Below are 72,089 nucleotides of genomic sequence, written 5' to 3'. Positions count from 1 at the left end.
GGAGTATTGCATTCCTTAAACAATGGTTTGGTGTGGTAGAACAACCAAAAGTTGATTGGTGGGTAAGTTATATGGTAGAGGAGGGTTGGACCCCGTTCCAAGCTGGAAATCCCACTGACATGGAGGCTAAGGAAACACAGGCCTCTTGCATGGAAGTTGAAGATGATAAGGATGAATAATAAAATTTCATAACATAGTTTTGTTTTTTGTATACTGATATAACTACTCTAATACACAGGGATGTAGGATCTATAGATAGTATAAGACACATATAGAATTGTTTATGAAAGCACTTTGAGATTAGGATGGCTTAGAAATGTATGACTCTGTTATAGCATAGATAGTGAAGGGTAAGGATACTTACTTGATGATATTTACAAGACATATATATACTAACATAAGTAAATTTTAGAATCTGGATTGATCTTTGAGGTAGGCATATACTCTTATGTTGGATCTCTATTATTAGCATCTCAGACATGAATGAACAGACTCAACCTGAAATCATCTGCATTCATTCATCTGCAAAATGCAATAACAGGAAGTACTCTCATAACTTTTGCATATTGGTTTAATTCAGCACTTGCATTTAGACATCTCTAAGATCATAATACCAAGGAGATATCAAGAACTACATGACAGATGGGTTGCATTATTAGCAATCTCTTTATGACCAGTGTTTATGCCTCTATTATTATTGTAGCCTGGGTAATCTTTTATATTATAGCCAACAATATGATTATGATGCTGACTTAATATGAAAGAAGCCTAGGCTATAATAACAACAGTGGAAAGTATAACAAAAGTATGCAAAGATAATACTAGTTCTTCTTCATTTTTACACTAACACCTCATGAAATGGTTTGCAGCAGGATTGTCTTATGAATTTGTTTTGTAGGTAAAGCAGAAGGCAGAAAATATGGTAAAAGTGGGAACCATTCACAAGGAAGTCTGGTGATTTAGCAAGTTAGCACATGGAAAATTACAAACACTCCCTGTGAAGGGCTTTTTGTACGCCCAGAATGAAAAGATTGTAAAGGAATATATATAACTCAATAAATGATGTAGAATTGTAAATAATAGCTACTGACTGGACCTATGGTCCCGGGCAAGGCCAGAGGTTTTCTCCTCTCCGCTCTTTCCTACTGGCGCTCGCACTGAGTGGAGATTGTAATTTTATTTATTAATAAAATATGGCTTCGGCCTTTTACCGAGCCATAAGGAGAAACTTTAAAAAAAAAAAGAAAAATCTTTTTTGTAGTTATGAGCCATCATATGGTCCTATCGATAGGTCATTTACTCCTACTAATCTCCCACATTTTCCTTGGTTAACATATCAAAATTATCAATCTCCAACATATCAACCAAATTTTAATTATATTCTTATATTTGAAAGTAATTCAAGAATAACCTTGCTTTTTATTTATTTATACTTTTCTTTGGGCTACTTGCATTGTGATACCTTTGCTTAGTATTAGCTAAGAGTTGTCTTTTTTAACCATAACAAGATATCATATTGTGACATCCAGAAGAAATTATTGTAACATTTTAATCTCCTATTAAAGGTTATCTTGATAACCTCTCATATCCATGCAATGGATAATGTGTCTCTCTTGCATGCATTCATTACGCAAAGTCTCACTCCATCATGCATTTAATTGACATCTCACTCTAGGATTTATTATAAGTAGATTATCTCACTATAACATGCCAACCTAAATGCATGACTCATGTACATTTGATATATTCAATAATTCCATAATTGTGTTATACAATCTGCATATGTCAAATTTAACTCAACATTGATATTTGATTCAACAGAATGAATTGTATGCTTTTACACATGCATGAATTTTCTTATTAGCATAGAGACCTTACAATTCAAGTCTTGTTAGTGTAGGTTTTCATTTTCTTAGTGGGATACTTATCTTTCCTTAGTCATCGGTTTTCCATATACTTTTATTGAGCTTGCTTAAATTAATAAAGTGTTTAATTAACTAGTAACTAGGAGATAAGGTGTTGAGATTTTACAATCTTAAACGTGAGGAGCATTTACTATTTTTATTACTTTATAAATATTATTGATAGCCACTCCCTATTGGTTGGATTTTTCACATCCATCATTTCTCCAATTTTATATAAACCCACTACCTAGCTTCTTACATTCTTTGACATACATGTACATCAATGCATGCAGTCATTATTTTGCAACTTCTCTTTGAGCTCCTAATGCAATCTTGTTATCATGATATTTGCACATTTCTTGGAATCATGGATTTGTAATTGTGTTATTTCATTTATAGTTTATAACCTATTTATTTCTTAGAAAGATCTGTGTTATTCTTATGCTCTCCCTAGAGAACATAGATTGTGTACCTCCCTCCTTGACAAACAACATTCAAAAGTAAGCATGTTGATGAAGAAGATGAAACAAACATGTATTAGGAGTAGTTGTCCCATTGTTATGGATGGGTGAATTGATATTCGACATCGGTCACATTAATAATATCATTACATGCCCTACTCATCCATTCTTATTTAGAGCTATTGATTGTTTTGGGAAACTTAAGAATGTTTATTTCCAATTTTCTATTTTGAAGGAGACCATAGAGGAGGTTGGGTCTTCTAATATTGTGCAATTTGTGACAAAATCAACTCGTGTTTGTAAGTTAGTTGGTTTGATGGTAGAGAACCCCAACATTTGGACTCCATGTTGTGTGCATAGTTTGAAAGAAATTGGCAAAATAGATTGGTTGAAGGTAGTAATAACAAAGGCTAGATATATGCACATGTTTTTATGTAACCATCAAACTTCATCGCACTATGCTCATCTTATTCAAAGAAAGAATTCCTCAAACAATTGGGACTGGATATGGTAGCTATTTAATTTTCTTGGAGAGAATATTGGAGGTGGAAGATGCTCTACAATCCATGATTGTTTGTGGAGATTGGAAAAAGTTAACTCAATCAAAGACATAAGGGAATGTGGTGAGCAAGAGTGCTTATACTAAGGTGTCGAATATCAAGTAATAAAAATTGTTAAGCATTGTGCTTTGCTTTACTTTCTTTTTTTAAAATTAAATATTGAAATATTCATTATTAATATTGGTAATGTCATATATTTTAATTTAAAAAATTTAATGTTTCTTGCAAGTATATTTTCTCTATCATATCACTTGTTGGGGTAATCAAGTATGCAAATACAAATTCTCCTAGCCTTGGAGAGATCTATGAGACTTTTGATAGCATGCTTGATAAAATGAAGCAAGCAATTCATAACAAGGATCCTAGATTGCATATTAGGCCTTTTGTCACAAAGAGGTGGAACACAATGAACACCCCTCTTCAAATGGTTGTTTATGCTCTTACCCCGAAGTGGTATGCACCTAGATTTGGTTGAATCCTTCCTTCTAATGATGAGGTGGAAGAGATAAATATATAAAGAGAGAGAGAAGGAAAATGAGAAAGAGAGAGAAAGATAAAGATAGAGATAAGAAGAGATCTATGGAGAGAGGTGGAGAGAGGGAGAGATTTATGGGCAAAAGGAGATGGAGAGTTTTCAAGACAGAGATAGAGGGAAAGATGGAAGTAGTATGAAGAGTTAAAGAAGCAAAGAGATGTAGTTGTAGAGGTCAAAGAGAGAGAGGAGGTGGGCAAAGATAGAGACATAAAAGAGGTAGAGGGAGAGATGGGTAGAGTTACAGATGGTGAGATAGAGTGATAAAGAGAGATACATAAGGAGACAAAGAGGGGAAGAGAAACATAGAGATACAAAGATAATAGAGTGACAGACAAATAGAGACAAGTAGAGAGAAAAATAGAGATGGGGAGAGGAAGAGAGGAATAGGGCGAAAAAGAGAGGTAGAGAAAAGGGGGTGATAGAGATATATAGAAAGAGAGATAAATATATATGAGAAGACAAAGGGAGAAATAGATAGATAAGGGGACAAAGGGACAAACAGAGGGAGAGATGGGGAGAGAGAGAGAGAGAGAGAGAGAGAGAGAGAGAGAGAGAGAGGCAATAGTCAAAGACGAGTGATAGGGACAAGTAATACATGGAGATGGAGATAGAGGCAAGAGTGAAAGACAGGTAATAGGGACAAGTAATACAGAGTGGTATAGAGAGAAAGGGAGAAATGGAGGGGTAGATAAGGAATGAGATGGGAAGATAGATATAGATGAAGCCAAGAGTTAGATAAGGGAGGTAATAGAGACAACTAATAGAGAGGTAGACTAAGAGAGAGAAATAGCGATGGAGAAATAAAGAGTGTGTGCATGTGTAAGTGAAAGAGATATATATATATATATATATATAGAGAGAGAGAGAGAGAGAGAGAGAGGAAATGATAGCGAAAGAGGGAGAGATAAACTCAATATTTGTAATAAGTTTCTTTGATTAAAGTGTACATTTTTTAATCGATGTTTCAGATCACGCTTTAGTGATCAATCATTATTTTTCTCTTCCTAATGATGGATCACTAAGTGTTGTCTTAAATGTTGGTTGACAAATGCACAAAGTTTATCCAAACAGTTTATTGCAATTATTCATGGACTGTAGAAAGATCATATAAAGTCAATATTAGCAAATAAAAAACAATTATAAAACTATACATAAATATAGTTAAATTCTTAAATAAATTAAATTTAGAAAATTTGAACGATACTTAAATTAAAAGTTACAAGTAAAACCAAAAAAAACAATTTAAAAATAAAGTGAAACATATTCAAAAGGCAAAATATTTTTAGATTTTGATCATGTAATTTTTTTATTATCTTTCGATATCATAGATTATGGAAGTTTCATGTTTTTACTGTAAAGTATTACTAAAATTATTTTAAATTTTTGAAATCAATAATTTAAACAAATAATTTAAAATTTAATATTTAATAATAACGATTTTAATATAATAATAATAAACATTTTTAATGTTACTCCAAATAACATAGAATTTAATATTACAAGTATGAAATTTGTATATATTATAATTTAATGATCGAAAGTTTAAAATCATTCAATGAAGAAATATGAAAAAAAAAACATATTTAATATTTTTCATTTTAATTATCTAAATTATTTATAAACATTTTTTTAAAATTATCCAAATTATTTATATTAATTATAAATTTGCCTTTACATTTGGTTTTAATATATTATTATATGATAAAATGATTACTTCATAATAAAAGTAATATAAAATAATAAATAATATATATATAAATAAATGTATTTATTTACTTATTTTTCTTTCAATTATCTAAATGATTTTGCATAAGTTAAAAAATTATCTTTAAAATGAATTTAATATATTATTATATGTAAAGAAATTCCTTTATAACAAAATTATTATCTAAAATAATAAACAAAATAAAAATAAATATGTTTAATTATTTAAATTATTTTTGTGAGATTTTGCCAAGATCAAGGGCACAATGAAAAGTATAAAAGAGAGACACAAGAATGACAAGAACAAACTGTATTCTCATCAATATGCAAATGATCAACTGGATTAACCAATACAATGAATATGGGTCTGCTTATATAGGCAAGGCCATATGGATATACGAGCACACAATCATGACGTGGTTCAATGAGAAACAAGGGTAGGTAAGAAATACTAGGGGTAGGTAGGAGAAATAATATAATATTCCACAAGAGGTGGATGACCCACCGAATGTGGAGTGTAACAGCAAAATACGACCATAAAAGGTGGAATTTCTCCTACAAGCTATATCCCTATGTGCACACTTCCCTAAGTGTCTCATATACAAACTACGAAGAGATGCATTATCCTAAGTTAACTTAAGTAAAGTGTAATAATATTCATGATGAATATTTCTTTACACCAACACCCCCCCCCCCTCCCTTAAGTGCAACTTAGAGGAATGAAGACTCAAGTCAACAATGCAAGATGGGTCCCGACTACTGGGCCATGATAGGTACCCATGTACAAAATGCAACTGGAAGCAAAACTATGCAATGCAATCTCTCACAAACAGAGAAAGGGAGAAAACCCAGTGGGAAAAAAATCCCCCCCAAAAGAGAGATGAATGTACAGAAGACTCTCAAAGAAGAAGGACAAAACCTCAAAGAGGAAAAAGTACCCCCCATAAGAGAGGAAGGAGAAGTCAGTTGACCCCCCCCTAATGAGACATCCCGCACCCCCAACAGAGCTCGCAACTGCTGGAACTTACTCTCGGTGAAAGGTTTGGTAAAGATGTCAGCAACCTGCTCTGTTGTAGGACAATACTGCAAATCAATGACCTGCTCCTGAATCAGCTCTTGAATATAGGGCATATGGATCTCGATGTGTTTGGTCCGTTGGTGTTGGACCGGGTTCTTCGAGATAGCAATAGCACTCTGATTGTCGCAATGTAGAACTATCGGTCATGGAGTGGTGAACCCAAACTCTGTGAGAATATGTTGAAGCCAAATGGTCTCAGTCGCTGCATTAACAACTCCTTGATACTCAGCCTCATTCGAAGAGAGAGCAATAGCATGTTGCTTCTTGCTCTGCCAACAAATGGGGCCTAAACCAAGGTGGAAACTCTAACCTGAAGTAGACTTACGATCATCAATATCGCCAACCCAATCGGAGTCTATGTAACTAACCAAGTGAAGTCATGTGCCTGCTGCATAGTGAATCCCATAGTGATGTGCACCCTGGATGTAATAAAGGATGCGTTTGGCGGATTTCCAATGAAGCTCATGTGGTTCCTGCATGAAGCGGGAAACCATGCAACCCGCAAATGAAATATCAGAGCGGGTATGAGTCAAGTAAATAAGACTACCCACAAGCTGACGATACAATGTGGCATCAACTGGTGGAGAAGACCACTAAGTCTCGAGCTTGACCCTGAAAGAAAGTGAGTTGGTGTAGGCTTACAATCAGTCATATGAAAGAGTGCAAATAGATCAAGAGCATACTTGGGTTGCGATAGTGTAATTCCGGAAGGTGACTATGAAATCTCTATCCTGAGAAAGTAGTGCAAAAAACCCAAGTCAGTCATAGCAAATCTGTCATGCAAAGCAGATTTGACCTTGCTAATGATGGATGCGGTGCTCTCTGTAATGATCAAATCATCAACATAGAACAAAAGTATCAAGTGAGAGTCATCGTGTCGCAAAATGTAGACATTTGGATTGGAATGATACCTATTGAACCCTGCTGAGAGAAGAAAGGAATCTATCTTAGCGTACCAAGCCTTGGGGGCCTGCTTAAGACCATAGAGATATTTCCTTAGTCTGCAAACCAAGGAAGTATCTTGGATGAAACCCTGTGGCTGCTCCATATAAATCTCCTCATCAAGATCCCCATGAAGAAAAGCACTCTTCACATCCATCCAATGTACAGCCCAATCATGAGTTGCGGCAATAGCAAGTGTCAAGCGAATGGAGTTCATCTTGGCTACGGGCGCAAAGGTCTCAGTATAGTCAACACTTGGAACTTGAGAGAAACCTTTCGCAACAAGCCGGGCCTTATACTTATCCACACTACCATCCGTTGCAAACTTGGTTCGATAGATCCACTTACATTGAACCATCTTTCTCCCCTTAGGGAGATGGACTAAATCCCATGTGTTGTTCCTCATCAAGGAACTATAATCTTCCTCCATAGCTTGGTCCCACTTAGGAACCCCTGATGCTTCCCGAAATGTCTATGGGTCGGAAGCGATAGCAATGAATGCATGTGGAGGGTCCTGATGTTGTGATCGAGTCCTCCGTGTATCCGAAGGATCCCCAACAAGAGAACCCGTTGACTCAAGTGTCTGTCTGGCCCAACGAGGTCTAGGTGGAGGTGGAGAAAGAGGATCCTCAATTGCAAGTGGACCTTGCGGAAGTGTAACCCTACGAGTCGGAGTTGAAGGAGTCTCATCATCTGAATCACTAGCATCACTATCCACAATGGAGGAAGGTGGAGGAGGTATAGAGGCTAAGCTAGGAGAGCTTTCCTCAAAGTGAACACTCCTCTCAATGAACACCTCATGTGTCTCACGATCCATCAATCTATATGCCTTAACACCCTCAGGATATCCAACAAATATGCAAGGTCGACTCTGAGGTTCCAATGCCTTGTGTTTCTACCGAGGTATGCGAGCCCATGCTGGACACCCAAAGACTCTGAAATGTCTCACAATCGGTTTCCTACTAGCCCAATCCTCAAAAAGAGTAATAACTTGCAAAGCTTTGTGAGGAACCCGATTCTGGATGTGTGTGTCACAACTGATAGCCTCTCCCCAAAAGGAGGGATCAAGAGAACGTGGATGTATCATATAGCTAGCCATTTCTTTGAGAGTTCTATTCTTGCATTCTGCAACTTCGTTATGTTGTTGAGTGTATGCAACAGAATGTTGAAGATCAATCCCCTCAAATGTACAAAAATCCTCAAGTCTTTTGTTCACATATTCCCTTCCATTATATGTACGAAGAATCTTGACCACTTTCCCAAATTACTTCTCCACATGAGTCTTGAAGTCCTGAAATCTGTCAAATACTTCACTCTTATGAATGAGAAAGTAGACCCAAGTGAAGCGGGAGTAGTCATCAATGAAGGTGAGGACATAGCGGGCCTTACTAAATGAAGGTGTTGGAAATGGACCTGCTACATCGTTGTGAACAAGTTGAAGAACTTCCAAAGCTCTCCAAGCTTTCCCCTTATCAAACTTCTCCTCGGGATGCTTGCCCTTGGAACAACCTGAACATACACCCTCTGAAAATATGATTCGAAGTAGACCTGTGACCATATCTTTAGTGTTGAGCTGTTGAAGATAGCGGTAGTTGAGGTGATCAAACCGCTCATGTCATAGCTTACTTTTTGAATTTGAATGAGTAAGCAAGGCCCTAGAAGGAGAACTTGGCACAAAGTGGGAGAATGAATAAAGCCTTGAGTTGTCATTGACTTGTCCCACTGCTACCAAGGCATCATCATCAAGTTCCTTTGCCACAACTGAATCAAGTGTAAACTCAACCTTTTTCCCATTCCCATAATGAGTGATTTGGTAGATAAAGAGAAGGTTGGTAGACAAGTTAGGAACATAAAGAACATTCTCAAATGTTTCATCATCCATGTCAATTGAACCTTTCCCTTCAACCTCAACTTGTGTATCATCACCTATGTAAATGTGAGGTACCTTAGATGGCTCCAATGAAGAAAACTACTCCTTTGTAGAACCCATGTGATAAGAGGCACTCGAGTCAAGTATCCACTACTGTGAAGAACCTGTTGTAGCCACAAATGCTTGCCCTTTTCCCTTATACTGTGAGGAAGAGGAAGGAGATGAATCCTTCTTTGTGTAGGCGGATGGCAAGTTGATGTTGTTTTTCCTAAGAAGATTTGTCAACTCATCAACTTGCTTAGTGTGGCATCGATGCTCATCATGACCATACTTCTTGCAATATGCACAAGTTGGTTTATCCTTCTTAGTTGGAGTCCCCTTCTTCAAAGAGGATATAAAATTGCCTTGTGATGGAGAGGATGATTGCCCTTTTTCCTTTTGTGGCTTTGACTTAGATTGTTTCTTCTTCTTGTTGGAATCTTTGCCTTGACTCCCTTGACTCCCTTGATTAGCCACCAAAGCCTTGGACTTTGAAGACTTGAGAAGCCCCATGTTCAACAACTTAGATTGTTCCATTATCAACATTTTTGTGAAAGCATCAAATGAAGGCATAATGTAGGAACTCCCCACTGTCAAACGATGAGTTTGGAAGCTAGACACAAATGATGCATATTCTGGTGCAAGCTTGTCCAACAAGTTGAATATCAACTGAGCATCTTTTTTGTCAATTCCACAATCTTTAAGCTTTGCTCTTAGCTCATTTGCTTTGGTGACATAATCTTGGATTGTATCAAAACTCTTGGGATCCAAATTGGTGTGCTCATTGTCAATCTTGTAACCTCTGATTTCATCAACTTGACCATACAATTTATGATACATATCCCAAACCTCTTTGATTGTAGTACACTTCTTAATGTGGAAAATGAGGTCATGTGATACATACTTACGCAAAATTCCAAAAGCCATGCAATTCTTAGTGAGCCATTCTCACTGAGCATTAGGATCGAGTGGTGTTGCTATTGTTCCATCTATGTAATGCATGAAACCTTTTTCCATTAATTTGCTCCATACTTTAATTTTTCATGATGCATAATTATGTGGAGTTAAAGGTGGAAATTTATGATGACTCATTGCAACAAAAATGAAAGAGCACAAGGAAAGAGAGGCACAATCACACAAGACACCCCCCAAATTCACTCAATCAAAGAAACCCCCCCCCCCCCCGCCCCCCGCCCCCCCGAAAAAAATAAATAATGAAGTACAATATTCACTCAAAATCTCTAAAAACTGAGCATAGATTATGAAATTAGACGAAAAAATATGCACTTTCAAAAAAAACGACACCTGAAAAGGAGGTCGTATGAACTCAAATGAAGCCTTTGAAGTTGCAAAATTGAGGATTGGACAGGTACAGCTGAGAGAATCCGAAAATTCCGAAAAACCTGTGCACCAAAATCAGAAAATAACCACCACTGCGGAGAGCACGAAAAATTAGCCCAAATCAAAAAAATTGCACCCAAAAAGGAGCAAAATTGAGCAAGTTATGAGCCTTCAAAGTTGACTCAAAAATCCAAACTGCTCAATAGAAAGGGGTCTAAATTTTTTTCAAAAAATGTTGACTGGGCACTGACTGGGCGCTGACTATGCAAAAAATGTCAGGTGGCGCTGACTGGGCACCTACGGGTGACATGGCAGGTGACTGGACCTGTTGATGACATGGCAGGCGGCTTGGTTGGGTCGAGTTGCCTGAGTAGCAGGCAGAAGAGGGCCCAGCACTTAGGTGGCAGCGATCGGCGTTGTGGTGGTGGTCGTCAAAGAGTCGGCAGGTCGGCGGCAAGCATCGGGACCAAAGGGCCGGCAAGAAGCGTCGGCGGCGGGGAGGCGACTAACTGCTATCGACGGTAAATCACGAACACCTGCGCACTGCAGAAAAGTACGGCAAGACAGGGGGGTCTACGGACCCCCAAACAAAATGTTTTTCTTTTTTTTTTCTTCAAAAAATAAAACCCCTTTTTCTCTCTTTTTTTTTTCAAAACTGAAAAAAAAAAAAAAAAATTAGATCCAAAAATTTTGTACCGTACCCCTCGAATTGGACAAAAAATTCCTCCAACACCCAAAAAACGATTTTCGCCAAAATAGGTAGAGTTTATACTCTATTTTTATGGAAACGACCTCCCGGACGCAATGGTGAGGTCGAAAATGCTCTAAGATGCCTCCAAAAAGCATAGTTCCTCAGATCCAAAAATAGAAGCCTTCCAAGATATCTTCAAAAACCAATCAATGAAGCCCCAATGGCTCTGATACCATTTGAGATTTTGCCAAGATCAAGGGCACAATGAAAAGTATAAAAGAGACAAAAGAATGACAAGAACAAATTGTATTCTCATCAATATGAAAATGATCAACTGGATTAACCAATACAATGAATATGGGTCTTCTTATATAGGCAAGGCCAAATGGATATACGAGCACACAATCATGACATGTGGCTCAATGAGAAACAGGGGTAGGTAGGAGAAAAAATATAATATTCCACAAGAGGTGGATGACCCACCGAATGTGGAGTGTAATAGCAAAATAAGACCACAAAAGGTGGAATTTATCCTACAAGCTATATCCCTATGTGCACACTTCCCTAAATGTCTCATATACAAACTATGAAGAAATGCATTATCCTAAGTTAACTTAAGTGTAATAATATTTATTTACACCAACAATTTTAAATAGAAAGTTATTGCATAACTTGAATCCATCAATGTAAACCAAAATATAATTATAAGAGAAGAGGCCAAACTACGAAAATGTTGGAAAAGAGTTGACTTTAACAAGCATTTTAAAAACAAGCTTAATGAACTTCACACCAAATTACATTTTTACATGGCACAAATTGTCAAGAGGCTCGCCAAAAGGGAGTGTGTGAGTAGAGAAACTAACTCCAACTCTACAATTTTTTTATTCTCTACTACACCAAAATGGTGTACAATGGGTTGGAACATAATGGACCACTGAGAGGGGCTAAATCAATGGTGATCAATAAAAAACTTTTACCTTCTAAAGGATTTAAGCAACAATCACTTTGATCACAAAACCATTAGAAAGGACACTAACACATGAGCACACTCACACAAGAGAGCACATCACATAACACAAGTGTATACAAGGAAAACCCACGGTAGGAAAAACCTCAGTGAGAAATGCTATTAGAGTCTACTGCTCCTATCCAGCCTCAAAGGTAAAACTGATTACAACATTTAGGGCACCAACCCAAGGAGCACCAACCCCTAACTTTGAGCACCCACTCAGAGATTACAATGAAGATATATTCAAATACATATAAAGTACCTTGTTACAAATGATATTATGTAACACCTTACTGATTTCCTCTTATCTTTCTTCTCTTTGCTCTCTGCTCTTTGTTCTTCTCTTCTTTCCTTCTGTTGCACTCTGATCATTGCTGCTCTTTATGTGTTTTCTCTTTGTTCTTCTTTCTGTGTTTTCACCCTACAAGCACAACACATCTCTCTATTCTCTTGTCTTGTTATCTGTACTCTGCTCTCAGTTCAACACTATTCTCTATTTTTGGCTCTCTATGTGCTTCTGCAACTTCTGTTGATGGTGGTTACCTCCTTCCTTGTTCAGCACTACTCTCTATATCATTTGACCTCGTTGTCATGGCACACGATCTGTACAATTTCCAATACAACATACAGATCGTTCATTCAGTTGGTCCAGTTGGCAATCCAAGTTCCCAGACACACAAGTAGCCAGCATGTAATCCTTTCTGACTTTTAATGTGGATCGTTGATCTATTGGATTCAACTGGGAAGCCTTGATCTCAATAGTCATTGTGGTGGTTCCACGCGCCACCTCAACAACCACCTCAGCCATATACACATTCACGCTTTGTCTCGAGAGCACACATACATTCCTGCCAAGAGCTGAAGTTCAAAGGTACATCTGATAGATCAGGCATATTTGATCTTCCAAATTTGCTCCAAAGATTTTCTCCCCATCATCATTAAATGCAATAGCTTCCTTCTTCAGACCAAGCACCAAGTTTAGATTACTATCTTTAGTAATATTTACTTGTTTTTGTTTGCTTTGCTACAGCTCAACCACCATTGTCAAATCTTATCAGGATGCTTCTTCATTTGGTCATCTCTGTATCTGCAAGATCAACTGCCTCACCTACAGCTATCCAATCTCATATCCTGTCCATAAGATATGATTGATCATCTTGAGTCATGCACCTGTCTGCTACTGGATCGCCATTAATGAAATCTCCAACTACTTGACCTGTTTGAAACAATCAGTAGCTTCACCAAACCGTCAGCACCTTGCTTAGCAACCCTGCATTTTTGTTTGACGACTTGGAGCACACATGTCATCATTATCGTCGTCCAAGTTGCTCTATCAATCTTAATTAGCATCCTTTTGGACCTCTGATTCGCTCAATACAGGCCAGGTCGTTGGGTCAGACTTGGTCAAAGCATATGTGAACTATCGAGCTCTCTGCAAGCAAATTGGGTTAACAACAAGCACTTATGTCGATCCATTCTCTCTCAGATATCTCTTTCCTCATGTTCATCAACATAGTTATCCCAGTGTCGGTTTCTCAAAGCTCCATCAGTATAGTTATAAATATCAAATTAACATTTTGCACTTACTCCACCTTTATAACCTATCCCAATGATCATACGATGTCTTTGGTTTCTTTTGTCAACATGAGTTATTTCGCAAGAAAACTTGACTTCAATTTCTCTTATCGGCATAAGTTATCTCGAAGCACAATTTCCATGTTGACTGACCATATCAGCATAGGTTACCCCGATCTGATAGACTTCAAGCAAAATGAACACTCATCGGGATGACCACAACTATTGGCATAGGAAAAATGTGCTAGGGTGACAGAATAAGTTATTCTAATGAAACACAATCAACTTACCCTTTATCGACACAACTATCCCAAAAGCTCAACTCCGTGGTGACAAACTTCATCGACGTAGGCTACTCAGAACTGATGAACTTCACGCCAAACCACCACTTATTAGAATAATAATAACTATCGGGTAGGGAAAACTTGTCAAAACGATAAAACAAGCTACTTCAATGACATACTGTCTGCTCACCCTTCATCGACATGGCTATCCCGAAACTCAAACTCCATAGTGACAAGCTACATCGGCATAGGTATTACGAAGTCGCAACTCATCGGAACAGCTATCACTATCGGATTAGCTTTTGGATACTATACCATCAAAACAACCTATCCCGATGACCAAACATGAACCAACATCGGTGTAGCTACTCTGAAATTGAACTCCAAAGACCTCAATATCAGCATATGTTATTCCAATGATCAAACTCTGCAATGATAAACTGCATCGGCATAGATTATACCAATGAGAACCTCCATCAGATTAGTTTACTCTATCTGTGTTACACAAAATTGCTATACCGTCTTTGTCGATTATTCCGATAGGTACTCCAAGTTACTGTTTCGACCGAGCTATACTGATATAGTGATATTGGAACAGTTTGTTCTATCGGTACAACACAACATCGTTATGTCGCTCTTGTCAACTAACCCAATAAGTGGCTCTTACATGGAGATCGATATTGCTATTTCGATATGACCAAACACAAAGGAACACAACACGAACCGACATCGGTATGACTTATGCCGATAGCAATTTCTTCCATGCAATTTGGTATCGATATAGTTATCCCGATAAGATCACTTCACCTGTACACCACTTAATCGACAGAGTTATCTCGATATAACTATTTCACCTGCACAACATTTGATCGATGGAGTTACCCTGATATTGCTTGTGATACATATTTATCAGATACTGAAATCGGTATAACATAAAGAGATCTTGTTGATATACATGAATACCAGGACATCCAGCATGAACTTCATAAACACATCATATGGCATTGTGCGAATCTACAACACCAACTTGATTTGTGTGACCTCTTCAAGTCACTCCAACATATGACATCAATCAACCTAATCATTGTCATCAACCTGGTCACAACAATAGGAACTACAACTTCATCAGCTTTGCACAAACACATGTTGACATCAATGACAACTTCAATGCCAACACGATTAACGACAATAAAGAAAATGAATGGTCATCTTGCATATTTAAAATGTATTATGAATCATTTCTTATCAAAAACAAGTAGTGCAATTCATATAAGAAACACCTTCAACATAGTTAATTTTATTGCAATTGAAGGATAATATACTTCTCAAAATCTTACAATGAATACCACAAAGATTTTTTTTAAAATAAGTGTCAGATAAGTTTTTAAATGTGATCGGCGACGCTAACATCACACACCTTTGGACTCCACATGAAACACTTTTCACCCAGACCTATGAACCAGTGGAAGTGTCTATCTAGGCAGATAAAACTCACTTTATACAAGTGGCACATATTCCGATGTCCCTTTTTGCCCTTGTATAAAGTGAGTTTATCTACCTGGATAGCCACTACCTGAACCAGTGAGGTCACAAACAAGGGACCTCATCCCCATATAACAATGTTAAGGCTCAAACCTGCAAACACATCAGATTAGCAAAGACAAAATTTTGCAATTACAATTGCCCAACGAGGGTTTGAACCTCAAGGGTCACAACAACACAACTTAACCAGCACGATATGGGAAGAACCCAATACCACAAAGATTTTAACATGCAACAGAAAAGTGAATAATCTTAATCTTCCTATATTGCATCTCACAAACAATTCCATAGGCAAGATTGAATGATTCAATCATTCAATTACAAAATGTTTCAAAGAGAAATTATTTACTCAACCCTTCAATACTATCATTCAAATATTCTCTATTTCTATTTTCTTTTTAATGAGCTATACAACTCCAACCCTACAATCAAAATTATGAAAGCCAAAAATTCCCTGAGTTAAAGGATAATCCTCATATATATGCTTTTCTTTTTAACTAACTACTAAGATGTCTAATTTATAACTTACTACAAAATATTTAAAATCATCTTTATCTATAGTAAAATATTAAGAAAGTCACATTTAAGTCGTATGAAAATGACTTGATTTAAAAATTATGAAATAGAATGCCACTGAAAAGTCTTGAAGTTTCTTTTGCTGGCATATTTTCCTTCATAGCTTTTTCTTTATTCAAGGATGAAGAGACGCCTTTGCTATTTATGTATTTCTTCATTATAGATGTCAAAGATTTTGTTTTTTGAACCAAGTATTGGACAAACATTGCTTCCAAACTGACATAAACCCCAATTTGCTTTATTTTAGTTTCCACAATTCACGTTGTTTTCTTGATTAAGCGGTTCTTTAGAAACAAGGTCCTTGAAATCCTATTTAGTTACCTAGCATCTTACAAAGTCGAATTATTCTCTTTAAATATAAAATTCCACTTCAATTTCTTTAGAGAGTTTCTTCAATTCATTTATAGTTTGTCTAATACCTATAAGTTTCCACTCAATGCTTCTTATACAGGTTATAGTGTTATATTCCTCAAGTTTAAACAAAATATTTTCATTCAGTAGTGTATTTGTATCTAATCTTTGACATATCTTATACATCAGTTTCTTCTTTTCTAATCAATTGGAGCTCATTTTCCAGTTCTTTATTTTTCTCTTCTATTTGTTTATACAACATTGTTTCTTTTTCAATACAAAAGAGTCCATCTACTATCATTTGTTTAAATCAAGGCTTAGAGGCCTTACCCCTAATGCTTGATATCTACTTAAATTTTTCATTGCATCTTTATCAACACCTTGTATATTTGTATCACTTGCAACTAAGGGGCTATCTACTAATTGTGTTGAAACATATAGAATAGTTTTGACATAAGATGTTAGCATTTGAACTTGTTTTTTAAGTTGCTCTCTAGCTATAGCTTTCTCTTTCTTCGTACTATGTATGAATTTAGCAATTGAAACTTGAAAATTATCAATCTCTCCTTTATGAATTGAAGGGCTAATATGAACGCTAAAAAGTTGATAGTCATCTTCTGTAATATCTTCTTTATTGTCATCATCAATAAGCTTGGTTATTTCCTAATATTGATTATCCAAAAAATCAGTCATCAATCTTAAAGTAATTTGTGTTTTTATGGGTTTGGGACTAGTCTCATGTGACAATTTAGCTACCACGTCATAATCAATTTCGATGGTGGCTTTATACTTCCTATTATTACAAACTACTTTCAAACATTGAGAAGAGGATGGGACTTTGAATGGGATTAAAGTGAAAGCAGAAGCAATATGAGGTAAAATGGTTTTTGCTAATGAGGTTTCAAAATTATCATAAGGTGATGCGGGAGGAAATAATGAAACATTGTTTGTATTTGCATGAAGTGGAGACGATGAAGATGGTATCATTTGACATGAGGATAGATTTTCTTGGAGAAGATCAATGGTTTATTGTTGAATCACTTCATGTACACTCTTATCCACCTAAGGCTTCTCTATCTATAATTGAGGTTTGATTTTAGGATTCTCTTGAGCACAAGCACTTTTGAACTTTACCTCTTTATGAGGTTCTTCACCATTTCCCTTGAAGATGGGAAAATCTAAAGTCTAATGGTTAGCACATAAACCAAGATAAAACATAAGTAAATGCATTCAAATGCACAAATCAACCATTATACTTTAGTTGTTCATTTCTTCCTCCAATTGAGCTTGATGAAGTAGAAGCGCCCTTGTTGCTCTACTTGATTTACTCATTTGATGGTGGATTGTGGATTGCTCTCCACTACACAACGAGGTCGGTTGGATTGGGTTTGGATTGGATTTGAATGATGATGATGGATGAGAGAGATTTGGCTTAGATGAGAGAACATTTAAGCATTATGATGATATGATGAAGGATTTTGATTCTCAAATGGACAACATAAGATTGGATGAAAAGTAGATTTTCATGATTTGTGAGGAAATGAGACTCCAATTTATAAATTGGAGAAGGCCAAAATGAAGGGCCAAGATTGACTTTGGAATGAAGGATTGAGATCGATTTGAGAGAGAGCACATGGATTGAGAGGACAAGGTGTGGGATTTAAGAGATATGTCATAAAGGCATTACTTGTCTCCACACCTCTCAAAGCTCATTGGGAAGGGCTCCCAAATGCATTGGGAAGATAAAAAGAAATTAAAAATTCTTTGGAAAAAGGGGAGAGGAATTAAAAATTCCAAAATAAAAGAATGTGTGGGAAGACTAAATGAATAAAAGAATTAAAAATCCATTGGGAAGAGGATGCATGGGGAGATTCAAAGAATTTGAATTTCCTTGAAATGATCAAAGTTGACCCATCCCTAAGGTGATTAGGGATGTGCAAATGATTAAGGAGATTGATTAGGTGGCTTAATAAGTGATTAGAATGCAAGTGGGAAAGTTAGGAGGATGTGACATGAGGAGAGAGAATGAGTGGAGGAATATAAAATTGAAGAATAATGATAATCAAACTTCTAGAAGAATTATTTAAGTTAAGTGAGGATTAGAAGAAGTGATTTGTGGGAATCACATGATTTAAGTTAATTGATTAGAATTAATTAAATAAGAGGAATTTAGAAGAATTAATGATTGAGATGACCTTAGAAAAATGTTCAATAATTAATTTTGATAAATTAACTATAGTAGTATAGTGATAAAATTAATTAAATTTGATTTAATTAATTTTAAGAGGAATGAGGATAAACATAATTAAATTAATTAATTATGTAGAAAGGCTTAAATTAATTAAATATTTAATTTAATTAATTTTAGACGTCTACATTTTGCCCCTCTTTGATATAGCGTCATGAACTAATGTTATATCAAATAAGGAAGGATGACGAGGTAGTGGTATGCCCCCTCGAGAGGACATGCGGGTTCTAAGAACACAGGTGTGCTCTCGAAATGGATAGGACTAGATAATGAAAAGATGAAGATGATGAAGGGGGGGTGAATGAATAAATTGGAGTCTCCAAGATAAATGGGTGAAATGGGATGAATGAATGAAATGGAGTGGATGAGATTTCTTGTTGTGTAGAAGTGGAAAGCAAACCTAGTTTTGATATTACCACAGATTATCCACACCACTGATTATAGGAATCAGGATGTTGTGAATATCTGAGGTGTGGACTTGACTCTCAAACAATAGGTATCTCTATGTACACAGGTTCACAAACATCGATGATGATGTAAATGGGAGACTATAGGATCATACAAGAGAAACCATCAAACACGCCATACCATAGAAACAATGCCCCATTACACACCAACCAAGACATGCCAAGATATAGGATAATCAGGGCAGCCTTGAACAGGTACAGTCATGGGACACAAGATAAAAAAATCAAAGCGAAAAGCTCAATCATGCAAACAACTTGCACATGGCCAACTGACATCTCTTACCAAGAGTGGGACATGGATTTGGTTAGGTTGTCAGACATGGGAAGGATACATCCCGATGGGCAGGAAGATGGATTTGGATAAACTACCGGACATGGGAAGGATGCGTCCCGATGGGCAGGGTACAGATAGATTGATAAATGCAAGAGACAAGATGGTGTGCGAGATCTCTAAGTGAGAGGATTTTCGCTAGGATTTTATTAGCACAATATGGATGGGTGTTTGGATTCCATGTGAGTCAATATAAGCTCAGATAGATGGGAAAAGCTTAGTGTGATGGGCGTCGTAAATGGATTGGATAAAATGGGAGGGTGATAAATGATTGAATAGGATTGGATATGATGGGATTGGTTTGTGGATATAGGATAAATGGAGGGAGACCAATGACAAGGGAGAACCAAGGCTTGGTAAGAGGATGGATGGATGGGGAGATTGCTTGGATAGGGGGTGAAGGGATTAAGTAGATGGATCATGATAGGATATGGAGGACTAAAGGATGGAGGATAGGTGGAATGGGGATCCAAGAACTATGTTGCAAAGGAGGCAAATGTCCCAATTAAGGCTAGAAGGATGGTGAATAAAGATGTGTGAGATTGAAGGATAATGTGTGGTGGATATGAATGGCTAAGGCATTTGAGCTTGCATTTTCCCAAAGCATGCGTATGCATTATTTTTTCTCTAGCATGATCTAATGCAAGTATTGTCATTGATGTCAAATTAATTGAAAGCAGGAAGCATCTAAAATGACATCACAGAAACAATGAAAGTATCTAAAATATTTCCTAGAGTCGGGTGTTGGTTTGCAAGTTTCCTCGCAAATCAACATGATGAAGCAAAAGATTACAGTGAGCATGGTTCGTATCTATATCATTATCTGAAGGCAAAAATAGAAATCAAATGAAAACTATTAATGGAAAGACTTTATAAATAATCCGATATATTTATTACCCGATATATAATATGGAAAAACTTTATAATTATCGACAAATATATTAATATAGTGGCAAGTTTATTAAAGCGAAAAAATGTTTTGATAGCGGATGTATTAACCAAGTATTTTTTACGACACCTCATGAGCATTAATATATTGAACAATATTATCAACAGCACACTTTAAATTAATTAAAGCGGAGATAGATATGGAGCGGCAAAATTAAAAGTGAAAAATAAATCTCGACAGTAAAAATTATTAAACTTTGTGTTTTGCGGAACTGAATTAATATCGGCTGGGAGAAAATAATATCGTAAATAAATTACATACCTTATTTTTACAATACATATTATCGGGCTTCATTAAGTTCGGTGGTTTGTTTATTATGAAAAGTATTGTCTAAGGTATAGTGGCATAAGAGTTTATTAATATAAACAAAAGTGTTTGGCAAACAAATACTCCCGTAAAAAGTTTATTAATAGAATTTAACAAAAAGAAGTTATTGAAATATTGAAGGATATGACTTTTCAAACTAAAAGTCATGTTGGTTTGCAACCAGTGGAACTAGCACATCCACCTAGCACATATATATATATATATATGAATTTTTAAAAATGCTTTGAGAAGGATGTTGATATGCTGGATATATATACTGCGTATAAAACTATGGATTTTTGAAAGTATACCTCACGTAGGTGAAGTAAGAGGTGTGCAAAGAGAAACATGAACAATCAGTCCTAAAAGAGCATAAGTTTAGAATATAATAACAGATATATAGACTTAGCACATGCAGATTTGAAATGAAGAGTAAGGCAGATTTATGATCAGCTTACAGCAGATTTAAGAAAGGAATTGTGACATATTTGTTAGAAGATGTGTATGCAGATTTAAAGAGTGTTACCATTGTCCATCATCCATTGTTACAGCAACATGTTCAAGATGGAAAAATAGATTTGTGAAGAGTGAGTTAGTGCTCACAATTTCAACAGAGAGAGTTGGTGCTTCCAGTGGGTTGGTGCTCACAAAACAGAGTTCGGGGGTTGGTGCTTACAAAACAGAGTTAGGGAGTTAGTGCTTCCAGTGGGTTGGTGCTCACAAAATTGTAAAAGAACATAAATATATAGCATTCATTTTCAGTGGTTTTCTCCCGCATTGGGTTTCCACTTAAATCTTTGTGTTATTGTGTTCATATGCAAAATTATTTTTAGGGATTGATTCTATCATATAAAATATTGAATTGAAAAATTTCATTATACTGATTCACCCCCCCTCTTAGTATAACTGTGTGCTCTTCAATTGGTATCAGAGCAGGTTCCTTCGAAGATAGCCTTACAGTTTGAAGGTAGATCCTCAAAAGAGCACAATGGTAGATAACTATGCAGTTAGAAATTCAATTTTCGATGGGACAAATTATGCATTTTGGAGTATCAAGATGAAAGCCTATCTGAACGCACTTGGTTATGATGTTTGGCAATCCATGGTAGATGGATACACACCTCCATCAACTCCTCCGACTGATGCAGCAGGAAAGAAGAAAAGTGAGAATAATTCCAAAGCAGAACATGCTCTCCTATACAGCCTAGCTGATTCTGAATTTACAAAAGTCATGCATTGCAAATCAGCAAAAGAGATATGGAACAAACTGAAAAGTATCTATGAAGGGGATGAAAAGGTAAGAGAGGCCAAGCTTCAATCACTTACAATGAAATTTGAAAGTCTTAAAATGAAGAAGATGTAGATCTTGAAGAAGAGTTACATTATGCATATAAACAAAATGAAAAGCTAAAAGGAAGGGTCTCAAAATATAAGACAAAATTACAAGAATCAAGCAAGCTCATTGAAGACTTAAAAATACACTTGGAGGAAGCAAAGAAGAATGAGAAGGAAATAAGGGATCAGCTTTAAAAAAAAGAGGAAGGATGCAACAAATTAGAATTAGAAATTGTCTCCTTAAAACAAGATTTGGGGAAACTTCAAAAATTTGAAGACAGCACCAAGAAAATGGATCAACTTCTTAAGGCACAAAGACCTACGTTCATTAAATCAGGTCTAGGACATGAAGAGGATCAAACAGCAAATGCTACTAAGTCAAAAACTTTGGATGATTCATGGAAGACGGTAGAAAACAAAAGAAGGAAGAATGATGCTCAAAAATCTCATCCTCCCACAAATATGTTGAAAACATCTCACATAAAGAAATCACATGTAACTAATAATTATTATCCATTCAAAGGACATTGTTTTTCATGCTATAAGTTTGGTCATAAAGCAATTGATTGTAGAAGTCATACTAGAAATATTTCTAACTTCACTCCAAAGAAATATAATTCATTTTCTCCTCTACTGAATTATGATGTAATATGTTATAAGTGTCACAATTTTGGACACACAGCCAGATTCTACCGAACTATCTTCCCTAGTTTACCAAGAAAGGGAGATGTACCTATCAAAAGGGAGGAAACATCTAGAATGACTTGGAAGAAAAAACAACAAGAAGAGAAAGAATCCTTGTTTGTTCAAATAGCTCTTCATGCAAAGAACAAGAAGGATAGATGGTATGTAGACAGTGGATGCTCAAGGCACATGACAAGGGACAAAAACAAAATCATCTCTTTTGAACCAACAGATGAAGGATCGGTAAGATTTGGTGATAACAAAAAAAGAGAAATAAAAGGTAAAGGAACATTTAGTTTAGATTATGGAAAGACTAAAACTGAGAATGTGCTATATGTCAAAGGCTTAAAAGAAAATTTATTAAGTGTTAGCCAGCTTTGTGATCAAGGACGTAGTGTGACATTTTTGTCTAAGGGATGTGAGATTAAAAAGAATGGAAGAATCATTGCAAATGCCCATAGAACTGCAAATAATTTATATATTCTAAATGAAATAGATGAAGAAACGTGTAATTTTGTTCAAGAGGATGAAAACTGGCTATGGCACAAAAGGCTAGGCCACCTTAACTTTGACAATCTTGTCAAGATCAGCAAAAAGGAAGCAGTAAGGGATATGCCTAGAATTACAAAACCATCTAATGTCATTTGCAAACAACGCCAATTTGGGAAACAAACTCGAGTAAGTTTTAAATCCAAAGAATACTCGTCTTCAAAGCCTCTAGAGCTGATACTTACAGACTTATGCGAACCAACCAAAACAAAAAGTTTGCAAGGGGAAAGGTATTTTATGCTACTCATAGACGATTACTCCAGGATGACTCGGGTCACCTTTCTAAAAGAAAAATCTGAAGCTCTTACAAAATTTAAAGCCTTCAAAGAGTTAGTTGAAAATGAGATGGATGTCAAAATTAAGTGTCTTAGATCAAACCGAGGAGGGGAATTCACTTCAAATGAGTTTGAAGATTTTTGCACAAAACATGGAATAAGAAGACAACTTTCAGTAGCAAGAACTCCACAACAAAATGGAGTTGTTGAAAGGAAGAATAAGACAGCTCAGGAAATGGCAAGAGCTATGTTAAATGAATCAAAGATTGTAGACACTTTTTGGAAAGAAGCAGTTCACACAACAGTGTACATATTGAATAGAGCGCAAAAAAGGGTAAACAACAACAAGACACCATACGAACTATGGAAAGGAAAGGCTGCAACTGTTGATTATTTCAGAATTTTTGGCAGCACTTGCTACATTAGAAGAGATGAAGAGGACTTGGAAAAGTTTGATGCCCGGTCAAATGAAGGAATCTTTCTTGGATATTCCACCAAAAGCAAAGCTTATAAATGCTTCAATAAAAGACTTTACAAGATAGTTGAAAGTGCTAATGTGAAGATAGATGAAGGAAAACAATTTGAGAAAGCTATAGAAGATCATCCTAAGGAACAAAGTGATGAAGAAGAATTAAAAGAAGAAAGTGAAAATGAAAAACAAGAAAGTTTTGAAACTCCATCAAAAACTCCATCAAAGTTTGTTCAGAAAAATCATCCAGAAAGCTTGGTTATTGGAGAGTTGGATACAAACATTCAGACAAGGAGGAGACTAGCTACCACCACAGAACATGCTCATTTCTGTCTACTTTCTAAGATAGAACCAAAGAATTTTGATGAAGCTAGTGAAGACAAGTATTGGGTAAATGCTATGAATGAGGAGTTGGACCAAATTGAAAGAAATCACACATGGGACCTTGTTCCAAGACCCTCAAACAAAAATGTCATTGGGACCAAGTGGGTTTTTCACAATAAAATGAATGAGGATGGCAAAATTACAAGAAATAAGGCAAGGCTTGTGTGTAAGGGTTATGCACAAGTGGAGGGAGTCGATTTTGAAGAAACATTTGCCCCAGTTGCCAGATTGGAAGCTATCAGAATGTTTCTAGCTCTTGCAAGTCATAAGGGTTTCAAAGTCTATCAAATGGACGTGAAATCGACCTTTCTAAATGGCGATTTAGAAGAGGAAGTATATATTGAACAGCCCGAAGGATTTATCCTATCAGAAGAGGAAGATTATGTATGCAGATTAAAGAAGGCACTCTATGGTCTCAAACAAGCTCCTAGAGCATGGTACTCCAGATTAGACAACTACCTTCAAACACAAGGGTTTAAAAGAGGAGCAGCGGATAGTAATTTGTACTTCAGATGTGAAGGTAATCATTTGTTGATTGTAGTTGTTTATGTAGATGATATCATTTTTGGTGGTAGTAAGAATCAAATGTGTGAAGAATTTGCTTCTAACATGCAAAAAGAATTTGAGATGTCTATGCCTGGAGAACTTTCTTTCTTCTTGGGATTGCAAATTTCACAATCAGATGAAGGGATATTTCTCTCACAGACTAAGTATGTTAGAGAGATGTTGAAGAAATTCAGAATGGAGGATTGCCATCCTGCCAATACTCCTATGGTCACTGGTTGCAAACTTAGTAAAAATGATGAATCCCCTGATGCGAGTCAGACTCAATATAGATCCATGATTGGAAGTCTCTTATATGTAACAGCTACCAGGCCAGATATAATGCAAGTTGTTGGTGTAGCAGCACAGTATCAAGCATCACCAAAGGAAACACATGTACAGGCAGTTAAAAGAATCTTCAAGTATTTGAAGGGTACAATGAATTTTGGATTGTGGTACCCAAAATGTGATACACAAATGCTAATTGGGCAGGTGACAAGGATGATAGCAAAAGCACCAGTGGAGGAGCCTTTTTCCTTGACAACAACCTTGTATCCTGGTTTTGCAAAAAACGGGCTTCAATATCTCTATCTACCGCAGAGGCAGAGTACATTGCAGCAGCAGCATGTTGTACGCAAGTATTGTGGATGAAACAACCTTGCAAGATGTTAAGATTCAGTATGATCATCCTATCTCTATCTATTGTGATAATACAAGTGCAATCAGTATGTCAAAGAACCCAGTGATGCACTCCAGGACAAAACACATCCCTATCAAAATTCATTTCTTAAGAAACCGGGTTCTTGAGCAGCAAATAAAGTTGGAATATGTTCCAACAAAGGAACAGTTAGCAGATATCTTTACAAAGCCTCTTCCAAAAGAGACTTTTGAGTACTTAAGGGATAAATTGGGAGTAATATCACTCTCATCCTCTCAGTAAGCACTTCGTATCAAGCATACATTAAAAAGGGGCAGGTTACAAACAACAGAAAATCCCTTGCCATTGATGTCAAAGGGGGAGAAATTGGAGACAGGGGGAGTGTTGGTTTGAGGGGGAGCAATCTGGATTGTAAGGTTGCCATCAATGACAAAGGGGGAGATTGATGCAAGTATTGTCATTGATGTCAAATTAATTGAAAGCAGGAAGCATCTAAAATGACATCACAGAAAGAATGTAAGTATCTAAAATATATCCTAGAGTCGGGTGTTGGTTTGGAAGTTTCCTGGCAAATCAACACGATGAAGCAGAAGATTACAGTGAACATGGTTCGTATCTATATCATTATCTAAAGGCAAAAATAGAAATCAAATGAAAACTATTAATGGAAAGACTTTATAAATAATCCGATATATTTATTACCCGATATATAATATGGAAAGACTTTATAATTATCGGCAAATATATTAATATAGTGGCAAGTTTATTAAAGCGAAAAAATGCTTTGATGGCAAATGTATTAACCAAGTATTTTTTACGGCACCTCATGAGCATTAATATATTGAACAATATTATCGGCAGCACACTTTAAATTAATTAAAGCGGGGATAGATATGGAGCGGCAAAATTAAAAGTGAAAAATAAATCTCGACAGCAAAAATTATTAAACTTTGTGTTTTGCGGAACGAACTTAATACCGACTGGGAGAAAATAATATCGTAAATAAATTACATACGTTATTTTTACAATACATATTATCGGGCTTCATTAAGTTTGGTGGTTTGTTTATTACAAAAAGTATTGTCTAAGGTATAGTAGCATAAGAGTTTATTAATATAAACAAAAGTGTTTGGCAAACAAATACTCCCGTAAAAAGTTTATTAATAGAATTTAACAAAAAGAAGTTATTGAAATATTGAAGGATATGACTTTTCAAACTAAAAGTCATGTTGGTTTGCAACCGGTGGAACTAGCGCACACACACACATATATATGAATTTTTAAAAATGCTTTGAGAAGGATGTTGATATGCTGGATATATATACTGTGTATAAAACTATGGATTTTTTAAAGTATAACTCATGTAGGTGAAGTAAGAGGTGTGCAAAGAGAAACATGAACAATCAATCCTAAAAGAGCATAAGTTTAGAATATAATAGCAAATATATAGACTTAGCACATGCAGATTTGAAATGAAGAGTAAGGCAGACTTATGATCAGCTTACAGCAGATTTAAGAAAGGAATTGTGACATATTTGTATGAAGATGTGTATGCAGATTTAAAGAGTGTTACCATTGTCCATCATCCATTGTTACAGCAACATGTTCAAGATGGAAAATTAGATTTGTGAAGAGTGAGTTGGTGCTCACAATTTCAGCACAGAGAGTTGGTGCTTCCAGTGGGTTGGTGCTCACAAAACAAAGTTTGGGGGTTGGTGCTTCCAGTGGGTTGGTGCTCACAAAACAGAGTTAGGGAGTTGGTGCTTCCAGTGGGTTGGTGCTCACAAAATTGTAAAAGAACATAAATATATAGCATTCATTTTCAGTGGTTTTTTCCCGCATTGGGTTTCCACTTAAATCTTTGTGTTATTTTGTTCATATGCAAAATTATTTTTAGTGATTGATTCTATCATATAAAATATAGAATTGAAAAGTTTCATTATACTGATTCACCCCCCCTTTCAGTATAACTGTGTGCTCTTCATGATCAAGACCGAAGGTAGGAATGAGGGATGAATTTGGATAAGATGAGAGATATGAGATGGAGGATATGGATAGAATAGCCAAGACCAAAGATAGGAAAGGAGGATGGACTTGGATAGGATGTGTAGAGCGCAAGAAGGTGGGGGGACTACACATGACGTTTGTTTCAGGCATCTAGTTTCGTGGATAGTATATATGCTATAATAGACCGAGAAGGATAAGAGATGCAAGATGAATTGGGATTGACTTGTTAAATGGGCTGGAATGGGAGACATGAATAGGTGGAAGTTGGATAATTTTGAGGCATGTATGAGCTAGATGTGGATGGTTGATAGGGTGATCCATGAACTTCCATGAGCATTTTCTCATACCAAGCTTTGAATTTTGGATGTGGATTTTGGGTAGCCATGTAACCTCAAAATGTTGAGAATGGGGGGATAAGTTGGGATTGGATAGACTTGATCAAAAAAAAGTAATGAGATGATGTTCGATGAAGATGAGGACTAGGACTTAGCAACTTTAGATTGGATTGATGGATTGATTTGATTTGCTTGGATCAGGTTGAATTTGATTAGATTGGATTGGTCCTTAGGTTAGGACAAGATTGATTTGGATTAAAATGAAACCTTAGCCATTGGATTAGGACTTAATTGAGGCATGAAATTGATGATGCAAACCGCAAAGCAAGGTGACAACCAAGGTAGGTAAAATTCAGACTTTTGGATTAAGCCTTCTTCTTCTTAGGGTGGACTTGCATGCCTAAGCAAAATAAGGAAAAAGGATCCAAATGATTTAGCCTTCTTCTACTAAGGGTGGACTTGTGTGCCTAAACAAAATAGGGCAAAAGGATCCAAATGATTAAGCCTTCTTCTACTTAGGGTGGACTTGCGTGTCTAAGCAAAATAGGGCAAAAGGATCCAAATGATTAAGTCTTCTTCTACTTAGGGTGGACTTGCGTGCCTAAGCAAAATAGGGCAAAAAGATCCAAATGATTAAGCCTTCTTCTAGTAAAGGTGGACTTACGTGCCTAAGAAAAATAGAGCAAGAGAATCCAAATGATTAAACCTTCTTCTACTTAGGGTGGACTTATGTGCCTAAGAAAAATAGGGCAAAAAGATCCAAATGATTAAGCCTTCTTCTACTTAGGGTGGCCTTACGTGCCTAAGCAAGGCAAAAGGATTCAAATGATTAAGCCTCCTTCTACTTAAGGTGTACTTACGTGCCTAAGCAAAATAGGGCAAAAGGATTTAAGGTTTTGATCAACCCAAATGATTAAGCAAAGGTACTTGGGGAGATTCTTTCCTAAGCACAAAAATCCAATTGATGATTGATTAAAGATAAAGGTGTAAATCAAACCTTCACAAAGTGTTGACTTTGGGTTAGGATTGATGATTGATGAATGGTTCTTCTACTTAAGGTGTACTTACGTGCCTAAGCAAAATAGGGCAAAAGGATTTAAGGTTTTGATCAGCCCAAATGATTAAGCAAAGGTACTTGGGGGAGATTCTTTCCTAAGCACAAAAAGGCAATTGATGATTGATTAAAGATAAAGATGTAAATCAAACTTTCACAAAGTGTTGACTTTGGGTTAGGATTGATGATTGATGATTGGATTAAAGGAATATTGATTGATTAATTGAGATTTTGGAGATTTGATTAGGTTAATGTGCTAAGTCCTCAAAGGTGAGAAGAAAATGATTATGGATTGATGGAACAAAGAAGAAGGGGAAGGCTACCCGGGAATGGATTGATGATGGGATAAAGATATTGGTTGGGGATTGATGATCATTTGGATGGATGAAAATTGATCGGGGGTTTAGCTTAAACAGAGATGAAATATAGGTTTGATAGTGACAAAGTGGAGATTGATGGGTTTGGTCAAATGTTTGGTTAAATTAGGGAATGTTTTGGATGTTATCTACTCCTGGCAAGAGAAATCAAAGAATGACAAGCACATTGGTCAAGGCAACGCTCTATGACAAGCGTGAAAGTGAAGGGTGCCTAGATTAGCCCAAACAAAATTTCACTGGTTTCTGCACAAATGAAGACATGCATCAGACATACAACTTAGGTTGGAAGATGGAAACCATTCAATAGGCCTCTCGCACAAGCCATACCTCAAACAAGCGGACAAATAGAGATTCTGGTAGCACTGACTCTCCCTTACAGTACACTCGCTTCTCGAGCATGCCAGATTCTCTTACCCCGGAGATCCGAGGATCTATTACAAGGGGAATTCCTATCTCATCTTGAGTGGGTACATGAGAGATAACTTGGGGGTACAATCTGCATCCCCTGCACTATGAATGTGGGATTTTGGGTTACTAAACAAGGTTTTTAGTGTAATTTTGAGGGATCACCAATCCAAAGTGGATTCTCGAAGCAAGCCACTTTAGGCTCTAACTGAGCTTATTGATGCAAGAAAGGCCCCCACATACGTCAAATTCAGTCAGTGTCTCAGTCATTTGACCAGCATATTTATATAGCTGCTCGAAAAAACCCGCTCGAGATCGCATTGAAAGAGTCGATATCCCCTACGTGTCCCAATTCGAGATACCCTTGTGACATGATCAAATCCCCATCAAGAATACCTCACTACAAAAAGAAAAAGACAGGTGTTGTTAATCGATTTTCTCTTAAACCCAAGATCCACAAAAGCGAGGGGAGAGGATACTAAGCATAATAATCAGTCCACCCTACACACGTGCAACTACACAAGACATGGAAAACGCAAGTTCTTTTTAACCCCAAAATATGTGTTTTCTAATCTAATGCATGAAAAAAATCTACTTCAATGGAAAACTGAAAGCCTTCGACAAACGTCCTACAAAAGATGATTAATAGTTTGAGTTTTGTTTTTTTGTCTTGGACCAACGAAAAGGCTACAAAGACAAGATGATTATTACAAAGATACAAATATGAGGATTCCTTTTTATAATCACAAAATTAAATTCATCATGATTTTCTAGATAATTTCAAATAAAAGTTTAATGAAAAATGATTTCATATGCTAAAGTTATGTGCATTTAAAGTTCAAAAATAAAGCTTGACTTTGAACGTGTTAAAATAATTTTTGAAAAATGACATGAAAAATCCATTGACGACCCATTTTAGATCTCTGAGTTCTCTTTCCAATGCATTTTGAATTTTGAAAATTTGACACCCAAGCGAAAAGTTATGTATGTTGTACGAAAATTGTTCAGGCGTAAAAAAACGCACGCACTAATGCACAGGCACAGGCGTTGATTCACATGTGCGGGTGTTGATTCACAATTTTTAATTAAAACTTGAAGAAAAAGTAAGCGTGAAGATTTTTGCATTAAACACATGTGTTTTGACGCCTGCGTAGGCGCTGATATGCATGCGCGGGTGTTGATTCGCATGCACAGACATTGATTTACATTTTTTATGAAAAGTTAGAAAAGAAAGTTAGGCAGGAATATTTTTTCAAACGGAGGCATCAAAACAGTGAAGCGGAGGCACTGATTTGCAGGCGAACGCGCTGATCGACAAAAATCAGCAAAAAAAGGCAGTCAAAAATTCAAATTTTAAATCACACGCGCTGATCCACTACGTACGCGCTAAAGCGGAGGGTTGGACGCGTCAAAATACAATCGAACATGCTAAAGCGGAACCTACGTGCTTAAAACACAAGAAACTTGCAAGAAATGTTAGAAAAAAAGGACATTAGTCCCATCAGGCATGTCAGAATGAAGATGGGAAAATCTAAAGCCTAATGGTTAGTGCACAAACCAAGATAAAACATAAGTAAATGCATTCAAATGCACAAATCAAACATTATACCTTAGTTATTCACTTCTTCCGATTGAGCTTGATGAAGTAGATGCGCCCTTGTTGCTCTATTTGAATTGCTCCTTTGATAGTGGATTGTGGATTGCTCTCCACTACACAATGAGATCGGTTGGATTAGATTTAGATTGGATTTGAATGATGATGATGGATGAGAGGGATTTGGCTTAGAAAAGAACATTTGGACATTATGATGACATGGTGAAGGATTTTGATTCTCAAATGGACAGCATAAGATTGGATGAAAAGTGGATTTTCATGATTTGTGAGGAAATGAAACTTCAATTTATAGATTGGAGGAGGCCAAAATGAAGAGCCAAGATTGACTTTGGAATGAAGGTTTGAGATCGATTTGAGAGAGAGCACATGGATTGAGAGGACAAGGTGTGGGATTCAAGTAAAGGCATTTCTTGTCTCCACACCTCTCAAGGTTCATGAGGAAGGGCTCCCAAGTACATTGGAAAGAGAAAAAATAATTAAAAATTCCTTGGAGAAAGAAGAGAGGAATTAAAAATTCCAAAATAAGGGGATGTGTGGGAAGACTAAATGGATAAAGGAATTGAAAATTTCTTGGGAAGAGGATGCATGGAGAGATTCAAAGAATTTGAAATTCCTTGAAAGAATCAAAGTTGACTCATCCCTAATTAAGGTGATTAGGGATGTATGAATGATTAAAGAGATTGATTAGGTGGCTTAATAAGTTATTAGAGTGCAAGTGGGAAAGTTGGGAGGATATGACAGAGGAGAGAGAATGAGTGGAGGAATATAAAATTGAGGAATAATGATAATCAGGCTTCGAGAAGAATTAATTAGGCTAAGTGAGAATTAGAAGAAATGATTTGTAGGAATCACGACTTAAGTTAATTGATTAAAATAAATTAACTAAAAAGAATTTAGAAGAATTAATGATTGAAATGACTTTAAAAAAATGGGGAATAATTAATTTTGATAGTACTATAGTGATAAAATTAATTAAATTTGATTTAATTAATTTTAAGAGGAATAAGGTAAACATAATTAAATTAATTATTTATGCAGAAAGGCTTAAATTAATTAAATATTTAATTTAATTGATTTTAGACGTCTACATCCCCCACCGGTCTCAATTGTACTTGATCTTGTGTTAGAAATGTTAACATTAGTTGAGATTGTAGGTGCTTACACTAACTTCTCTATTTGTTTTCCTTCTTGAGATGAGAACCCTGGGGTTTAGTGTTAGAATGTTCAGCTCTTTTTTTTTTTATTTCCTTCTTATTCCAATCAATGTGTGTAAGTGGTTCAAATTGAAGAAAATCCAAATGAGCTTATCAATCATTTTTAAACCATCATCTCCAATCCCCTCATCTCATTTTATTTAATATTCTTTCATTTGTCACACACTTAATCTAAACCAATCTCTTTTTCTTACCTCAAAATCATTTTCATAGTCGCCTTGAAAATCTTCCAAATGGGGGTGATGATGAATTTTGCTTCCCAGGTATAAATTGTCCTTGACATAGTTCTTACTATCATATGGATATTTCATGCTATAATAATGCATGGTTATCTCACCACATATACTTCCATATTTTGCACTTTAGTTGAAGATGGATAAATGTAACAAGACAATCCTAGTGGGAATGGATACCTTGCCTCTTTCAAGTCTTTGCACTTCTTATTAATTGATTCCATTTGTCTATAGAGTTCAAAAAGGACCAAGTGATCAAATGTATAACTAAGCAATTCATAAGGATACTCATCATAACCTAGTATCCTAATATAAGAAAAACTTGGAAATTAATTAAATAACTCTCAAAACACTTAATCAGATTTGTAGCTTCTGTGGAAAATATTTGGCCCATTTTAGCATCAAGCTCTGTAATTGTGAACATGGTAAATGCATCATTTACCCTTCTAAAATGTTTATTGGAAATACCAAATTATAATTGTGGCTAAAAATTATATATTTGAGTATTTTCATTATACCCCTACTTCCTGCAATCCATGTCATGGATGCACATTGGTGTTGGTGTAGAATAAATATGATGTCATTGAAAATTCCTTGCGTATTCTAGAAGTTTGTGAGTTGATTGTGTAGGTTATCAATTTTCCCAATCAGTATATTATGATTCATATCCTATGACAATGATAGATTAACACATCCAATATTCAAAAGAATTGGTCTCCTTATCGGTATCCTTATCCCCATTAACTCTATGCGGAGGGTTAGGATGAGGCCTAAGAAGGCTTTTGGGCAATTTGGATTTTCTCTTTCTTGGTTTCTTAACCAAAATTTAGCAACATTGTTAAAACATGTCTCTTTTATCGATGAAGTAATTTGTAGCTATTTCCACATTCATGTCTACATATTCTTCTATGTTAGGAAGTCTTAGCATGGCGCTCATCACTAACCCGTCTAATCTGACTATCACCATGTTGTTTGCACTTCTTGGTTCTCTTTCATCGAGCTTATAATATTTGACATGGGCTAACACTGTCTATACACTGAACCACAGTTGGGAAGCCTCCAACATGAGCTAACCCAAATTGGAAAGTAACTTCGGCCATCCCTGATCTAGGGCTTTTGGACAAATGTAACCAAAACTCAGAATAAATTAATGTACCCTGGTTGGCTATCCCCAACATACGATAAAGAATTCTTTAAAACCATCTTTTGAAGCCTTGATAAGCCAATTTCATTTTTGGCATCTAAATTCTACCCGAGTTAGTGAGGTTATAAAATAAATTTTATGAGAATTTCAGGTGGGGAAAACACGAATTTGTTAACAAATAAGGCATAAAAATAATTGAATAATTTAAGGAAAGGGGACATTTTTCAAAGTAAGCTTTAGATGCGCAATGGACACGTTCACTTGGTGGTGAGTCTTCAAAGGAGTCGGAAAGCAATTCGAAATAGCTACATCTAGATTGAAGTCTTCAATTGTGAATATCGGTTTCTCAGCTTTGAAATTTAGTGCGTGTCCAAATATCTTTATAACAACGCAATTTCCTCTCTTTCACCTTTCCTGGAGATTGTCCACTAGAGACAAATAAATATGTATTTTCCTTTTCTTCATATTCCTTCAAGTATCAAGGATCGAATAAGAACTAGGAACTTATTGGAGGTTCTATAGGTTCCCAAAACCCATTAAATTTCTGGTATCTTATTTTTCTTTCTTTTCATTTATTTATGAACCTTTGAACTACAGAGGGTTTTCTAGCAGTTGGGAACTGAATATCTCTTTCTAAGCAAGTGGCATTTTCAGGGAACAATATATGTTTCGGGAACTTTTCGGAAAAGTTCCATATGTACCGAGACTGAATCATGGACAAGAACATTTTGAAATAGAATTTTTTGAGCTCCCATTGATATAGAAAACATCGACAACCTTCTAAAGAGACGAAGAAAATTGGTTCCTAATGTACTAGGAACCTCCGACGAAAAAGAATTCTGAGTGACTTAGAATACTCTGATATCTTCCTGATTAGGATAAAAGCCGCAACATGCATGAAATACTTTGGAAAAAAAATTGGGATTTTTAAACAGAGACATTAGAGACATGAAAATATGACAAAAGGTGAAAGATAACATGACAGAGACATAAAAATGTTGCAAAGTGAGGACCCCTAGGACTCAGGAGAACCTAGAGGTTATTGATAAACTAGCGACTTAATTCATTAGGCAAATAGAATCAAAACTTGGGAAGAGATATACAACTAAACAGAAAGAAAAGGAAGAAACCAAAGAATGTGTACCATCAAAATATGAAGTACAAGAAATTACTTCCACATTTCTCATGGCTTTTTTTTAATTCCTACCCTTTGTCCCATAGTAACACAAAATCTCCTACAACAAAATGCCTCTTCTTGGCCTTCTTGTCAAATAGTTGTTTTACCCTTGTGTAGTGCCCTACAATCCTGTCCACCACTTAGTCCCTTTGTTCTTCCATTTTCGTCAGGTACGAAATACTTTTCTCCAATGAATTTTTAAACTAATAACCTTCTAATACATTTTGAAGATGTGAAGCTAGAAGTTCCAAGGGAATCGACAAATTAGCATTAATCCCATAAAGTAGCTCAAACAAAGACATACCAATGACTCTTTTACCCGTTCTATCAACCCACAGTGCATCATATACTATTTTGTGCCAGCTTCTCTATTTATCTCCAGCTAATTTGTCAATAATGGCGGTAAGATTTTCTTATTAGATTTGGCTTGACCATTTACTAGACGGTAACAGAAAGATGAATAGGCCCATATAATGTCATATTTGTAACAAAACATAGATATCTCACTTGAAGAAAAGTTTGAAGTATTATCTGTAACAATTTTATGAGGAACACCAAACCTGACAAGAATATTTTCTTTTAAGTCATATACCACTTCGAGGGATACATGTCTAACTGGGATTGCTTCTACCCACTTTGTGAAATAATTTGTTGCAAGCAGAATATGAGTAAGGACAGAACAAGAAGGAGGATTAAGTGGGCCAATAAAATCCAAACCCCACCACTCAAATGGTTCTTCGATGTTTATTGGTTTGAATGGTAGAGCAACAAGCTTGACTTTTCCTTTAAACTACTGACAAGATTCACACCTTTTAACCCATTCATTTGCATTCTTGAACATGCCAAGAATAAAAACATTTTTTTGAGAATTTTGAGTTGTGACCGAAGTAGGAAAATGAACTCCACATGCCTAATTGTGAAAGAATTGAGGCAAACTCTTGTGTTGTGCTTTATCCACACATCTAAGAAAGGTACCATCAATTCTCGTTTTATAAAGAGTATTACCCCAGATAATGTATTTTTCTCCCTTTAATTTGATTGTTCTCTTATCCTTTATTGATATATGAGCACGACATTCTCCATATGTAAGCAAATAGGCGGTATTTGAAAACCGCTCGTCTATTAATCCGACAAAAAGAGCAAGGAGAAATTCTGAATCTTCTTATTTATATTCATTAAATTAGTTATCTGTAATCAACTTTTACAACCCCTTCCCTTTTACCAAGTTTGTAGGCTTAATATCAACATCATACTCCTGGACTTTAGCAATTCATGAAGCTCTTTTGTTTAAGCCTATCTCTTGCTATGTGAGGATGGTTTACACAAAGGTATTTGACACAAGAATTATTGAATTAGAATTCAAGATATAAAACCTAAACTATTTTAAGGCTCTGATTGTACACCATATGTGTGTTTCTCAATAGCAGAGTATTTCAATTCGTATTTTTTCAATGGCATGCTCATGGAAGTTATAGGTGCTTTTATATCCTCTACATTGTACTGTGTCAAAATTGCAGACAAAGTGTGTTCAAGAGCATAGCAATATATACCAAAATCCTTTGCAAAATATGGATGAGTTAAGATTGAGGAATCAGTTGTTGCAGCTTTGATCTGGTTGACAGCTTTCTTGCCTTCATGTGTCCATTTAAAGATAACTTGATCTATCATAATTAGAACAATGGACTTAGTAATTTCTAATAAATTAAGCACAAATCCCCTTAGAAAATTGATCTAACCAAGGAAAAAATTTACACAAGGCTTACTAGATGGTAAACATAGTTTTATGGCTTTAACTTGTTCTAAATCTACTTGGATTCCATCTTTCAGCACACTGTCTGAGCAATTTGCCTTCGGTTACTCTAAAGATAGAATTCCTCCAATTTAATGAGATACTTTGTTGATGACAACATTGCAATACACAATATATTGCAATTGTTATAGCTATGATATGTTGTCGACAATATCAACAAGGTTATTTAAGCCATACATGAGGAGATATATGTGTGTGTAGACAGAGCGTATGATACATATAAACATACGTATGCATACACATATTACAAACATACTTACCATATATATATATGGCCTTCATGTGACCATTGACAACCTATCACAGTTGCAGCATTTGAATATGAGTGTCCAAAAGCTTAACCTCTGATATTGTTGACCTATATCAGCACCGTATTAGATATATTTAGATATGGAGTGTCCAAAAGCTTGACCTCTGATACTGTTGACCTATATCAGCACCGTATTAGATATATTTAGATATGGCACGGACACCATTTGGCATTGTATCCAATTTAGGGTGTGTGTGAAAACATGAATCCAAAATAAGATAGGAACAATACAATGCAATGCAAGATCCAAACTCACATTAACACAATCACAAAATGAAGCCTAAGATCTATACATATATCAAATGATAGACAACAATACCATAGTAAAGACCTTAGATTGTTTATTGTTACTTGATACTTGCTTGGATGCTAGATGTAAATTTGCTCTCAGAATTTGTAGCATAACTTTGATATCAACATATGATAAGATGAAGGCTTGATGCTAGATAATGGATGCTTGATAATGGATGCTTGAAGATGCTTGATAATGACAATGATGTTGGATAGCTCAAGGATATGTTCATAGTGCATGCTCAAAGATTGTGGTCTTGTAGAAATGCTCACTCAAAGATTGTGGTCTTGTAGGAATGCTCACTCTAGGAAGAATGAATGAGTGAAGATCTTATTTGTCTCACTTAACATTTGATCGATGTTGGAGATTAGTTTGAAAGATCAATGGATGAGAAAATTTGAGAGATGGTGGGACCTATAATTGCACATGGACTGATGAGGTGAAAGGATAAAGAGGGTGTCAAGTACATAGAGAAAATATTAATTTTACTTATTTGAAGTGGGAAAATTAAATAAATTATTTACATTTATAATTTGAGAGGCAAATGTTAGCTAATTAAAAATATTTAATTACAATGGACCAAAAGATGAATTAATTATATAATAAAATTATTTAATAATATTGGAGGGAAAATGAACAACTATATATTTAATTAATATTAGAGGGAAAATGATGAATCAATGGAGGAAAAGGATAATGAATTAATTAAATAATTTAATTGATAGAAAAATGTTAGCTTAATTAAATAATTAAAATAGAAAAATGTTAGCTTAATTAACATATTAATTTAATTGATATGGATAGGATAATTAATGAGAAGGTGATGACATGACAAGATGAAAAATGCATTAGCCATTATGTCCACATTTTGCCCATCTTTGAGACAATACTTTTTTATGGCATTGTTTCAAAATGATGATAGTGATATGCCCAATGATAAGATAAAAGTAGGATGGAAGGATGGATGGATGCCCACTCGAGAGATTGGCTAAAAAGTGACTTCAGGTCAAACTCTGAAAAAGAGATGTGATGGGGTATGCAAGAAGAGATGAGTCCAACTAGAGGCAACTTTATGCAAGTTAGCCCATTGATCAAATGTAAGGTGGAGCATATAAATGGGTAATGGAATGGATGGACAAAGGTACAAAATGGATAGGATATGATAGAATATACAAGATGGATGGATATGTCTTAAGTTCTATTGCTATGCTTTGTATCATCATCAAGCATCTTATGAAGCAAACAACGCAAGAAAACAATGATCAAGATCAAAGGTCAAAGATCAAGGTGAAAGATAAATGATAAAGCAATGACCATGCCCCATTCCTCGCTCTCCACCATGATATCAAGATTGAGACTCGAGGCTTCGTCGAGCCCTCAAAATAGGTAAAAATAAAATATCGACAAGATATGCACAAAAGCATAGATCAATGCCTCATTCCTCACTCTCCACCATGATATCTTGAGATCGAGGCTTCCGCGAGCTTCCTCGGAAGGTGAAGAAAATGTCAACAAGATAAAAAAGATCAAAGATAAAAGATCAAGTCAAAAAAATTCATAGTTGGACGTTCCTGCCATTTGTGGGCCAACAAGCAAACAGATTTCCCCAAGGAATGCAACTGGTCATAGTTGGTAGTTCCTGCCTCTTGTGGGCCGAAAGGCGAATAGATTACCCTAGGGATGGAACTGGTCATAGTTGGACGTTCCTGCTACTTGTGGGATAAGAGGCAAGTTGCCGTGATTGGATAATGTGTGCTCTCAAGCTTAGTTGGGCTGGGCAGTTTATTGGCGCCCTTTCAAATTTTCCTAGCGAACAAGTTATATGATCAAAATGATTATGGATATACATATTCTTAAACCCTAGTAATGGTTGATCTTATGAATTGTATCTTCAATATTTGTCTAACATGACTGCACAATCTGAATAAGATTTTATCGTGTCATTTTCTATGATTTTGTCATGTCATTGCGTCATTTGGCCTAGTCATCTTCAGTAGATGCAAATGTAGTTAGGGCATGTCCCCATACTTCTGCTTAGCTTATTTTGGCTAGCAGCAACTGCTCAACTTTTTGAGGAGCAATTTGTGGAGCAAGTGGCCCCATGGAAAGTAAAGTTGCTCCTTATTTTTATACAAACCTCTTAAATTATTTTTGTAAATGAAATTATTAGTAATATTCTTGCAAACAAAATTTGAAGGGAAAATTGTAGGCAAAAAAAAAGGAGAAGAAAAAAAGTGGCCCCATGGAAAGTAAAGTTGCTGCTTATTTTTATACAAACCTCTTAAATTATTTTTGTAAATGAAATTGTTAGTAATATTCTTGCAAATAAAATTTGTAGGGAAAATTGTAGGCAAAAAAAAAGAGAGGAAAAAAAATATGGCAAAGCTACATGTCAATTTTTTTAGTTTTTTCAATAAGCAGCCACTCCTTATTTCTACCCCTTTTTTTCAAAGCTTATTTTCAATTTTTAAACAACTGCTGCTCCACCAAAATAGGGGAAGATTTCAATTTATCCTTTTTTGCTAATTAAAATTTTGCATGGGAACACTCTGGCTGCTTACATTTAAGCAGAAAATGTTCATAAGCAGCCGCATGGGGACATGGGGTTAGTCAATGTGATTGCTGACTATTGACTAATGCAATATGCTTTCTAAATATTTAGTCAATAATTGAAGTGACTTTGTAAAGGTATTTCCTTTTCTTGCATACAGGCCTAGCTCTGCCTCCTGCAAAGGTCTCTTGCAATGTTTAGCCCGAATGGATGTACAATAGTCTTGCTGCTTGCAGTCATTGCTCATCCCTGCTTCTGGATTCCGCAACAGTGAGCCGCCATCACGTCAGCGACAGTGACGTGCGAGTAGCCAACAAGCTCAACAGTGGTCATTTCATCGTTGAACCACAAGCGCTGTAAACACACACAGCCTGTAAACTAATATTGCTCCCATAAAAAGACATGGCCAAGTTTGCACGATTATTATTGGGTGTGACGTTTATAGACCTTTTGGCTTTTACACTTTTTTTTTTTTTCAATAAAAGTGGATTATCCCACTAAACTTTTTTATTAATATTTTTTTTTTTTTTACACAGGATTCAAAGAGCATACCAGAGGAAAGAACTCTGAGAAGAAAACCTCCTGTCACAGCTCATAAAAAACCTCCTATCACAGCTCATAAAATAAACCTATAGTATCTAGCAGATCAGTTTATACACCCCGTGCAAAACCACATACAAAATGCAGTCACAACACATATAATATCAGTTTTACATAGAGCCCATATAATTTTCAAATGTAGACTCCACAGTTGACTTTTACACTTTATTAACCTAAACAAAAATAAACATTTAATAAATCAATTTTATATATATATACGGATGTACCTGTACCCGAACCCAAGGAAAAAAAAAATTGCCGTATCCGCAAATCCATACCCATAACCATACTTGAATCTGTAAGTAGAAAAAATTTAATATACCATGATAACTGATTGATAATAAACGTTTAAAAAACAACTGATTTACCAATCTGAAATAAAGTCTCAAAATTAAAAAATAATATTTGAAAAACTGTTAAGACAGGCCTCCTCAGTGGAGGATAAATGTCATCTATCATTCAGCAATTAAATAATTAACAAGTAATTGTTCTTCTGTTTTATGGCCAGGAGTTTGACATTCTTTTTTCTTTTTGCAGAGGGAAGCAGTGGGAGTGATGTACTCACAGGGTTGGTTTGTTCCCTAGCTGAGTGTTCTGTAGAGCTGAGCTTCTGATTGTGATATTATGTTTTATCTCATTTGCAACCTTCGATATGAAAAATTTATCCAAACCAAAAATAAAGGAAATAAACAGAAAAAATAAATAAAATAATAATATTCAAGCTATGGTTTGTTAGAATGCCAATCTATGATAAAGTGTTAAAATCAAAAAACTATATTACAAAAACTGAGGGAAAGGAGGGCAGAGTGGAGATTACATTTTATAGGGATAAATTAAAGTCGTGGGTAAAAATTTAGTCCCAACGCAAGCTTCAGATTTTATATGGATAGATTCATTTTATTTCTGTGTTTCTCTAAGCTTCCAGGCAACATGAGGATATGGGGATGGGTTTCTAGGAATGGCAAAAAAAAATCCAAAATTTTCAGGACAGTAGGGATAATGGTGGGGACTGGGGGGTATCCAGAAGTAAACTTGCTTATAACTCACAATAATATATTTGATATTTCTACTCCAGTAATTCATTACACTTGGGTATACCTAAAACTCAGACTCAAAACAAATGGATTCCAAGGGTTAGGATAACCCCGTCTCCAAGATCCAATAGGTACACAATTAATAAGGTACATACACCTTCACCTACAGCTGGCATTTTTTCTCACTTGCCTAAGCCCAGAGCAATGTTGAGAATGTATTTGTCTCTAAAAATTATTATATTTCTGCTGCATTGGCCAGACAATCCCCAGCCAAAGCATCCAATTGTACAATGGCATCTACATCATCCAAAGTATGCAGCACGTGTCTTCCTTCCAAACAATCTCTGAACAAGGATATTCCCTGATCAACACTGCATTTTTTCATCACATATAGTTGAATATTTAAGAATTTGGTTTTGCAAATTCGTAAGGGCTGTAACATCTGCAGCAGTGGTGCAAATATTAAATAAAAAGGAAGCAGTGTCAAAATCCCCATAAACTTGACTTACAGCCTTGGCAATTGTGGTCTTGCCTATGCCTTCTATTGGTGCTCAAAGTTAATGGTTCACAAATCCCTAAAGCTGGACCATTTCCTGAACGCCAGGGGAATCAAACACAGGGAAAAGATCATAAACTTATGATCAGGTGGGGAAACTATGAAAAAATTCACTAAGGTGGGTAAGGCATTCAATTTTAGGCTCTACTAGGCCAAGATGGGTTTCCTAGGGTTGTGCTAGATACAACTACAGGAAACCGACATACCTTGACACAAACCATACCCAATGCATAGTTCATTGTTATTTATTTGTCACTAAGTATATGTAAGCTAGTTTGTCAATGCAAGGTTTTGCAACTTCATAAAGCATACAAACAACCATGTAAAGTGTCTTAAGGATGTAGTTTTAATAACCCCTGATTTTCTTGTGCACCTCTAGAAATGAAAGTAAATGAAATTGAATCAACACAATATTGAAATGAAGTTTAGGTTTAGTTGTTTAGTGTGTTGGTGTGATGGGAGGTTGAGCATGAAGCAGACGGGTGACTATATCCAGTCGCCCATAACTTTGACATCAGAAAAGGTATGTCTTGGTATAGAAATCAAGCTCCAATAAAGTCCACATGTACCAAGGGCTATGTAGAAGCCAATTTTGCTGAATCACATCCTTTTCATGTCATTAAGGATGTTTTGAATCATGAAAGCATGTAAATAATCTACATCTCAATTATGTGTGCATATTCAATGAAGATGTGGGCACTGCTACATTTGAGTGCATTACAAGACAAAGCCCACAAAATCTATGAGATGAACAATCAGGAATTGGCACAAAGATCCTTGAGCTAAAACTCACCACCTCATTAATGGCAGCATGGCCACCCTCATCCTCCATTGCTAAATTTGCATTGGAATCCATATATTCAAGATCAAACAATGTTTCTGGGTAGGAAAATTGTTTCTAGGTAGTTGCAAGGTCAAATCTGGTTGTGTATGGCTTCCTAAGAGGATTTGGGGACTGGGGGAAGGAAGCTAGAAAAACAACGGAAGTTTGGGGTGGTGCAAGATGCACAAAAGGGAAATGTGTGGTTTTGGGTCAAGACCAAAGGTTGGAACTAGATGGGGCAATGGAAGTTTATAAGTCCCTGAAAACTCCACAAAAGAGATAAGTAAACAAATGAAGTAGTTTGGGAGAAATGCAAAATTTCCTTGTGGGACTGGACAATGGAATCAGATGTGAGGAGAAGGATGTCTGGAAGTCAATTCGACCTCCACACAAGGGTGATCAAATGGCGAAAAGCATCAAGGATAGTTGAAAGAATCCCATGTGGAAAGGATAGTTGCAAGAATCCAATGTGGAAAAGGACATGGCTACCAAACACTTGAATGGACATTTGGATGTCCATTCAAAGTTCGCAAGAAGAGAAAGTGGGGAAGGCATAAGATCTAAATGGAGACACAAGATATTCCAATAGGGATCCAAATGTTTGAATATGCAATAGAGGAAGTGAAGAGAAGTGGAATCTATGCAAGTATTGAGGATATGCAGCGGTGGAAGAAATGTCCAAATCCATATCGAAATCTTGCAATAGAGGAAATGAACAGAAGTGGAAGGAAGGGACCACGAGACCATTGCAGGAATATTTGGTTCCATAACCAAAGTCCACAACAATGTGAGAGCAATGAAAAATAACCACAACACTTCTGGACCTAGAATATTCTCAGATTCTTGCAACTTCTAACCCATGATATGAACTTGAGGGATGGTGAGAAACAACACAAGTTATTTTGACCAAGGGAGACCATTTAAAGGTTTTTCGGACTAATTATAACTAATGGTCATATCGGGCAAGATCACACAAGGAGTTAAGACACAAGAAAAATTTGGCACTGCAATGTTGGGCACCAACACCACCAATTCTCATATTCGAGCTTTAAGCATCTCTTCCACTGAATTGAAATTTAATTTTTGAATGGGAGTATTCTTAATGCTGTCCATTCACACTGGATGTTTGGTAACATCTAACAGCACTCTATCCAATGTCGTAGACTTAATCAAGTCATTCACCACCATCTTTACCAGCCAAACTTCAAAGTTACAGTGGCAATCTTTTAGTTGCACGATTTTCAATTGCCAAATGTTACCCACAAATCTGGAGTGGTGCGTCTTCTTTATCACTTTGTCCATCCTACTTACAATGTTCTAAACTCAAATCATATCAAACTTGGAGAAAGCATGGCCAGTATGTCTTCTCACACACTTTTAAAACACCTTCAACAGGCAATTCCTGCAAATGAAGATAGCAAAGAGCAGGTCTATACAGCATTTTAAGCCTTTCTGGATTGGCTCCATTGAGTAGGAGGTGAAAGAAATAGATATTGTTGGATATGATAATTAAATAGAAAGCCCCCACAATCAGGTACCCTCTTTTCCATTTTCAGCTAAGTAGATCCCAAATCTCTCAAATGATCATGCATATTGAATACTGCTCTATTGTCAATCATTATCAGTAACTTCATTGAAAGATTAGATACAATGTATCTAGATTGATGTATGCATGTACTTATATATGTGTAAGTGTGTATCCATATAGATATATACATATACACACACATAGGTCTTTTATCTCAGCAGATTTGATCAACTTGGGTATTGTGCTATGATTTATTGACTTGAACATATTTATATAGATTAAAATCTTTGATAGAACAATTTATTATATCTGAGTGAATTCTATTAATATCCCAAAAGGGGGTCACAAGTTCATATCCCACAAAGTATAAGGTATGTACGCCTCGTTTGTAGCATAGTTAGGTGCCTCCCATAAGGAGCACATGGTGGTCCCATATTACTATAAACCATATGTAGACCCATATACAGACCACCTAGTATCATGGACTATAAAAGAATCTTTCTTTCTTTCTTTCTTTCTATCTATCTATCTTGGACTATAGAAGAATCTTTCTTTCTTTCTTTCTATCTATCTATCTATCTATCTTTCTACATATATATGACATAAAAAAAGTGGTGTCATATCCAACTATATCAAATATGACCTAGATAAAGGCCAATGGTTTCAAGGACATTATTTAAGAATTGGCACACTCTCATACTAAACTATTGTTGTTGTGACAAGTTGTCAATGCTACCAATAAGGTTGTTAAAGCTATACATACATAAATATGTATGTATGTGTGCATGTATGCATATAGGTACACATACAAACATATACACGTATGCATATAAAATATTTGTATGTGTGTACACATGCATATGTATTTATGTATGTATATCATACATATATACTATATATATGTATGATATATGATTCATATGTAAATATACATATATAGACATGTTTATAAGTATATATGAATGATCTATAATGCATGGATACATATATATATATATATATATATCTATATAAATATATATACACATACATATGGGTATGTATGTATGTATACAGAGATGCACACATTATGTATATATATGTCTATATGCATGCATGTTGGCATGCATTTATATGTATATGCATACAAATACACAATAATCTTCCTATGACCATTGGCGATCTGTCACAACTGTGGCACTTGAATATGAGATCAGCAAATCTTAAATAACTTCCCTAATATCATTGACCTATATTTGAGCCATATCTAATTCATTTGGATATGGCACCACACCATTCAATGTCATACCTGGCTTAAGGGTTTATGCACATATCTATACACATGAAAGTGTGTGTGCATATATATATACACACACACATGAACATGTATAGATATACACATATACATATGTGTATATGTACATACTACACACACACAGACATATATATATATATATATATACACATTACTCGGGGACGCGTCCCCAGTTTTTTTTCAGGTGTCCCCATCTCGGAGATCTCGGAGACAAGGGACTACTAGGGGATGTCCCCATAAATTCTGCATATTGACAGTGAATTTTGACAATGAATTCTATAAGCAATTTGACTTTGACTCTCAATTTAACACAAATTTTGCATAAGAACTCTGCTAGTTCTTATATGTTAAGGTTCTATAATGTATATGTGCATGCTTTATTCATGTTTTCATATGAATATTTTAAATTTCCCTATATATTTTAATTTTCCCTATTTTTATATAGCTGTCCACTTTGCGTCCCAAAATTGGCAAAAAAAAATCACCGTCCCAAAAACACATACCCTCGTCCTCATCCCGAAAACTCAAAGTATCATAGAGATATGTGTGTGTATACATACATACATACATACATTAATGCATACATACATACATATATATATGTATGTATGTACACATACACACGTATATATGTATGTATACATACATACATACATATGTATGTATATATATGTATATATATGTGTATGTATACATATATATATATGTATATATATGTATATATATGTGTATGTATACATATATATGTATGTATATATATGTATGTATATATATGTATGTATACATACATACATGTACATACATACACACATATATATATACATATATGTATGTATATATGTATGTATACATATATATAGATACGTACATACATATATATATATGACAATATGTACATACATATATACACACACAGATATATGTGTGTGTATACATATATACCCACATATTGTTTTTATCTTAAATTTGCTTCATCTTAATTCTTCATTACTTTTAATAAAATTATTTTTTAAATCAAATTAAAGCATAAAACAAGATCTTCAAATAATATTATCGGACCTCATTTTTCGTCATATTTCAATGATGATGTTTTTCACTCTTTTTGAGACCCACTCATGAGTGACATAAGCCTTTACTAAAAATATTGCCTTGTTGAGATCGACTTCACGAGTGGCATAAGCCTTTAAATCAAAAAAAAAAGATTTAAAATGTTCCTTTCGGGCATGTAGCTAATTTATATTATTTTTTCCTAAAGAGCTATTGAATGCCCGTATGACTAACTATTTTACAGTATATAAAAAGTATTGCTCAGTGTGTCATAAAAATTTCATGATAACATATTTATTAATGTGCAACATATTCCTCTTTCTGCAGATACATATATTAAAGCTGTAAATTAAACAGCATCATATATGCTCGTACAAAAGGCTATGTTATGACTATGCCAAAAAATAAATTGTATACAATAGAATCGAATGGAAGGTATCAAATCAAGCTGGCCGGTGAATTAAATAAACAAAAATCTGGCCAGTGACGTCACAGATTAAATAAACAATAATCAAGCTGTATACATGCATACATACATACATGTGTGTATATCTATGTACATGATATGTGTGTACAATTTTTTTTCAAGTTTTGAATGTTTTCCATAAACCCTAAGCCAGATACAACACCACACATCCAAATGTGTCAAATATGACCAAGATATAGGCCGATCGTATTATAGAGAGGCTATTTAAGATTTTAGAAACTCTCATATTCAAGTGCTGCAGTTGTGACAAGGTTGTCAAAGGTACCAGGAAGATTTTTTAAGTTCATAAGCTTTTCCATGTCCAAGTGTTGCAGCTGTGACAATTGACAAGGGTGTCAAGAAGGTTATTTAATTTTTACACCCTCATATGGTCAAGTGCTGCAGCTATGCCAGATTGCCAATGGTATCAAGGAGGTAATTTGAGTCATCACACTATTCCAAGTCCAAGTGCCAATGCTGTTAAAGGTTGCCAATGGTATCAAGCAGCATATATGTATATGTATATGTATATGTTTATGTACATTGTATATATATGTATGTATGTGTGTGTGTCCATGTATGTATGTATGCATTTGTATACCCATGTTTATATGTATGCATGGCTTAAATAACCTTCTTGGTACCGTTGGCAATCTGTCACAGCTGTAGCACTTGAATATGAAAGTGTCTAAAATCATAAAAGTCACTGATACCATTGGCCTATACTTGGGCCATATCCAATGCATTTGGATACAGCACCACACCGTTTGGTGCCATATCTCGTTTACGGTTTATGTACATATACACACATACACACACAAGCATACATACATGCATGTATGTGTGGATGTATATATACATACATACATCTGTATGCACCTATGTATGTATCTCTATGTGTGTATGTATGTATACTAAGTCACCGCGTTCGAATTCGAATTCGACTTCAACACCCATTAAATTTGGATGAAGTTCGACAAGCGCAAAAAATTCAAAAAAAAAATCGACATTAAATTCAACTTATATAATTTTTTTATATATAAGTAATATATCCAATAAACTATTAAATTAGTTTAGCTATTATTTTTTAAAGAGAAAAGATATTAAATTTAAATTTATTATTATTAAATATTATTTTTTATAAAAATTTAACATAAATAATATTATATTTAAACTTTTATTGACATCTAAGTCAATATTTAAATTAAAAATACAAATTTTGAAAAAAAAACGTAAAGGAAAAAATATTTTTAAATAAAAATAAAAACCTAAATGAGAACTAAAACAATGAAAATCTAGTTCGCAAGACTTGCCATCACGCAGAATTGCCGCTTTGCTGGGTCACGCAGACTTGCAGGTTTTTCGCCTCGGACTTGCAGAGTGTCGGGCGTTGCCTCTCTTCGGATTTGCAGAGCGTTGCATGGTCGTGTGCATCACCTTTGCTCACACCTAAAGCTTCTTCAGACGTCTATGAATAGATTCCAGCAAACCCGTGAAGGAAGCTCACGTTTTTGAAATACATTTTTTATTAAAAAACCCTAACCCATTTAACGTACGAATTTAAGGCAACTTACCCGAATTTTTTGGATTTTTAAAAAATTCGTTAAATTTCGAATCACATGGATGAAATTCGCCGAATTGGGTGACTTAGTATGTATAAATACACACATGTACATATATACATACATGTGCATGTATACATATTTTACATGAGTGAGAGAGAGAAAGAGAGAGATGTGTGTATGTGTGAGTGTGAGAAAGAGAGAGAGATACCATTGGCAACCTGTCACAGACACGGCACTCGGACTTGGAATGGTGTGATGACTTCAATAACCTCCCTAATACCATTGGCAATCTGTCCATAGCTACAGCACTTGAAATGGTGTAGAAATATCTGAGCTGCTTCTGGATATGATTGTGTGACCTTTTTTGCATCAAAAAAAGGTCACACGGTCATATCCAAAGCAGCTCAGATATTGTTATGGATTGTGGAAATCTGATAATTTTAATGGTGTAGAAAGTTAAATAACTTCGATTGTCACAATTGTAAAACTTGAACATGGAAGAGCATATAAGCTTAAATAACCTTGTCGGTACCCTTGGCAATCTGTCACAATTGCAGCACTTGCCAGTATCTTCAATAACCAATGTGTTGCCATGTCCAAATTAGGGTTCATGATAAATTAAGTGTAATTATAATGTTTGTGTGTGCATACATGCATACATACATGTGTATGTATGCATATAAACGTGTATGTGAATGCATGTATGCATATAAACATGTATGTGAATGTATGTATGCATATAAACATGTGTGTTTACATTTCTTTTTTGGCAAGTTTTGAGTATTTATCATGAACTCTAAACCGGACATGGCAACACACGGATTAGTTAAGATTTTACACTCTCATATTCAAGTGTTGCAGTTGTCACAGTCATTTAAGCTTATACACTCTTCCGTGTTGCAGTTGTGACAATTGCCAATGGTATTAGGAAGGTTATTTATTTAAGTTTGTAAACCATTTCATGTGATGCAGCTATGACAAATTCTCAATGGTATTAGGGAGATTATTTACTTCGTTACACCAATCCAAGTCCAAGTGTATGTGTATGTGTATGTGTATGTGTATAGATATATACATGTATACATACATATAAATGTATGTGTATAGATATGAGTCTATGACCCTAAGCCGGATACAGCACCACACAGACTATTTTAGATTTCACACTCTCATATCCAAGTGCTGCAGCTCCAACAGACTGCAAAAGGTACCAAAAAGTTATTTAAGCTTTTAAGCTTCCATGTTCAAGTGCTGCAGCTGTAACAGAATGGCAATGGTATGAAGGAGGTTTAAACCATCACACATTCAGTCCAAATGCCACAGCTGTGACAGGTCGCCAATGGTATCAAGGAGATTATTTAAGCCATCACACCCTTCCGAGTCCAAGTGCCGCAGCTCTGACAACATGCCAATGGTGTCAGGAAGGTTATTTAAGTTGTGAAACCTTTCCAAGTCCCAAGTGCCCTGCTGTGATGTTTCCAATGGTGTCAGGGAGGTTATTCAGGTTTCTTCACCATCTCAAGTTCAAGTTCTGCTGCTGAGACAGATTACCAATGGTATCAGGGAAGTTCTTTAAGCTTTGTTGTTCCATGTTCAATTGGTGTAGCTATGGCAGGTAAACAATGGTATCAGGGAGGTTATTTAAGTCATGGGGAAACTTTATTCCTCCCCAGCTTAAGATTTTGTAGGGATAGAATCACTTTGTTTCAGGTTTTTTGTGAGTTTCCAGGATGGGGGGACATGAGGTTGCAGGGAAAGGTTTCTAGGGACAGCAAACAATTTCCAAAATTTTAAGAATGGTGGGGGGCGGTACTAATGTGTGTGTGTAAATTATAAATTTACAAAAACAAATTTTACAGGTGAGATATTGTTAAGAGGAAATTATTTAACACATACAAAGTTAAATATGCTTTGATAAATGTTTTAGATGGGAGAATAATTAGAAAATCACAGCTTCGATTTTTACACAAAATATATCAACAAAAGCACAGAGAACAAGGCAAAATAAAAGCAATTTATCAATTTCACAGCCAAGAGCGGTGACAGTACCACCAGGAAATATAAGTGCAGCCAATCAGAAAGCATGATGCTGCTAAGTGTGAAATAAATTAGACATTCGGATTGGCCGCTACCAATACGTATCAAGATCAATTTCATTTCTTTCAAAGGAGATTGTGTCTGATGAAGAATTGAACGAGCCTACTTTACCTACTTCCATTAGAGACAAACTATTCCTGTTTATGGAAACAAATTTTAGATTTTTTTTTTCCTTTGATTGCAAAAAATCTGTTTTGCCATGGAGCTCCCCAAATGGGCAATGATCCCATTGCAGAGAGAGTGTCCCTTTTTTTTTAAATTCTGGAATGGCAGGGAAATGTTCTGTCCCCATCCCTGCATCCCATGCCTGCATCTCCGGGGCATCCCATTCAGGAAATGCCTGGGAAACAAGGGGGCCATGTCCCTGGGGTACACTTTTCATTTCAGTAACTGCAACATAAAAATAAAAACCCTGCCTCCTATTTTATAAGGATAGATCCATTTTATTTCAGTAACTAACAACATTTTCCCAAGGCACTTCCCTAAAACCCTCTCCTTAGGTAATTATATTTGAGTAGAGGCACATATATCATCTATCATCCAGCAGCAGGCATGCAACAATTAGCCAAAAATATAGAAAATCAAGCAGAACGTGAGGCTCATTACTTGCCCTTGACTTATATCCATATACTGGCCTGAGCAAGAACAGAACTTTTGGCATGCTTGCATGGTTTCACGGTCACCCATCAATCTCCTCTTGGGTATCAATTTGAATGGATATAATGTTTGAGAAATGACTGGTTATAAGGACTGGTGCCCTTTTCAGGATATCTACCAAGAGTTGGATGGACACGTGATAAAAGAGAATATTAATCAAGCCAGGCGTCCTTAACATTGCAGCAGCCTCTTTGAGACACCATGGTGAGTCTGACTCTGCATGGCCTCTGGAAAATATAGGAATGAGAATGGTACCACTCTTGATTGCTCTTTCCAGCTCAATGCAATCATTCCCTCTTTTCCAATTCGTAATTGTCTAAAAAGATATCCATTTCTGCAGCGGAGAGAGCTTGGAAGAGATGATCAACCAGAGTCTTTCTCACATCTTCCCTGAAACTCAAAAACACATGATACCTCTTATCGCTTTGGAAGGCAAGTTTAGGTGTTTAAGTCTTGTATTCTTCCATCTAAGAGTTCGATCTCAAGAGGAAGGCTTACTCAGGATAGAATGAAAACAGAGGATTAAACCCAAAATTACAGGTCTTTGAACTCCTATCACACATTCCCGTGCCATGTTACTTCTAAATAGCAAATGATAGCTAGCATTAACTAGTAATCTTTTATTAGATTTTTAATTACAACATTTACTAGTAATCCCACAGCAGGCATGCCCCTTTTATTAGTACTAGCCTCAGTACTATTTTGTTCAAAATGGCTTCAATTTCCAATTACTTCTTAACCATCGGCCAATGATTTCGTTTGTTATTTTCAACCGACTAAATATTTATGAATGTCTAGTTTCGAATTCTGTTTCTATTAGCTGCAAGCTTTCCCCTCTTGTTTTCACCATCACATAGGTCTATAATCGTTTTGTCCGTTGTCACAGCACAATAAGACCTTTTTTCCTGGGACACTTTCCCTGACGGATTTATCACTATTGTAATAAAAATCTGATTCAACTTTACACTCTTTTGACTCTGACAGGCGGAGAAGAAATTTCAGGAAACTATATCAAGAAATTTCAGAAAACTACGTGAAGGAATTGAACACGCGTCAAGTGAGTCAAGATTGCAATGGTAGGTGCCTGATAGATTTCAGAAAATCATGTTCATTTTGCTCCCGACTTCACTCCATCCGCTGCCTTGCATAGCCCACCTGCGAGAGCAACACGTGGGAATGCCGTCGGTGCTCACCCATCAATCATTAACCCTCCACCGCTGCATTCACTAGAGGGCCTCAAATAACCAGACAAACGTAAGCTATATAATCAATCCAAAGAGCTCCGAGTGCAGGTAAACCGTCCCGTAAAAGAACTATTTGCACCTCTGAAGGCAATTTCCTCTGCTGCTTACTCCCAGCACTTCAACCCGCTTTTATATTGAAATTTGTCAGCAACTATTTTTGCAGCACATCAAACAGCCTTATCCCTCAAGGAAATTGTTTCCTTAAATTTGTTTTTTGTCATTGCTTTCTTAAAATTCGTCGTTCTATCAACCATTTCGCTGAGATTTTGATATATTGTTTTCTCCGTTTACTTTACAATAAGAAATAAATTAGCAGAATATTCTCTAAGCGGACAACTGAATTCCACAGACAAGAAACAAATATGCTGCTACTTTATTTCTTACAGTCGCTTACAGAAAATTTTGCTAATATATTACCCTTAAAATTGTAAATGTAAATTTTCTTTTTTGCAAAATAAGTAGTAATAGCAGAAAAAATCATTTATTTTCAAACAGAATCGAAACTAATTAACCAGTCCACACTAGAAAACCCCCAAAACCTTCCGAATTGTCTATTTTATAGCAAGTTTAAACCATTATTTTTAAATTCAGCATTTTTTCGTTGAAAGATTTGAAACTAAGGGAGAGCAAACCCTGAAACACATAAAGCACAAACTTGTGTCATATGAACTTCATATCAGAGTAAATTAACACAACCCACAAACCCAAGATTTACTTCCAATCGGAAACAGTACTAAGCAAATTACCATACCTTAATGTAAATTCAAAGAAAAAATAAATAAATCACAGAAGCAGTCTAACTGTAGCTGTTGACAAGGCGCAGCAGTGATCCCCTCTTGCTGGAAACTACGCGACTGGACTTGGAGAAAAAGGACTCATACATGAATTTCAACTCTCTTTGTACAATTTTGATGCTAGGGTTTGTCATGTTTATCGATCCACACATTTGAGGACGACATTTTGCAGCCGTAAAATCCACTAAACTGACAGAAACTAAGAATCCAAGCATAAAACTGATACATTTGCATATGCATTAAATCACATTACCAGTTTGAGCCAAATCTGCGCTGGCTATACTGCTCTGCTTGACACGCTCAGTACTGATTTTGAACACTTGTCGAGTAAGCGAGGGTTGTACTCCTCCCTGTTTGCTACTCAATTCTCTATGCGAAGCATTTTCTTAGTTACTCATGTGAGGTGCTCTAATGTAGGTTTAATGATATTTTTTTTCCTAGTTTGGAATTCTACAAAACTTTATGGTTTGATCAAGGCATTTACCTATATTTAAATGTATTTGAATTCTTTCAACTGAATATGAAGAAATTTCTTTCCTAGAAGGTAATTTTGATCTATAATTAAAGATTGGATATGTAGATTTAAATGATAAGCATTTCTATGAATTTTATGATTTCTTGTCTTAAATCATTGTTCAAGTTGTATAAATATTATAGACAACAAATCATTCTATAAATATCAATTTAAAGAATAATATTAGATTGAAGAGAAATATTATTAACATGTTTATTATTTTTTCTATTTATTTGTCTTTGTAATATATGTTTTCATTACTTTTATGATATGTTTGAGATAGTTTATATTTTATATGTATATTTCAAATCGTTTAGTGTGATGAGAGATATTATGGACCCTTCCTTCATTAAAAATAGTTAGAATTCTAACAAAATATGACATCATTTTGTTGTAGAATAAAAATGAAAATATTTATTATAAATATTTCTTTCTTAAAAAACTCAATGTAAGGAGGTACTCTAAAAATATAGCTTTAGGCATTTCATCTTGTAATTTTTTGTTCATATGCAAATCACTTATTGTTTACATATAGCTATGTGATTTAATAATAGAAGTTTGAGTAAAATTTACATGAAACGTGCCTCTTACAAAGGAATTTGTATACCTCATTTAATTTATTTAGAATATTTGGCCACAATTCTTTAGTGCTACCCTCATTTTAACAAGCAAAGACATGCACCATTGTCAATAAAAATACTAGGGTCTTTAGTACTCCTTGTTTCACATCTAATAGAAAACATTGTTGTTTAGACAAGCAATACTTCAAGCTGCATAATTTTATCCCATTCATTCATAGAAGATACAAGAAGGTTGATTTCATCAAGAAAGTAAACTCATATTTCAATCTCACACTAGGCAGTATGCAACCCCACATAAGTCTTAGTGCTTATGGTATCATAAAATTGTATAGAAGACCATTCTATGGAACCTTCATAATCATTTTACTTTTAATTATTAAGCATAGCTTGAGACAATGCTAATATGTCCTCTATATAAGTGGCACAAGTAAAGGAGAATTTCCTAGTATGCATTGTGGTTGCCTAAAAATGCGTATATCTCTAAAAGGATTTTCATTGCACTTATTGGACTTTGTTAAATGGTATGGCCTTTGCTCTAGCCCTTTGCCTTTCCGCTTCATAGTGGTTGACGGCCTTATCTATTGTTATACATAGCCAAGCTCTCTTCACAATGTCAAGTTTAAAATCATGTGTTAACACAACTTTGATACAAATGCTTCTCTAAACATGTCAGTTAAGTCTGTCAACTAATATTTTTTTCTAAGAATTATTACTAATGACAAACAACATAACCAAAATGGAAAAAGACCCATGAGATACAAGCACACCCAATTCCTAATCAAAAGAATCTACATTTTCTTCTTAAAATAGAAGTAATTAAATAAGATAAAATTAAATATCATTAGCATAGTTTACAAAATCATATAGCAACATTCATTTTTTCCTTTGTTCTTCAACAAGGAGTCATTTCCCAAATGTCTCAAAAGAATTACCACTTTTGCAAAGTGTGCACTCAATATATACAACTCAAGATGGATGATACGTTTATTTCAACTCCAATATCGTCCATCATTAGACTTTGGCTTCATGATTTTAAACTCTTATATCAACCAAAAAATTATGAATTATTGTCTTTAGTTATCTACTTGATTTTTTTGACATAGTCTAACATGTTAAAAACCAAAATTGATTGATTTGAAGCAATTAGACAAATTCACTATCTTTAGCAAAACAAACACCTCAACTTACTAGGTAGTGAACCATATTTTCAAAGAGTAAATGCGCTTTTTATAGAAGATGTTTTGTATCACTCTCCCCTTCTTTTGAAATTTTCAACCTCCTAATTCAAAGATAGTTTATATGATGATAAAATTCAACAAATAAAACATTAGGAAAAATTAACGTAACCTATCTAAATATTACATTTTTCTAAGATAGGGTTGTTTTTAATCCTAGGATTCTATTACATCAAACATCTAGGTAAGAGTTTGGAATAGATGGTAGACACATCCTTTTGACTTGAAGAATCAAGTCACAATGTTTCCTTCCACCAAATTAGATATCTCGTCAAATTAGCATTTTTTTTTTTTTTTTCCAACTTCTTGTTGGATCAAAAACCATCCTCCTCTACCAATTTGTGCTCTTTTTCTTTTCCCAACTCCTTGTGGTAGTAGAGGTTCTCCTCCACTAAAAAAATTATGGATCTTTCCTAGAACATGTACCACTTCCTATTGCACCCACACATAACACCATTGTAAAAATAAATAAAGCTCAAGGAATTAAAATTTTCCATAAGTGCATCTTTCTTCTCTGTATTTTTCCATTTAGATATGCTTTCTATTTCATATATTTGTGAGTTGGCCTTTTTTTTTTTTGCCTAGTTTGATTTTGTTCACAAGACAACTCCTTTTAAAATTGTCCTCCTTTATTGCATTTTTTGTATTGTCCTTCTTTGTACAAAAAATGAGCATGTCTCTTATCTCTCCCTTAATCATTCTCATCTCTTTTCTTCAAGAGAGATATGGTCCATTTCTTCTCTCTTTCTAGTAATCTTTAGATTCTTGAAACATTCCTCTAGTTGCATTTTTCTAGTTTCTTTCAGTTGCTTGTGTTAGATCTAAAAATAACAAGACCTCATCAAATATGTGGCTTTCAAATATCTCCATATTCAAGTTGCAAATAATTCTCTAATGTGGACTACTTCCACTACTACAAAATTTTGAGCCTCTTCTTACGATAGGTTGCAGTTATCCTTGTGTTAGTTTTCAAATTCTTCTCCTCTTGCATTGCACTCTTCAATATCCTCCCCTTCTTCAAGGTAATATAACATGATAGCTCCTTCCAACTCATCTACCTCTTCATCTTCATCCCATTCATCTAGATCTTCTCTCTAAAACTCTTGAAAAAACACATGCAAAGGTCTTCTGTCCAATAATATTTTTACCAAATATTCAAGTAATTAATCATTTCATATTCTAATAGTTATTTCCCTTAGTTAGTCCTTAACTCTATGGATTTCTTCTATTAGAATAGATCTTGTTCACAAGGTGAATATTTATCCTAGCCATCATTATTCACTTTCTCACAGAATGTATTTTCTATATATTTATTTTTCTTTTCCTTCTTATTGTTGCATCCATTGAATACTCCTCTAACACTCACCATAACTTCTCTAACTCGTACTCTAATTTTTGCAACTCCTTTTGTTGATCTTCTATTTTGTTATATCTTTAATTATTCCTTATTATTCCCTTCAACTTGATTATCCTATTTTTCACATCATAATATAACTCCATATTTGCATGCACAACAAAAGAACAACCAAATACACAGTTGCAACTCTAAAATATTAAAACTATTTCATCATTCATCTTTCAATATTTGAGAGCATCATTACAGCAAGTTTCAAAAAACTCGGCAATGTGACAACTTCATAAACTTAGCACACTCCAAGCAAAAGTGGTTCCTCTCTTTGGTTGTAATTTCGTGAAAATAGAAGTAGTTTCACTTTTTGTTGATTCAATGACACCTTTTTTTGTTTGCAATGATAAATGAAATAAATTTCAATCTTTTTAATTTAATAGGAAACTCTTTATTTGTTTCAGTGATTTCTAATTAGAAATCACAATAGACTCTTTCAAGCCTTTATTAGACACTTTGAACTTCACTCAAGCAACAAAGAAACAACACCCTTTCTTTTGGATCTAATACAATATTGTTTCTCATTTTAGTGTTAATAAAAGAGGAGCTCTATCAAAATGACCCTTTTTGACAACCTTTATATGGTTACACCTCTTGAATGATTACTATCATACAAAACATAGAGAGATTTTCACTAGCACAATTAGATGAACAAAAACCTCTTTCAGATTTTAATTCTAATTTTTTTCAAAATTTAGTCATTTTTATTATAGCACATGAGGCAATTCATACTACGAGGAAAACAAGGACCCCTAATATGGTAATCAAATTCGACATTTTGAAAGCCTATGATCTCGTAGATAGGCAATTCTTATTAAGTGTTCAGAGAAAATTTAGATTAGATTTGAAAACAAATAGATTGAGTGGATTGGGAGTTGCATAAAGACACCAAAGTTTTGGGTACTAGTGAATGGTGTAGCACAAGGTTTCTTTGGATCCTCTAGAGGCATTCAGTAGGGTGACCCACTATACCCTTTTCTCTTTATCATAATGTCAGAAGCCTTGGGAAGAAGCATAACACACCTCGGAATGAAAGGTCAGTGGAAGGGGATTGAAAGCACACCTAGTTTAGTGACTGCAACACATCAGTAGTTTGTTGATGACACAATCCTATTTGGGAAAGCAATAAGAGTGGAAGCTAGAAATATTAGTGATTATTAAATTACTATAGTAAGGCCTCTATCCAGAGCATCAATTAGAGAAAATATAAAGTATTCTTCCTAAATGTACAACCAAGCCTATGAAGGGAGATCATGAGGATTTTGGGATTGAGGGTTGCCAACTTTCCAAGAAGATTTTTAGGGATGTCATTATTTGGTGGCTCCAACAAAAAAGTATACAAAGAGAATTTAATCAATAGCTGCGAAAGGAAAATGGAGATGTGGAAAAGGAAGTAGTTTACTTCAACTGGAAGGATTTTGATGTTGAAAGTTATCCTAGCGGCTATACTAGTGTACTCCATATCTTGCATATAAAAGTTCCCAAACCGGTGGAAGATATCCTCATTCAACTCATGAGATGATTTTTTTGGAATGGGCTTGAGGAAACACACAAGATACCATTATTATCTTGGGATAAGATTTGTAAACCATAAGGAGCTAAAGGAGCAAGTGTGAGGCAACTCCATATTATGAACATTGCAATGGGAGAAAAATTAGTTTGGAACATGTATTGTAATGGACAACAGAGATGGGTGTAGATTCAAAGGAGTAAGTATTTGGACTTAGATTAACCACTTAGAATCCTCAATACATGTGATACACTAAGAGGATAAAAAATTTGGACCTTTATTCTTGAATGTAGGGAGGTTATAACTAAACATATAACGTGGAAAGTCAATGATGGTAGGAACTTGCTTCCTTCTGGGAAGACTCCTAGGAGGGCCATCCGACACTCAATTCCATTCCACATCTAGAAGCAATTAATGGAGAGACTATTAGAATGTGGGGGCATAAATGTGATTATGGAAATATGGTTAGAATTAATGGATCAGTGAGATGGCAATAGAAATCTTTGGATAATGTCAACACGCCCCAAGCTCAAAAAACTACCTTGAGAGAAATAGTGAAATACAAATGTGTGGTGTGGATGGGACAGGAAGATGTTATCAGGTGGTGTGCCTCAATAACTAGAGAGAACGAGGTCAAAATAGCTTATAAGATCAAGGAGGCTATTCTAGAAGACCAACAATGGTTGAAGGAACTACTATGGGAGAAGTCTCGTCTTTTGAAGGTGGGAGCCTTTTCATGGTTGGTCATTTAGAATAGAATACTGCCCAAGACAAACTAGTAAAAAAATTAAAATTGTTGGGCCGAGTAGATGTACGCTTTGTAAAAGTCATGAAGAAAGTGTAGATTAGATCTTATTGACATGTCCATATACAGAGAGTTGTTGGAAACATTTTTTACAAAAGCTAGACTTGCAAGGACCCTTTCCACTAAATCTAAGAGAATGGTTTTGTATACGGTCAAGACAAAACAAGAAAATTATGTTTAGAAGTCTATGGTAGGTCATTCCTTCAACAGTTGTGTGGGAGGTTTCAAAAGAATGAAATAAAAGGATTTTCAAAGAGAAAGTCATGCCAAGGGATAGACTTATCAAGAAGATCAAAGACTCAATAACAGAACTTGTGAACTTTGTTACCAAAATGAAGTCTATTAAGAATAATGTTTTTACTAGTTGGGATAATAAAATGGTTAGAGTTTTTAGTGGTTTAGTGATACCCAAAATGGTGGGTGATAACGGTAAAAATCAGAAAGTGAACCCATGGAATGATGTGAGATGGTATGCTCTTGAGTTTGGTTGGGTTAAAGTGAATTTCGATGGCACTTCAAGAGGAAATCCTGGCCTTAGTGGAATTGGTTGTGTTGTCTAAGATGAGGCTGGGGTGGTAGTTACTAAGCGTGTGGAGTATATAGGTATTTACTCAAACAACATTGTAGAGTTTTCAGCAACACTGATATGGCTAGAACTAGGTAAGGAAATTGGAGCAAGGAAGATTCACCCTGAGAGAGACTCATTGATCATAATCAATGCAATCCAACAAAATGATACGCCCAATTAGAAGCTAAACAGATTGATTATACCTATTAGAAATTTAATTAAGGACTTAGAGTACTTCAAAATTAGTCACATATTTAGAGAAGGTAATACATTCATTGATGAGTTGGCAAAGAGAGCTCAATAGGTGGCAGTAGCGATGGATGATTTGGCAAGAACATTGGACTAATAAGTTCTTATAGCACAACTTTGACCAGGTAGGTTGGAATACCTGGGTATGTGTAGGATCATGAGGGGCCAAAAAGTGGCGATATGAAAAAAATTGCCTTCTCCACTCGCCTAAAAATGTGAAAAATTTGTGTTGACTTTTTCCTTGGCTTGGATGTCAGTACATCTAGTCATGGCAAAAACCCAAGCAAATCAGATATTTAATAATATTATATTATATATGATATAATATATAATATATATTATATTATATTATATATTATATATTATTCATATAATATATTATATATGAATAATATATAATATATTAAATATTATTTATTATATAATATATTATATTATATATAATATTATATATTATTTATTATACAATATATTATACATTATATATTGTATAATTTACAATATACTACATATTATATAAATTATATATTGTTTAATATGTAATATTTAATATATAAGACATCCTGAAAAAAGGTTTAGGTATCAAATATCCAATTTGGATCGGATATCTGATTCCTATGAGTATTTTTATACCCACTAAAACAACTTGTGGATCATTTTTCACCCATGGGCTGCACGAAGTGTTGAAATCCAATATCGGATTTAACTGGATATCCGATTTGAAGGCTTTTTTTTGTCAATTTTTTAGCAAAGGTATTGGTTTATTGCGATTTTGTTGTCTTTTTATCAATTTTTCACATTTTTTATTTGTTTTTTATTTTTTGATAGAAATTAAGTTTTTCCATTTGAAATACATTATTATTTAAAATTTGTTGATTAAATTCAAATTTTCAACTTCAATCAGGTAAAATGGGGGATAACAATGACAATCCTGAATAGCCACGACCACCAAACCCTCCATTACCAAATGCCCCCTCAATTCAAGATTTAATTGGTCAAAATTTGAACCAACTGAGGGGCATTGCAAATATTTACAGTAGAATACCTCGTATAGCCCCAATGTTAGCTCCACTTCATGTCATGATAAACAATGTAGAAACTGACATTGTGGAGCACAATGTTGCTCTTTTGTGGTGAGAGTCCATGAGAAATAGATATGCGAATGGCTTGATCAGGTCAAGGAGCTTGAGATATCCAAAGCTGATATTGTTGCATTATTTATCAATCCCCACACTAGATAGCCCATAGATATGAAAAAAACAAAACTTTCCATCAAATGGTGTCAAAATGAAGATATTGTAAACAACGTTTGGGATCATTGGTGGATTCTTTTTGATAGACCACCCAACAACAATCTTGATGTCCCATTTTATTTCATCAAAAAATTGTATGCTAAGTTTATTTTGGGCGAGCATGTGAACTACTTTGACATCAAGCCTTTCCAGGGTGTGGGTTTAGGTATGCCTCAAGATAGAATTGGGACAATTAGAGTATTGTAGGGCCCAAATGTTCCCCCTCCTCTCGTTGATCCCCCACCTCCGGTACAACATCAAGATATTACTGTCGAGGCAGTGCCCACAAACTATATCGACTATTCACTCTTTGAGTAGCCTTTTGGTTTCTCAGGCTAGGGCACTATCTCGGCCTTTTGATGATGCTAGTAGTGGATCCAGTCACCCTAACACATCCTCTTTGACTCCACATATTTGTGTCCCACATACTTGTGCTATGTGTGGGCAACTATGCTTAGGTCCTATTGGAGAGACTATTCATTCTCCCGCAAACACTATTGATTATGAGGTGCATGATATGCCCGATGCACCATATGTGACGACAAGGACCAGAGCATACCATGGGGAGTCCTCGCATGCTAGAGATGAGGAGGTACCTTCATCATACACTGGCAATGTAGTGGTAAGACTTGTAATTTCATAGTGCATTTTATTTTAAATGAATATTTATAAGAGATAGTATTAAGTACTAATGTTTATATACATGGTCTATTTAACAGTTTATGACTGAGGAGGAGTTATCATAGTTCCATGATGGCACCTTGACAACCATTTCATTTGGCCTTGACAGTTATATGGTACATATATTATTGCACCTAGTCGTTTATATTTTTTATTGTACATACATGCTCGTCATTTAAATTGTTATTAATTAAATTATATAGTAACTTGAATGTTTATCTTATTTTGTTCTTGTAGGACACACGTAGCATGAGTGCGGTGTTGGGCGATTTGGGCTCTGATAGTACAGTTGGATACAAGGGAAAGGTAATTGAATGCAAACATGATTGAATTAAGAGCTTAAATAACTTATAATGATTATACATGTCTACATAGATTGATAGTTTCACATACTTGTCTTTATGTACAGAGAATTGTTGGCTTCACATCCTTGTTGACTGCACCCACTATACCTGAAGAAGCAAAAGAGATGCCTCAGGTACATGTGTTTATTTTATTTTGTGTTTAGAAGATATAATTTGTTCCTATCATCGACAATTATATGCTAACTTGTATAAATGTTATGTTTGTGAACATATATAGGTTGTCTACGAAAATCTTGATGACATCCCTACTCTCCCTATGACATATTCTAGGAGTCCTCCCAAGTTTAAGAGAAAATGTGGAGATGAGATAATCAAGAATTCAATTTTAGTTCAGTGTATATTGATTTTTATGTTAACTTTTTGAATGTAAATTATATAATATAACTAATATCAATTGTGGTTTGATTTTTCTTATGTAGTGTAACGCCCCACTATGAGGCCCAGAGGACTTAAACAAAATAAACAATAATAAAATGTGAATATTCTTTTTTTTTTTATAAATACATTAAACCTCACATAAGAAAGAAATAACATAATGTTACAAGATAAAGATAAAATGGACATATATAATCTAACAAGAGTCCTCAAGGCCCCACAATGATGTTACTCATAACAACTGTACACATCTAAAATTAATTTAATTAAATATTTAATTAATTTAAGACTTTCTACATAATTAATTAATTTAATTATGTTTATCCTTATTCCTCTTAAAATTAATTAAATTTAATTTAATTAATTTTATCGCTATAGTCCTATAATTAATTTATCAAAATTAATTATTCCCCATTCTTCTAAAGTCCTCTCAATCATTAATTCTTCCAAATTCCTCTTAGTTAATTAATTCTAATTAATTAACTTAAGTCATGTGATTCCTCCAAATCACTTCTCACTTAGCCTAATTAATTCTTCTAGAAGCATGATTATCATTATTCCTCAATTTTATATTCCTCCACTCGTTATCTCTCCTCATGTCACATCCTCCTAGCTTTCCCACTCGCTCTCTAATCACTCATTAAGCCCACCTAATCAACCCCCTTAATAATTTGCACATCCCTAATCACCTTGATGTTAGTTAAGATGAGAGGGGGGGGGGGGGGTGAATCATACAAACTTAATCTTCAATATATTCAACAGATGCAACCTCGGTAGCCTTTACTGATATGCAACTATGAATGTAAATCATTCAATACTCATAAACAGATACACTTAAAACATCATAACACATTTAACACCAGATTTAACGTGGAAACCCAAATAGGGAAAAACCATTGTGGGATTTCAGACCCACGAAGAAATATACCCTTCTAGAGTATGCTCGGTTAAAAGCTAATCCTGTTAAAGATTAAAAACACATTGCTAGATGTGACCCGGTTAAGGGATTTCCCTTAGACTTGTTAGAGTCTTGCACTTTGTTAGAAGTGACCTTGTCAAAGGATTTCAAACACTCATTTAGAATGTTACGTTGCTAGAGGGTTTACAAATAAGCCTGTTAAGTCCACTCGGTTAAGAGATTTACTGTCACTTACAAAATAAATAACAGTAATAAAATATATCTGCAACTTCACATCTAAAATGCTAAAGCAGATTCTATTTGCTCAAAATAATCTTGTCATAAGACTTATCTTGTCCCTTGTTGGGCTTGCTGGGCTTCTCAATCTGTTCTTCAATCAGATCTTCAAGCTTCTATGCTCGGTAGACATTACTGTAGCATCATTGTGCATACATTTGCCTGCATACATTGTTCATCAACAATTCCTTACTTATAAACAATTTCTAACTGCTTAATCTCCTTGATCACATTTCCCATGATCAATCTTAGCCACCAGATCTTCAAACTTGACTAGGTTCAATGTATCCTTTGATCTGAAAAATGTTTTACCTCGCCTTGGAACTTGTATTCCTTCCTTGGAACTTGTGCTAGGTTATTGCGGTTCAATCTGTGTTGTAGATCTTCCTCTTGATTTTCCATGTCGTCGATCCTCGACAAACTTCTTGCGCGACATACCAATCATTTATTCATCTCCAGCTCATCAGCATCCTTCATTAAATAATGCTTTTATTCATCTAATGTGATCTATTATAACTCAGTTGTTACTCGATAAATACTGAACTTCACTTGGTAGACATTTTGCCTTCTTTAACCAATATCGATAACCTTAGGGTTTACTGACTAGGTACCTTAGGGTTTACCGACTAGGTTCTTTGCTCATTGACATAGTACAATATTAAACTTATAATCAACAACATATGTAGGATATCAAAACAATCAAAACAACATGATCTCATCATTGTCTAACCCGGTAATGGTTGCCCATTGAATAACTTATTATTCCCCTTCATTATCACATTCTTTCTGTGTCACTTACCGACCTCTTAATACTCATCAAACCATACTTCTTAAGATATGACAACATCATACTGAATCAGAGAATCAATTTCTTGACATCAATGACAAAATAATATTATTAAGATAGTAATCATCCTTCTTCAGTTATATCAATAATCTCCAACAACCTTCTCAATATCCTTATTGAAATGCCAACAATCTCCTTTCTATTGTAATGCCAACACTTGATCCTTTCAAAGAAATTCAAATTCTTTGAATCTTCCCATGCATCCTCTTCCCAAGGAATTCTTAATTCCTTTTCTTATTTAGTCTTCCCACATCTCTTATTTTGAAAATTTTAATTTCTCTCCCCTTTCTCCAAGGAATTTTTAATTCCTTTTTATCTTCCCAGTGTACTTGGGAGATCTTTCCCATGAACCTTGAGAGGTGTGGAGACAAGAAATGCCTTTATGGAATATCTCTTGAATCCCACACCTTGTCCTCACAATCCTCTCCTCCATTTCAAATCAATATCAACCCTTCATTGTGAAATCAATCTTAGCCCTCCATTTTGGCCTCCTCCAATCTATAAATTGGAGTCTCTTCTCCTCACAAATCATCCACTTTTCATACATTCTTATGCTATCCATTTCATCCCTTGATCCACTTCCATCATATTCTCATGTTGTTCATTTGAGGATGAAAATCCTCCATCATAGCCTCATTAATGCCCATTTCATCCCACACTTAACCATTATCCTCCAATCCATCCATCTATCAAACATTATCCAATATTGTTGTGTAGTGGAGAGCAATCCACGATCCTCATCCAAGGAGCAAATCAAGTAGAGCAACAAGGGCACGTCTACTTCATCAAGCTCAATCAAAGGAAGAAGTGAAGGACTAAGGTATAATGGTTTATTTGTGCATTTTAATGCATTTACTTATGTTTAATCTTGGTTTATGCACTAACCATTAGGCTTTATATTTTACCCTCTTCATTTTGGCACGCCCGGTGGAACCCATGTCCCTATTTCTAACATTTGTGTGAGTGTTTAGTGTTTTTAGCTCGCAGATTTATGCTTCAGCGTGTCGGACTGCAAATCAACACTTCCATCTCATTGGTTCAACGTGCCCGCCATCAAACAATGCGTGCGATTTAAAATTTCAATTTCTGACTACCTTTTTTTGTAGGTTTTCTGTCGATCAGCACGTCTGCCTGCAAATCAGCCCCTCCGCTTCACTATTTTGACGCCTCCGTTTGAAAAATATTCCTGCCTAACTTTCTTTTCAAAATTTTCATTAAAAATCTGTAAATAAGCGCCTGCACAGGCGTCAAAACACATGCGCTTAATGAAAAATCTTCGTGCTTAGCTTCTTTTTTTTTTAAAAAAAATCATTAAAAGTTGTGAATCATCGCCTGTACTTGTGAATCAGCATGTGTGTTTTGACACCTAAGCAATTTTCGTAAGATGGGTATAACTTTTCGCTCAGGTGTTGGATTTTCAAAATAAAAAATGTGTTGGAAAGAGGACTCGGAAATCTAAAATGGGTTTTCATTATAATTTTTTTATCATTCTTAAAAAATAGTTTAAAATGTTCAAAGTCAAACCTTCTTTTTTAAACTTTAAATGCATATAATTTTAGCATATGAAATCATTTTTCATCAAACTTTTTTTTTAAATTACCTAGAAAATCATAAGGAAATTGATTTTTCAATCCTTTTTGGGCTGATCATTTTATGTTTGAAGCTTTTTTTTTTTTTTTTTGAATGCCCAAGATCAATTATCATAAACTACTAATCATTGTTGTAGGACGTTTTGTCGAAGATAATCATGTTTTTACACTAAAGTAGATTTATTTTTCATGTCTTAGCTTAGAAACCATATTTTTAAGGTTAAAAAGAACAATTTTTTCCATGTCTTGTGCACTTGCATGCATGTAGGGTGTAAGAGAAATGTGATCAACAACACCTGCCTTTTCTTTTGGTAGAGAGGGCTATTATTGATGAGGATTTGATCACCTCACAAGGGTATCTCAGATTGGGACACGTTGGGGGTATCAACTCTCTTGATGTAATAACAAGTGGGTTTTTTGAGCCGCAATATAAATATGTCGGTCAGGCGATTGAAGTGCTAAGTGAATTCCATGTATGTGGAGGCCCCCTCTACACCGATAAGCTCTGTTAGAGCCTTAAGTGGCTTGCTTCGAGAATCTATCATTGGATTGGTGATTCCTCAAAATTACACTAAGAACCTTGTTTAGTAGCCCAAAATCCCACATTCATAGTGCAGGGGATACAGATCGTACCCCGAAGTTACCTCTTGTGTACCCACTCAAGATGAGACAAGAATTCCCCATATAATAGATCCTTGGATCTTTGGGGTAAGAGAATTTGGTATGCTCGAGAAGTGAGTGTATTGTAAGGGGGAGTCAGTGCTACCAGAATCTCTATCTATTTGCTTGTTTGAGGTATCGCTTGTGCGAGAGGTCTATTGAATGTTTTCCATCTTCCAACCTAAGTTGTATGTTTGATGAGTGTCTTCATTTTATGCAAAACTAGTGAAATTTTGTTTGGGCTAATCTAGGCCCCCTTCACTTTCACGCTTGTCATAAAGTGTTGCCTTGGCCAATGTGCTTATCATTGTTTGATTTCTCTTGCCAAGAGTAGATAACATCCAAAACATTCCCAAATTTGACCAAACATTCAACCAAACCAATCAATCTCCACTTTTTCACTATCAAATCTCTATTTCATCTCCGTTTGAGCTAAACCCCCAATCCATTTTCATCCATTCAAATGATCATCAATCCCCAACCAATATCTCTATCCAATCATCAATCCAGTCTTGGGTAACCTTCCCCTTCTTCTACATATCATCAATCCATTCTTCCACAATCATTCCATCCTCAAGGACTTAGCTTATCAGCTTAATCGATCCTAATCAATCCAATCAATCAATCAATCAACCTCATCCTAAGGTTAACACTTTGTGAAAGTTTAATTTAGACCTTTATCTTTAATCAATCAATCAATTAGCTTTTGTGCTTGGGAAAGAATCTCCCAGTACCTTTGCTTAATCATTTTTGTTTTATCAAAACCCTAATCCTTTTACCCTCTTTTGCTTAGGAACGTAAGGCTACCCTAAGTAGAAGAAGGTTTGATCAATTGTAAAGGTCTAAATTTTACCTAGCTTGGTTGTCACCTTGCTCGTGGTCCACATCATCAATTCCCATGTAAGTCCTAATCTAGGGGCTAAGGTGTCATCATAATCCAAATCAATCTTGTCCTAATCCAAGGACCAATCCAATCCAATCAAATCCAATCCAATCAAATCAAACCCAATCAAACCCAGTCCAATCCAATCCAATCCAATCAAATCAAAACCCAATCCAATCAAATCAAATCCAATCCAATCCAATCAAATCAAATCAAACCCAATCCAATCAAATCCAATCAAATCAAATCAAACCCAATCCAATCCAATCCAATCCAATCTAAGAAAATCAAATCGAATCCAAACAATCCTTAATCTAATCTGAATTTGCTAAGTCCTAATCCTCATCTTCATCTAGCACCATCTCATCACTTTTCTCAATCAAGTCTATCCATCCAATTCCAAATTGTCTCCCCATTCTCATCATTTTGAGGTTACCCTTGCATTGTCAAAAGAAAAATTTGTCTATTCAAAACCCACATTCAAACATCATGGGTTGGTTTGAGGAAATGGTCATGGAAGTTAAAGGATCTCCCTATCAACCATGCCCATCAAGCTCATACATGCCCCAAAGTTATCCAACTTCTACCTATTCAAGTCTCCCACCCCAACCCACTCATCAAGTCAATCCCAATTCATCTCACATCTCTTATTCTTCCCTTACTTTTGACAAGGGAAATCCATCTTATTCCCCATCCATGTCTTTATATTATCTCTCATCCACATACCCCTCTGATCCACTATGTATACCTCCATCTTTCCACCCATCCACATCTCAATCCTCATCTTTTTATACCACCTCCATCATATCCACTCCCCATCCAAGTCCCTTACACCATAGTCCTCCAAGCCTTAATCCCAAACCCCCAATCCATAATCCCAATACTCCATCTAATAGTAAACCTCTGTATAATCCTCATCCTCCAAAATCCACATCATCCCCATCCTCCAAGTCCTTTCTTCATAATTTTATCTAATAAATACTAGCAAAGGAGACAAAGTCCCCACCTAAAAAAAAAGTCTCCCAATCTCCCCAAGTCCTACATCCACCTCCATCCTCTCCCAAGACACACCTCAATCCCCTACACTTCATGATACTCACATCCTCCCATCCATCCAAGTCAAATAAATCACCTCCTCCTCCATCACACCATCCGCCCAATCCCACCCTTGTCAAGCACGTGTTTCAAAGCATGCTAGCATCGATTCCTCTCCACCTCAAGATCAAAACATCCATGCATCTCACGATCCCCTTCCATCTCATGATCCCATCTCCTCCACTCCATCTCAAGAAAAAATAATTCCCCCATCCAATGCCCTCTTTCCATCTCAAGATCCAATCATCCCTTCCACTCCACCACATGTTCCCATCCCTAGTCAAGATCAAATTATTCCTCCATCTCCATGTCATGATCCCAATACCTCTCATGATCCTAACATTCCTCTTAATCCCACACATTATCCTCATCCTCCACATAAGCCTAATCCCCCACTTGATCATAATCCTCCACAAGATCCCATCACCCCTATCCAAGCCATCCATGAATCCCATACCTATCAACTTGGCTCTTCCACCTTCATCCATTTGGGTTTCCTCCAAGAGCTTACAATTCCTTCCACCTTCCATCCCCCTCAAAATGGACTCGCATCTTGTTTCCAAAATAATAAGAATCCTATTGGAAAAATAATGTGAAAAAATGAATTATCAAGGGAAAGGGTTAGGCCTCCATGAACAAGGCATATTGGAACCCCTTCAAGTCAAAGAAAATGAAATTTCATATGGCCTTGGATACAAATCTCATGCTCAAGATGTTGGTATACCTTCCATCCCTCCTAAATCTGAAATCCCTCCATATAAATTAAAATCACACCATCCCCCATCCTCCACATCTATTTTGCGCCCTTATGTTCCAAAGATAAAGCCTTCACCCCTTCCATCCATCTTGGGTCCTTACATCCCTCCATCCATCATTCCATCACCTCAAATGATCCCTAAGAAAGAACAACAAAGGCACACATCCTTGAATTCTTTCCAACAATATCCCTCCATCCTCCCATCCATCAAATCTCTAAGTCATCCACCCTCATGCACCCAAACCATTGCTATTGGAAGAAATTTGGATGCCAAATCTAAAATGCATAAAGCCAAAAATCCACAAAAATCCAAGGATCGACATGTCCCATCAAAAAGACATGCTCAAGAAAATAAAAATATGATCCAAAAGAAAGAAAAATCCAAAAGGCCACAAAGGCCCCAAAAGAAAAAATAAAAAACCACGTGGATTCCCAAACTACTCACAGAAGAAATGCATCTCAAAGTAAAATCCAAATTGGCATCCAAACTTGCTAATCCAAAAGCTCCCTTCCCTCATAAGTCCTCCAATCCTCCATCTAACAATCCCCCATTTTCAAAATCAATTTTGGGTCCTTATGTCTCAAAATCCACCATCCCAGGTCCATCACCCCCTTCATCTATTTTGGGCCCTCATGTCCCAAAAGCCACAATTTATCCTCCTCCATTTAATTCAAAACCCTCTCTTCCACAGTTTGACCACCCTTCAAGGTGTGTGCCAATGTTGATCTTTCCAACATCTCCATCCATTTATCCACAAGTCTTCCACAACCCCATCCATTATCTAACATCTATTTTCCATAATCTCATTCCTTTAGTCCAAACCTTTGCATAAATCCTCATCCCCCTCCATCTTCCATCCATTCCATCTCCCCATCTATTTTTACCAACATCTATGAGCATACCTCTAGTTATCTTGGTCTATTATAGCACATCTTCAATGGATAAAATCAATGGAAATATATGCTTGAGTCCTTCCTCCATCCCTCTTTCACACATCCACTTATCCTCATCCTTATCCATCCAAACTATTCCAAACAAATAAAAAATTCAAAAAAAAAAAAGAGAGAGAAAATCTATCCAATGGTGAAAACCACATCTTGTGGCACCTTGGGTAAGTACCATGATGAAAACTTGGTAAACAAGCATCACGTGTAATCCCCTCATCCTCTTGCACTCTACACTTGGGGGCAAGCTTCATCTACGCCATCCTATTATTCACATCATCCATATCCCTTATACTATATCCACATCCTATCTAAGCTCATTCTCCTTTCCTATCTTTGATCTTGACTACCCTATCCATATTCTCCATCTCATATTCCCCATCCCCCATTCCTATCTTTGATCTTGATCATACTAAAAGAAAAAATAATGTATATGTGAAGAGGGGAAAACAGATTTGAAAGGTAAACTGATCAAAACATAACGAAATAAACATGCAGAATGCTAAAATATCATTAAAAGACCATTTCACCTTGCTATTTTACCTTCTCCTTCGGATTGAGCTTGATGAAGTGAAGGCGCCCCTTGATAATGATCCACTTGATGTGCTCCTTTGATTGCTGGATGTGGATGACTCTCCAATATTGTGCA

General features: G+C 35.5%; 1 long non-coding RNA gene across 1 annotated transcript; it reads right to left on the bottom strand.

The window, feature by feature from the left end:
- Positions 1-21,589: 21,589 nt before the first annotated feature.
- Positions 21,590-54,327, bottom strand: LOC131072174 (uncharacterized). Its single transcript, XR_009112668.2, has 3 exons — positions 54,143-54,327; positions 41,012-41,080; positions 21,590-21,902 (listed from the first exon to the last, which is right to left on the bottom strand). It is a non-coding gene; the product is annotated as an uncharacterized LOC131072174 (long non-coding RNA).
- Positions 54,328-72,089: the final 17,762 nt, after the last annotated feature.

Source organism: Cryptomeria japonica, chromosome 7 (genome assembly GCF_030272615.1).
Source record: "Cryptomeria japonica chromosome 7, Sugi_1.0, whole genome shotgun sequence".
Lineage (NCBI taxonomy): Eukaryota > Viridiplantae > Streptophyta > Pinopsida > Cupressales > Cupressaceae > Cryptomeria > Cryptomeria japonica.
Note: the sequence above shows the minus strand (reverse complement) of the source record. Positions and strands in the feature narration are given on the sequence as shown.